Raw genomic sequence first — 72,089 nt, 5'->3', positions numbered from 1 at the left:
ATTTGTTGATCTTATAGTGGGGTCTCTTCCTTTTCTTCTGATCCCGAGGGTGCAGGCGTTGGTCCAGCTCCAGGCGGTGTTGATCCAGGTAGTGGTGGTGGCCAAGATGCTGCTGCTCCTTTTTGGAGGTCTTCACCGTATTCGTGCAGGAACTTTTGCTGGTCTTCTGTTGATTTGATTTTAACCTTCTTTCCTTTATGGGTAAAGGATAATCCTTGTGGGAACTCCCACCTATAGGGAATTTCGTTGTGTCTCAACAATTTTGCTAGTTCTGTATAAGTGGCTCTTAGATCCAATAACTGTTTCGGCATGTCTCTGTAGATTTCAGCCTTTTTATCTTGTATTTCAAGTGATTTTTTGAAGTGTAGGCCTAGTATCTTGTCTCTCTCTTCCCTTGATCTCAAGATTATCAGGCAGTCTCTGGATCTGTCTTTCCGTACCACTCTTCCCAGTCTGAATGCCGATACAATTTTAAAATCCGTGTCTTCTTTTATACCCCAGAACTTGGAAAATTCTGTTGTCAGGTAGCCAATCAAATCTCCTTGTTCAAGTTCTGGAATGGCTCTCAATCTGAGATTGTTTTCCCGATTTTTCAATTCCACCATTGACAGGTAGGCTTGTTGTTCACTGACCTGTTTATGCAGGGGTTTAACTTCGCCCTTAATCTCCTCGACTTTCTTATTTGCTTGGTCGGCTTTTTGAATAGCTTCCACAGCTAATTTATGGTTTTCAGTCGTTGCTCCTTGCAAATTTTCAATTGCTTGTGTGTGCTGGGAAACTTGGTCAGTCAATTTGCTAATCGAGGATATAGATTGGTCAATTTTTGTTGATTGGTCATCCACCTTTTGGTTTAAGATTGACAATTGCTCTAAAATTTGTTTCAAGACTGCTTCAGATCCTCCTACTGCCATATCCTCTGCTGCAGATTGTTCAACTTCCACCTCCTGTGCTACCAGCACAGCTGGGACAGATGATCTACGTGCTTGAGTCAACGTTGTTTGGACAAGTTGTGCAGTTTGTTTTGCTTTAGCTGCTTTAGCTGTTTTAGCTGCTCTTGTTTTCCCTGTGTCACTCATTCCACACCAGCCTCTGTTCAAGGTCAAATTGTCTATTGTTCCATGGGAAAGACAAGTCCAAAATATAAACAATCCAATACCGAGAAGTCAAAATAAAATGTAGTTCCCAAGCCTTTGTAAGTCCAAGCTCCTCTAGGGGGAGTGCCACAAAAGTTTAGCAGAAAGAAGGAACCTTTTCCGCCATTAAAGTTCCTGCAATTTCAAACAAAGCCCCTGTAATTCCAATACAAAAGGAAGGTCCTCCAGAGCTCTTCTTTAAATTAAACAAAGTCTCAAGAGAGGTGCCTGCAACAGTATCTAATCCGTAGTGCTCAAAAGTAGCAGTTTAAGTTCATGTATCAGTTCCCGCAGTTTGACAAGTCTCTTACGTCTGGCAGCTCACCGATTTGGTTTCTTTGATCCTTAAAATCCACTGTCAGGGGGATAGCTCCAACTTAGAAATCCCACAAGTTTAAAAGAAATTTCCTCTTTTTCTTTTAAAAGCCGGTTTGGTAAATGCACGATAGTTCAAACTTTTTACAATCTCTTTTAAAGCGCTTCCCGCTTCTCAGAGTCTTTGCTTTGATCTTATAAACAAAACCGGAAGACGGACTTCCTGTTTCTCGTCTCCCGTTTTCTGCCGAATTTAGCAATTTAGTCCCAAATCTTAATGCCCCTTACTCACGGGTATGTTGCTTGTAGCCAGATGTTTCAGAAAGAAAGGTCAGCGCTCATCAGTAACAGCCGCGCGGCTTCGCTTCCGCAGAAAGAGCGATGAACTCACAGCACCGCTCCCCCTTCTACGTTCCGGAGCCCCTTACGGGGTTCCTTCTTCGTTTCTGGGGGGGGCTTTAGGTGCCCGCCGAGTCCCACGGCCACGGGCTCACACTGCCCGTGGTTTTTCTTGATGGGTCGTCGCTATGCCGCAGCGTACGACCCTTTTCCGCGGAGCCCCTCTTCAGAATCTGAAGAGGACCGCCATTACCGTTTCGTGCCGCCTCCGGAAGTCCCTTTTTTGCTGCTGCTTTTTGGTCTTCAGACCTTCTTCATGTTTGTTTAGCCTGTGCCGCATGGCATGTGTCTTCTTAGGCCGCAAGTCTATTTTTTTTTTTAAATAACATATTTATTGAAATTTTCAAAAAATCCAGAAAAAAGAAAAAGAAAAAAGAAAACATTTACCATTCAAACCTTATTTTCAATAACATCTTTCCAAGACTTCCCCACACCTCCCCTTCTTGTATTCCATTTCCATTTATTTAGTTCAACAAGTTCTTATCCATAATTTTGACCTTATTGTATTTAGCTCATTATTCAATTTAGTTCATTTTAAATAGCCACTTTCATCTTATAATCCACAGTTTTTATACATTAAAATCTTTTTCTAAGGTCGACCCCAATTCCCTTCCACGAATTCCCTTTTTTTATACTCATAGCAAAACAAAATAAAGAAGTAAGAAAAATTCAAAATATAATTGTACACCCTTTGGATTCCCAAGCTCCAACCCCCCCTTTCCCGGTTTCGATCCCCAATGTCCATCAGTCTATCTGCTATCAGCCTGGAGACCTCACATCCGAGGCCCTTAATTCTTTCTCAGTTCCTCTTTGCCGGTTTTTTTGATAGTCCTTTATACCAAGCACCAAATCTCGGAGAAGCTCTATCTCGAAAATGTCCATTTTTCTTCCATCCAGACCTCTGTATCTAAAAGTAGAGCTCAAATCTTGTTTCTTAATCCTTTTGAGTCTGAATGTCCCAAATGCTCCAACTTCCATCTTGATCAAATTTGTAATCCATAGGTCTTCAGATCTCCACATCAGGAGATCTCTCCAATCTTCCTTGTCCAATTCAAACCAAATTTTCATCATCCAATTCTTGTTATTCTTTATGTCCTTCCTAACAGGCCTCTGGCCTTCCTTGATCTTCTGCGGCGTTGTAACTCCTCCTTCATTCCCTTCCAGATCATCATGTATCTCTTGTTCCCTTTTATCACATTTCTCAGGTTTCTCTTCCTGCTCAGCTGCAAAAACTTTTGATTCCGCTACAAGGATTTTTGAGTCAAGTCCCTTCCAATTTCAGTAAATTTATTTACTGTCTCATTCAGTGTAGAGGCCCTTGTAGTCAAAATATTGCTTTGTTCTTGAAGCTTTCCCAGGAGATAAAAAGTCCTGTTCAGCTCAATGAGTATTTTTCCACTTACAGCCATTCTTGTAATGTCCCAAAACCCCCTCTAGAGGGATTATGGTTACTTAGTATCCTTCCAGTTTCAACCCAAAAGTCAAAATAACTTGTTCTTCCTTGTTTTCAACAATTTATATCCAAATTGTAACAAATCTAGCCAGCAAAGGCACCAAATACAAAGTTCTCTTTTTATTCCCCAACTTTGACAGCTACTTTGACAGCTGTCAAAATCTTTGTATCTCTTCGCCAGGCTCTCTCGCGGATCACTCCCGGTTCCCGGGGGGTTGCACTTCAACTCTCAAAATCAACTCTTATCCTCCAGTAAAATTACTTGTACTTTCCAATCGTGAAATTAATAACTTTTATCCAATAAGGAAAAGGATATTCTCTCAACCTTAGTTATCTAGTCCTTGCTTTAAGTTGTTTACAAGTCGGGGAGACGGACTTCCTCTTTGCGCCTTCCCCAATCGTGCCCAATCCAAAAAGAAAATTTCCCTTTTTAAGTCCAATTTCCGTATTACTCACGGGTTGTTGCTTTTGATCCAAATGTTCAAAGGAAGAAGTCAGCGCTCTCCGTCCATGGCATGCGGCTTCACTCAGCAGGGGAAGCAGAGGACTCTCAGCACCGCACCGCTCCCTGTCCCCCGTTCCGTAGCCTTTAAAAAGGCTCCTTCACGGGGGCTTCCGGTTTGGATCGCGGACGGCGAGGAAGCGTGGAGAGCCTCGTAAAAGGCTTTCTGAGCAGTTAGGAGGCTTGGGGGAGTTGCAAGGGCACTGCACCCCCCATAAATCCCAGGGGGGTAACCCTGGGGGATAGGCTTCCCGGCAGCGTGGGAGCGGCTTTTGCACAGCTTGGAGTTTTTTCGCAACAGTGGAAAGACGCCCAGGGTGGAGCCGCGAGCGCAAGAAAGGGAGAGCACCGACTCCGTGCTGCAATGCCTCCAGCTTCTGCCGAGAAGGGCGATAAATCTTCGTCAGATAAGAAAGGACTCTTCAGTGTGTGGTGTGCTGAGGTATTTAGAGAATTTGGAAACTAAACTGAGAGAGTCCGGGATGATTAAGGATTTGCAAAAGGAATACACCCGTTGGTGAGCAGGAAATGGCGCAGACATTTATATCACAGACAGTTTAAAAGGGCAATATCCACAAACGGCCGGACTGAGTGAGTAGTGAATGCTGCAGCAATTCTTGACAATTTGAAATAATTATTGGCCATAAAGTTGGCCTAAAAAGAAGATATAAAGTGACAAAAGAGGGTGCCAGCTGGATGAGAAGCCTGTCGGATGGGTTTTTCCTTTTTAATGTTTTGTAAATACACTGTTTCTTTTTATGGAGGACAAAGCCGCAGAGAAATTTTGGACTTAAAAGTTAGGAGAAGGGGACCGAAGGCGGCATAGAGATAAAGGGACAAATAAGGATATTTTAATAGGAGCTCCGTGGAACCGTGGAGGAATTAAACAAAGCGAAGAGTACTAAACGCTAAGGGGACTCCCCCACGTGGGTTCTGCTTCCCTCGCCCATTTCCACCCTAGTTGGATTTATTGTTTGCTGCTACCCGACGTCCTCGCCCACCCTGCTGGATCTTTCTCCTCCTCTGCTTTGTCCCCCTTGCCCCTCACTTCTATACTCCTCTTCCTACATTTAACTAAGGCAATGGACAGATTGGTGGACCTTTCCTTATTTGCTGAGGAAAGAGAAATGGATTATAAAATCTAAAAGTGGCTTTGCCTTTTAGACTGGAAGGAAAATAGACTTTTAGCGTGGCAACATTGGCTAAACAGCTAATTTAAAACGGTCTCATAGCCTAATAGATTTATTGGCTCTCACCTTAATAGACTCTGGGGAGCTTTCACCTAATATAGTAAGCTTAATAGTCTCATTTGTTTATTATTGGTTTAAGTGGACTACTCTAATAAGGGACAAAGTACTCTGGTTTGAGAGTCATCACTAAGATTTACAACACCTTCCTTTACACGGATTAGGCCAGCAAGTGGCTGAAGCTTGGAGAAACCAAATCGAATCAATCAGAAGGAGATAAAAAGTATAGACAAACTTGAGAAGACACCTTAACACCCTAAGTGTTAAAAACCCACATATATGTTAAAGAAGGCTTAGTTTGATTATCTGAAGAGAAGGAGATTGTGAGCCCCTAAGGGGAGAGACCTAGTGACAACATATATAGTGGAAAGAAGGTTTAAGATGTTGGGGGAAAATGGGAAAAAGGGGGGAGGAACCCCAACGGATAGAAAGACATCTAGACAAGAGGAAATTAAAGATCTTGATATTCTATGGCTTAAAATCAAAGAGGAGTTTAAACAAAATGAAAGCCATCTAGAAAGTAAACTAGAAGAAATGCAGGAGATGATAGATAGGAGGATAGAAGGAGCAGTAGGAGAACTCTCCACAAAAATTCAAGAACTATCTGTCAAATCCAAAGCATTTGAGGAAACCAATAAAAAACTGCAAAAAGACATGAGAGAACAGAAAAAAGAGACTGAAAAAATAAAGGAAGAGATGAGAGAGGTGAATAAAACGTAAGAACAAATCTGGGATAATATTGCTATGACAGAAATGCGACAGAAACAATTACATTTAAAATTCAGAGGAGTAGAGGAAGAGACAAATGAGAACATAAAGGAAAAGATGACCAAAGAGATAGCAAAATGGTTAGATTTGAAAGAGGAAGATGTCGCATACACAATTGAAAACTCTTTTAGAATAAAAATGAGAATAGTCCAAAATAGGATAAAAAGACCTCTTGGAGACTGTTTAGTAATATTTAACTCAATTGAGATGAAGAATTTAATAAAAGAATTTTACTGTATCTTTGGTTTTTATGGAAGCCGCCCAGAGTGGCTGGGGAAACCCAGCCAGATGGGCGGGGTACAAATAATAAATTATTATTATTATTATTATTATTATTATTATTATTATTATTATTATTATTAAAAACGAGTTATCATAAAAAGCTAATAATTGGTGGCAGGCCAATAATTGTTCTGAAGGAAATCCCAGTTAGAATTTTACGCAAAAGAGAGGGATATAGACAAATAGTAGCAGTCCTGAAAAGAAACAGGATACGATACAGATGGGAATTTCCTGAAGGAATTGCTTTCTTCTTTAAGGATAAGAAATTCAAGTTGACAGACCAACAGGAAGTGGAAAAATTTATGAGGAGATATGAGAAAGAACTTGGCAAGGCAGAGGACAATACCAGAGACAGAGAAGGAGGTGGGGGTGGGAGGGGGGGAGGGGGGGAGGGAGGGAGGGAGGGAGGTTGGGAGGGGGGAAGGAGGGAGAGGGCGGGGGGGAGGGGAATGAAGAGGGACTAGAGAGCGGCGAAGAAGCGGAGGAAGCGGAGGAAGAAGGTTAGGAAGAGAAAGAGGAGCAACCAGAACTTAGTTTTAGTAATGTCTTTGAAGTTTTTGTCCTGGAATGTAAATGGCGTAAATGAAAAATCCAAAAGGAATAAAATAATGAAAGTTTTGAGGAACAAAAATTATGATGTGATATGCTACCAAGAGACTCATATAGCTAAAAAACATAAACATGTATTGATTAATAAAAAGTTGGGGGTGGAATTTATTAATTCTGATGTCAGTAAAAAAAGAGGACTGGTGGTTTATGTTAAAGAGAAATGGGAACCGACACTAATATGTAAGGATGAAGAGGGAAGAATTCTGGGAGTTCAAATTAATCATCAAGGAGAAAAATTTAATGTAATAACGGTCTATGCCCCCAATACAAAAAAAGCAGAATTCTTTAAAAAATTGGAACAAATGTTATTAGAATTAGAGAGCCACAAATTAATTCTTTTAGGAGACCTAAATGGAGTCCCCGACCCTGAAATGGATAGGAGTGAAAAAAAGAGAAAGACGAACCAAGGGAAACTCCCAAAATCTTTTAAAGATTTACAGGAAAATTTAGATCTGATTGATATTTGGAGGTACAAAAACCCAACAATAAGACAATTTACACACTTTTCAGATGTACATCAGAGTTGGGGCAGAATCGATCAGATTTGGATTTCAAGAGAGTTATCATTAAGAACAAGGAAATGTGAGATAGAACCTAGAACACTCTCCGATCATAACCCAATTATTTTGGAAATAAAAAGTAGATCACTGGGACAGTACAGGTGGAGAATGAACGAATACCTATTAGAAAACGAAGAGATTATTGAGAAAGCAAAAAACACCCTGAAAGAGTATTTTGAATGGAATTTAAACAAAGGAACCAAAATTGACATAGTCTGGGAAGCAAGTAAAGCGGTCCTCAGGGGATTCTTGATTCAGCAGAATAGTTATAGAAGGAAGTTAAGAGAATTAAAAAAGGAAGAAATAGTGAAACAACTGAAAGAATGTGAGGAAAAATTAATAATAAACCCAGAGGATGAAAAGATGAAACAAATAGCCAAAGTGCTGCAAACTCAATACTCAACATTATTAGGGCAAGAGGTAGAATGGAGGATAAAATCAATGAAACAAAAATACTTTGAGTCTGCAAACAAGACGGGGAGATTGTTAGCATGGCAATTAAGGAAAAGGAAAAAACAAATGGTGATTAATAAGATTAAAATAGAGGAACATATAATAGAAGACCCAAATGAAATAAAGGAAAAGTTTCTTCAGTTCTATGAAACCTTGTACAAAAGAAAGGAGGATGAAGATACAATAGAAATAGAAAGATATTTGGAGAAAAATGGGGGTGAGCGGCTGACAGACGATGAAAAATTCCATCTAAATAAACCAATAACGACGGATGAGGTTAAGGAGGCTATTAAAAAAATGAAACCAGGGAAAGCTCCAGGTCCAGATGGTCTGTCACAAAAATATTATAAAGGCCTGGAGGAATATGTAACACCTGTCTTATGTGACGTATTTAATAATATCTTACAGGGAGGGAGGATACCGGACTCGTGGAGAGAGGCCCATATTACCCTAATACCAAAACCGGAGGCGGATAAACTTGACGTAAAAAACTATAGGCCGATATCACTACTCAATAACGATTATAAAATATTTGCTGAGATAATGGCAAAAAGACTGAAAAAATATTTGACAAAATCAATTCATAAAGACCAAGTCGGTTTTTTGCCAGGCAGACAGCTGAAGGACAACATAAGAAATATAATAAACATCATTGAATATTTAGAGTTTAAAAATGAAATCCCTGCAGCTCTGGTATTCGTCGACGCCGAAAAAGCTTTCGACAATGTATCCTGGTGTTTCCTTGTAAAGTGTATGGAAAGGGTAGGGATAGAGGGGCCCTTCTTGGAGGGTATCAAAGCAATTTATTCGAGCCAAAGAGCGAAATTAATTATTAATAATAATTTAACAGACTCATTTATGATATCAAAAGGTACAAGACAGGGGTGCCCTCTGTCCCCCCTCCTGTTTATTATGGTACTGGAGATAATTGCAAATAAAATAAGGGAAACACCGGAAATAAGAGGAATTAAACTTGGAGTGAAGGAATATAAATTAAAGGCATACGCCGATGATCTAGTGATATCATTAGAAGAGCCACTAAAAAGCGTGGAAAAAGTCTTGGAAGTGCTTGAGGAGTTTGGGAAGTTATCTGGGTTTAAGTTAAATAAAAATAAGACAAAAATACTGACTAAGAATTTGGCGGAAGACTTAAGAAATCAATTAGAACAACAAACAGGAATTAAGGTAGTGAAAAAGGTGAAGTATTTGGGTATTTGGGTAACTACAAAAAATATAAATTTAGTGGGAAATAATTACAAAAAAAACCTGGAGTGAGATTAAAAAAGATTTAGACATCTGGAGTAGATTAACACTCTCCTGGGAGGGACGAATGGCAGCCATAAAAATGAACATCCTTCCAAAAATATTATTTTTATTTCAGAATATTCCAGTAATCAGAGGAACAACAATGTTTAAGGAATGGCAGAGGACCCTGTCCAGGTTTATCTGGCAGGGGAAGAGAGCAAGAATTAAGTTTAAACTGCTCACAGACAGGAGAGAAAGAGGGGGGTTTGCCGTCCCAAATTTGCAATTATATTATGAGGCTGCATGCCTATGTTGGGTTAAGGACTGGATAGTTCTGGAAAACTTAGATGTGTTAGACCTGGAAGGATTTGATGCTAGATTTGGCTGGCACGCCTATTTATGGCAAGATAAAGAAAGGGTGCATAAGGGTTTCTCCCACCACATTGTTAGAGGAGCGTTGTTAGAGGTTTGGAATAGAACTAAAAGACTGTTGGAAAAGGGCATACCTTGGTGGCTATCTCCAGTTAATATCTCATCCCTTAAAAATTTAAACACGAGAAGCCAAAGATGGACCTACGAAGATCTCCTGACCAAATCGGATAAGGGGTGGAGAATTAAATCATTTGAAGAACTAAAAGATAAATCAATAGGGTGGTTACAGGTTCACCAAATTAACGCCCTATGGAATGAACACAAAAAAATAGGGATGAATGAGAAAAAATCAAAATTCCAAGTGGAAATATTAGAAGGAAAGAGTAAGCTTCTATCCAAAATGTACAATCAATTACTGGAATGGGATACAAAAGACGAGGAGGTGAAGGAGGTCATGATAAAGTGGGCCATAGATTTGGGATATAGTTTAGAATATGAGAGATGGGTGAAACTTTGGACTAAGGACATGAAATTTACAGCATGTGTTAGCCTCCGCGAAAATATGGAAAAAATGATGTATCGTTGGCATATTACTCCTGTTAAGCTTGGAAAAATGTACAAGACTGGAGACAAAAGATGTTGGAAATGTAAAAAAAAAGAGGGCGACTTCCATCATATGTGGTGGTCATGTGAAGAAGTGAAGAGGTTCTGGGGTTCTATCTATGATGAATTGAAAAAGATACTGAAATACACATTTCCTAAAAAACCAGAAACATTTCTTCTGGGAATAGTCGGTGAGGAGATTAGAAAAGAAGACCAAACCATGTTCCAGTATGCAACGACAGCAGCAAGACTGCTGTTGGCACAGAACTGGAAATCATCTAAAATCCCAACTATAAGTGAATGGCAAAACAAGCTATTTGAGTACTCTGAGCTAGCAAAAATGACACAGAAGATCAGGCATCAGAGTAATAAAATCTTTATTAATGATTGGAACAAATTTATATCATACATGGAGAAAAACTTAGGTAATATTAAAATAACAGTAGGTGAATTATAGAATCTGCGAAGTAAAGATAAAGGTAGAAAGAAGGAACTGCAAGAAGGGTATCAATGGGATATAGCTTAAATCGTGGTGGAGGGAAGTCAGAATGATGTTATGATAATTAATACTTTCGGAGAAATGTATTTACGTCTTGATATTTTATTGTCTACATCTGTTTATTTTGTGATGTCTTTTTTTCTTTTTCTTTTCTATTGTGATTTTAAAAGAGTGAATATTGGAAATAAAAGTTAAAAAAAAAAAAGGCTCCTTCACGGGTCGGGGGGGCGCAAATGGTGCCCACCGAGTCACCACGTCCACAGGCTTCCGCGCCCGTGGTTTTTAAGGGTCCCCGCGTCGCCGGCGCGGCAGGACCCGACCCCTGCTGAGCTGATTCCCTCCGGAGCTCGGAGGGAATCCGCCATTAGGCGATGGCGCTAACCCGGAAGTCTACTTTAGGCCGCAAGTCTAGAGGCTTGTATTTCTTGCCCTATTTGCAGAACAGAGAAACTAGGCTCAGAATGGACTTTTAAAAGAGATACGGGAGACCTCGTGAACAAAAACAGAGGCTGCTGCAGTTTGAAATTCTGGGTACTCAAAAATGTGACCACTTTTGTGTCAGTAAGGCTTGGTGAAGGCTACTTGCCTGGCTGCCTGTGGCCGATACACAGCTGGGAGGAGCTGGGAGCCCCTACAGGGGGGCGAAGGGACTGTTGCTGTTGCTGGCAATGCTGCTGGTGCTTTTGCTGAGCCTGGGAGCTGTATGGATGCTGCAACGTGTCTGTCACACAGACAAACACTACAAAAGGACTAGCCATTGTAATGGCTATATGCTCCCTCCAGGATCAGAGGGCACTAAGCCTCTCAATACCAGTTGCTGGAGAACAGTGCATGTCTAATCCAGGGATGGAGAACCTTGGGTCCTCCAGCTGTTGCTTAACTAAAACCCTCATCGTACCTGACCACTGGCTGTGTTCACTGGGAATGATGGGAGTTGTAGTTCAGCAGCACCTGGAGGGCCAAAAGTTCTTCATGCCTGGTCAACTCAAACTGGCACATAGAGAGCTGCCTTATACTCAGTCAGTCCAATGATAACTCTAGCTCAGCATTGTTTACTCTGAGTGGATGTCCAGGGTTTCAAATGGGAACATTGCCAGCTATACCTGGAGATGCAGGGGATTGAACCTGGGACCTTATGCAGGCAGAGTAGATGTTCTGCATGCATAATCTGAAGAGCTATGGCCTGAAAATCTTCAGATACTCATACACAGTAAAATTAATGACGTTTCTTGTCTAGTTTTTAAAATTTTTGCTTAAAAAAATCGTATCTCCGCACCACCCAAAATGTGTTTTGGTTAAAGATTTCCAGAAGAGCTGCATCACTGGCCATCGGCCCATAGAAAGGTTACCCAGAGGCCCAGACCATTGCTCATAAGTACGACACCCTCAGAGCATTGTGTACCTACTAGACAACTGCTTAGACCACATGGCCCAGCAAAAGTTATCCAGCAGGAGGCTGCTTTAGCAAGTACAGATTCACACTGCATCCATGGAGTTTTGAGCAGTGCTGGTTGTTGGCCTTGCAATCTCTTTGGAAAGACGCCCCCCCCCCCGCCCCCAATATTGAGACAATATTGAGATTATCCAAGCTGCCTTAATATTTAATCCACTTAAGGCTCTTCCCAGAGTTAATAGGTTGCATCCAACCAAGGTCTACTCATAACAGAACCACTGGAATTAATGGGGCTAACTTAAGACATGTGCACTCATTTCAATGGTTGTGCTGTAAGAACGGAATGTGGATGCTTGTGAAGATAACAGCCTGGGACTCCAGCCTGTCTTTTACAGGATTTATTGAGTGCTTCAGCCCCCGCAATACCGAGGAATCCTTGGACGCGTCATACCCCGAGCCAGCCAATCGGCTGGCCCGGGGGCGTGGCCTCGCTTTACTTAGGTCTGGCGTGGCTGAGGGTCTCCCTCTTTCCTGCGCCGCAGCTGATCAGGTTTTTCGCTCCTTACTGCAGCATTCAGCCTTGGTGTTTAGCTGTGGATTCCTTTTGCTTGGTGACCCCTTATTGCCTCGTGTGCAGGAGCAACCGCCGCTGCCGTCCATCGCCAGCCTTAAAGAGAGCTTTCGTGCTGGGGGCTTTTCCTTGTCTGCGATCGCCGACCGCTACAAATTGAGCTGGAATCACTGGGGGGGGGGTTTAATTTACAGGCTTTATTCTATTTGCATGTTGCTGGCGTCGGCAGATCAGCTGGTTCCGACTGGCACGGTTGCTCCGGGTGCCACTAGAAGGGCTGCTCTTTTGAGGGGCTGCTCTCTCCGGGATCTCCTCTTCCTCCCAAGCTCTAGATCAACGGGTCCTTTTCCTGACCGCCTTTTCCGCGTCATGGGCGCTTCGCTTCCCTGTTCCAGGAGTGGTAACGTATTGAAAGGGAATTTTCTTGGGGCTATTTGAATTTATTAGTGGCAGGAGCGGGAGAATAGCGGCGCTCTGGGGTTCGTTCTTAGTTGGCTGGCAAAAATTATTCTCCAGGGTTACCTGGGTTACTAGGGCAGCGTTGCAGTCGGGAGGCACACGTGACCACTGGACAGCAGCCATAAGCAGCCGCCATCTTAGGAGAGGCAACCCCAGCCTCAATTGCAGCCCATTCTGTGCTCCTTGCTCGTCTTAGTGTTTCCTGATTGTGCGCAATTCTCCGTCCCCTTAAAAAAGACTAATCGTCCGCGGCGTGAAGGGGTTAATAGCGCGTGTGGAGTCCTTTGCAGCCGAATCAAGGGTGATCGTTACCAGTCGCCTTGGTTACCATTCATAGCATCACCATTTTACGGAACCCACGTGTTTCGCAGCAGTAGTTCCGAACAGCGGCCATTTTAGGTGAGGCAGCCAGCTGCCGGCGCCGCGTTTCTGCTGATTTCTGTTTCTCTGCCTAGTGTTAACCCCGGGTCTGCCACTTACCCTTTTAATTCATTCTCTTTAATTCATTACCCCTTTTAATTCACTCACATTTTAAAGGGCTGCACCCCACCACCCCCCTCTGCAAATTGAAAGGAAGTATTGGAATTGGCGTATTTATAATCATCCCTCCCTGCTGGGAGTTTAGCGCTCTATATTAAGCGTCCGGAAAAACAAGAGCAGTTAAGAGCGGGGAGCGTCCAAGGCTAGCGGCTTATCCCTGCGCTGCTGGGGGGGGGGGCTCGGGAGCAGATCGACACCCCACGCTGCCTGTTCTTCTCAGGCTCATTCCAGCATCGTAATTAAATTGACTTTGCAGATTTTGTGGATTTGAATAAGGACCATAGTAAAGTGCTTTGTGCAAAATTATAACGACTATTTTATTGGAATCAAGCAAGTCTGGAATTTAAGTGCCCAGTGCATGAATTTACCGTTCCCTTAGCTGATATTAGGCCTGGGTGCAGGACTCTATTGGTCTATTATTTGGTATTAGGTGCCAGATTTGAATTCAAGTGCTCGGCAAATAATTTAATTGGGTGTGAATCAAGCGCTTGACTCAGGGCAAATTTCGATTAGGAGCAATTTAAGCGTGTGGGGCAGGACCTAATTACACAGACTGGGGACCCAGTGCTGCTAACTAGGATTATAAGAGTTTAAGGGGGACGCTTTGGTATTATAACATTGCATTGCAATTCTAACCTTAATTTAAGGAGCTTGCTGCCTACGTTGTTGGGGCATTGCAGGAGTGTTCAGCTTCTTTCTACCAGACTTTTAGAAAACATCTGAAGGCAGCCCTGTTTAGGGAAGCTTTTAATGTTTGATGTATTAGAGGATTTTAATTTTTTTTTTTTTTTTTGGAAGCCGCCCAGAGTGGCTGGGGAAGCCCAGCCAGATGGGTGGGGTACAAATAACAAATTATTATTATTATTATTATTATTATTATTATTATTATTATTATGGTTAGCAACACACCTTTAGTTTCGCCTTCTAGTCCTTTCATTTTTAGGTGGTGGCAGAGAAAACCCAATAAGACACTTCTTTTCTCTGGTGCGTAAGGCTTGATAGCTAAGCGTTACTGCAACCCAATTAGGGTGCTTCGCGCCTATTGTACCAGCCTTTGTGGGGAATACTGGTCTAACGCGCTCACTGTGAGCTTATATCGGTCGGTATATACTAAATTCTCCGTGGCATGCATATGTCATTGCCCAGCGTAGTCAATACTGAACTCGCTGGCTTTCCGGGTGCTTTAAAGTACCTCCCAGTGTAGACAATACTGAACTAGCTTGCCTTCATTGTGCTGATTGTATTTTCCAGTGTAGGCAATTCCGAACTAGCTCGCTGACAGTTATGTAATTTACTGCCAGTGTAGGTGTTACTGAACCTGGTTGCTGGTACGCCTGTGTTCGGCATGGCTTCTGGGAGAAACCAACAGGCATCTTCCAGTAATGGCGGCAGGGCTGGCACCTTAGGTGGATCTCAAATGCCCGCTATGCCTTGCGATCCTGAAGCATTTGCCCAATTTTTCTCAGCCTTTGAAACCTTTGATATGCGGTGCAGGCCAGGAGTGAGGGCGCTTCTTGCTCCCCCTCCTGCATCCCAGGATTACATACCTGACACCCTTCCAAGTAATCAAGAGCGCCCTAGTACCTCAGCCTCCGGTCCTGGCACCGCCCCACCAGCAACCACCTCGGGTTCCCGCCCCTTAACATGCTCCCAGTCTTCTCGCTCCCTTAGGTCAAAATCGGGTTCCTCGGGCAGTAGGGCGTCTCACAAAGGGCCTACCAGTACTAACACTCAGCAGGCCATAGATGTGCCCAGTATCTTTCAGGATCCACCACCACAGCCCACAACTGCAGTAGGGGATTCTGGGTCCTCTTCCAATGAGGAACACCAAGGACACCAGGATGTGCCCTTGGCTGCAGCCCCAACTACGACTACCAGTGAGGAACAGGGCGGAAAAAGGAAATCCAAGAAGAAACACACGTTGAAGAAAAGCAAGAAAAGCAGGACGTCAGACTCTGAGAACAAGTCAGGTACCTCCTCTTCCGATTCAGATAGTGACGCCCCTATGGAAGATTACTGGGGTTTGGGCGAGGACATTTCCGGGCTCCCGTTGTGGGTGCACGAGAGGAGGGCCAACTCCCATCGTAAGTCCTTTAACGGGTCCCTAAAATGGAAAGGGGGGGGTCATTGGTGGAAGATGTAAAAACATCCACCAATGTGTCCACTGACTTTATATTAGCAAACCACTTATCCCAAAAGAAGAGGACTAAGATACTTAACAGGGACTACATTGATATATTTACTCTCCTCCCCCCGACTAAAATGACAGGGAAAGGAGAAAAGAAACGTTTATATGAGAAGCGGAGGTATAGAACCCCCCGAGCCGAGCGCACTTTTGAGAATTGGTTAGACGGGTACCAGGTTTTTATGGGGGTAGTTTCGGCAGCTTATCCCAAATGCGCGATGCACCTCATTGCACACATGGCGCATGTGAGAAGGGCATTTGCACTAGCGGGGGAGAACGCAGCTTTATCTTATGATGAAGATTTCCATAGAAACGCTTCCCTCTTACCATCCACTCGCTGGGACCTGAGGGACCAGAATTATTGGATGGAGCACGTAGGCCCTTATGTTGAAAAGAAATCGCAGGACTCTTCTAATGTCGGGAAGGTGGAGTCAAAGTGGTGGTGCCAATGCTGGGACTTCAACGGGGGGGGGGGCTGTTCTCGTACGGCCTGTAAGTATACTCACGAATGTGAGAAGTGCCTCAGCAACCATCCGGCCTCCACATGCTTTAAGGGTAAGCAGCCCTTTTGGGGTGGAAGGGAGTACTCACACCAGGGCACAAGGGGTACCCCCAAACAACCCCATGGGACTGCTGGGAACCGCCAGTAGTAGCTCTCTTGGGTTAGCCTTCACTCTAATCAAATTACATCCCTTAAGAACCCTGCTAGATAGTTACCCCGATAAAAAAGCAGCCAGATACCTTTGGGAGGGGTTTTCCTTAGGCTTTAGAATGCCGGTTTCTTTCCCACCCAACCCCTGCGATCCTCCTAATCAGAAATCAGTAAGGGAAATGCCAGAGATCGCAAGAAAGAAAATTCAAAAGGAAATTGCAGCTGGGAGGGTGGCCGGCCCCTTTAAGCAGCCCCCTATCAACGGTTTGCACATTTCCCCGCTGGGCATTGTCCCTAAAAAAGCCCCTGGGGAATTCCGCATGATCCATAATCTTTCCTATCCAAGGGGTGGCTCGGTCAATGATGCCATACCACAAGAGCTTTGTTCAGTAAAATACGCTTTTTTCGACCAAGCCGTAAAACTGATACGCAGATTTGGAAAAGGGGCGCTGCTTGCAAAATGTGATATAGAATCGGCCTTTCGCCTCCTGCCAGTGCACCCTGAAGATTTTCGTTGGTTGGGCTTCAGGTTCAAAGGATCATACTTCATTGACAAAGCAATGCCAATGGGTTGCTCAGTGGCATGTGCGGCCTTCGAATCATTTAGTACATTCCTGGACTGGGCGCTCCAATTCAAAACAGGTTCCAACGGGGTCTCACACTACCTCAATGACTTTATTCTCATTGCAGCTACAGAACAGCAGTGCACCGACCTGTTGAGGGCGTTCATCTCCCTAGCAGAGGAACTCGGCGTTCCGTTGGCGGCGGATAAAACCGAGGGCCCAGCTACGACCATGGTTTATCTAGGCATAGAATTAGACACAATTGCCCAGTCCTCCAGGTTACCAAGGGAAAAACTAGTGGCGCTTAGGGACTAAATTCAACAGCTCCTCCCATTAAAAAAGGTTACCCTCAGGCAAATTCAGTCTTTATTAGGTCATCTAAATTTTGCATGCCGAGTAGTATCCCCGGGCCGCCCTTTCTGTGCCCGCCTGGCAAGATTGTCGGCGGGCCTTCATGCTCCCCAACACAGGGTTCGTCTTTCCAAGGCGGTTAAATCCGACCTGGAAGTTTGGCTCCAATTCTTGAACAACTACAATGGCATTTCTCTTTGGCAAGACACCATGCTGCTCCATGCCGATTTTCAAGTCCAATCCAACGTGGCAGGTTCCCTAGGGTTCGGGGTCTATTTCAAGGGGCAGTGGTGCACACAACACTGGCCCTCTGACTGGCAAGGAAAGCCCATCACCTGGGATCTTACCTTTTTAGAATTCTTCCCCATCGTAGTGGCAGTTCATTTATGGGGTGAGGTATTTAGTAACCACAGGGTGTGCTTTTGGACCGACAATCAGGCGGTAGTATCAGTTCTCTCAACCCAGTCATCACGCTCCCCAAGGGTGGGTAACCTCCTACGTTCCTTTGTCCTCCTGTGCCTTGAGCGTAACATCTATTACTCTGCCAAGTTTGTGCCGGGCATTAGTAATGACATCGCGGATGCTCTGTCTCATTTCCAGATGGATCGCTTCCGCTCGTCAGCGCCAGAGGCACAACAATTGCCGCAGCCTTTCCCGGAGCACCTTTGGAGCCTTGGGAACATGAAGTTATGAAGGGAGTATTGGCCTCAGTGGCTCCATCCATGCTGAGATCATACAAAAAGGCGTGGTCGGGTTTTGTAAAGTTTCGTAACAGTGCATGCAACGCTAACATCACATCCCCTCCCTCGAAGTCCGAAGTCCTAAAATACTTAGTGCACCTGAAAAGCTTAGGCAGAGCTGCAAAGACTCTAAACATCCAGTCAGCCGCAATATCCTTCTTTTGCAAGGTGGCTTATTCCACAGACCCTTGCGCAGACTTTGTTGTGCGCAAGGCGCTAGAGGGATGGCGTAGGTTGCAGCCCCCTAGCAATGACAAAAGGAAACCCATAACATTTGACATCCTAAGCCAAATTCACAAAAAATTAAGAACCATATGTTGGTCAAAATATGAAGCCCACCTATTCTCAGCAGCTTATTCCATTGCATTCTTTGCAGCGCTTCGGATAGGGGAAGTTGTATGTGAAGGTGGCCAGGTTAATGCTCAACGGGGTATTTTGTTAAATGATCTGACCCTTTCCCGCATCGATTTGGTTTTGCATGTGCGCAGTTCTAAGTCCGACCAGCAAGGAAAAGGGGCCCTTATTAGATTATTGGCAACAAGGAAGACAGAGCCTTGCCCGGTAAAAGACACCAGGAGTTTTCTTTACTTGAGACCTAACTTGTCTGGCCCCCTTCTAATTCATGACGATGGCTCCCTTCTGGCCAGGCATCAATTCACATGGGTGATGCGGTTGGCAATTGCAGCTTGCAGCCTTAATGCAGCGGAATTTGCAGCTCATTCCTTCCGGATTGGGGCGGCCACCACTGCCATACACCTGGGCCTCTCGGCAGAAAGGATTAAGGACATGGGGCGTTGGAAATCCGATGCTTATAGTGACTTCCGGGTTGGCGCGATCGGGAAATGGCGGATTCCCTCCGAGCTGCGGAGGGAATCGGCTCCACTGAGGACGGGTCTTGCCGCGCCGGCGACGCGGGGACCCTTAGAAACCGCAGGCGCTGAAGCCTGCGGACGGGAAGACTCGGTGGGCGCCTTAAGCGCCCCCCGACCCACGAAGAGCCTTTTTAAAGGCTGCGGAGAGGGTACGGAGGGTGGCGTGGCGCTGAGAGTCGATCGCTACCTCGGTGGAGTGAAGCCGCGAGCCATAACTGGAGAGCGCTGACTTCCTTCCTTGAAATTTGGACTGGAAAAAAAACCCGTGAGTAGAATGGAATTTGGTTTTAAAAATTTTCTCCTTTGCATTCGAGACGACCGGGGGATGTGCTAAAAGGAAGTCCGCACCCCCCTTACTTACAGACAATTCTAAGCAAGGAACGGAGAACTAAGGTGGAGAGGTTTTTATCTACTACAAAAGAAACTAACTTCCACGATTTGACAAAAGAAGTGTTGTACTGGAGAGTGAGAGCGGAATTTTGGAAATTTTTTTTATGAAAGCCCCCCCCCCCCCCCGGACCAGGGGGAGTCCCGCGTTTGAGCCTGTTGAAGAGGAATAAGGAGTTTGACAGCTGTCAAAAGAGCTGTCAAAGGGACAGTTTAAGTTAAAAGTTTGCTAACTAATATCTCTCTGGACTAAAAGTGCTATAAATTGAAACAAAGTTGTTGGAAATTTGAAAGAAAGAAACAAAAAAAGATTTGGACTGTTGGAAAAAGTCTACAAAATAACCAGAATCCCTCTAGGGGGATTCTTAAGGCATTACAATGGCGGCAGATGGAAAATTACAGGCAGAGATAGACAGGATGTTTTTTCTCGTGGGAATTTTGCAAGAGCAGAGTTTGTCTATGAACAAACAACTCATGACCTTGACCTCTGGAATAAGCAACTCTGCTGAATGCATAAAGGACTTGGCAGGAAAGGAATCTGCAGCTGAAACAGAAGTGATATCTCAAGAATTGGAGGAGAAAGTACAGATGGGAAATACCAACAAAAAGCCTACAATGGTGGAGTGCAAGGAAAAAGACTCTTGGAGCACATGGATTACAAATCTGCAAAAGATGTTAAAGATGAAGGAGGGGGCCCCTGAAGTATCTGGAATACAGGAACTTAAAGGAAATAAGAAATATGACTGGGGCTCCCCTTTTGAATATGAAAGGCTGGTTGATTCTTGGCAGCAGTTGTTATCAAGTATCCAGGTGGGAAGAAAAACTGGAGTGACGGAGATTGAACTGCTCCGAGACCTGACGACCAATACAAAGGATTTCCAACAAAACCGGCGGAGAGGAACTGAAAGAGATCGGAAAGCCTCGGACGTGAGGAATCCAGGCTAAAAACTATTGCTGACTTTTATTTGAGAACCGGGGAAGGGGGGGAGGGGAAAGCAGAATTGAAAGTATGTTTATTAATTTTGGGTTGGGTGAATAGGGCCTATATCTAATATAAAAATGAAATCTGTGGAAGGGAACTTGGGTCGACCTTAGGAAAGAATCTAAATGTTTATAAGAGATGGGGATAAGATAAATGTGGCTAATTAGGAAGAGTTATATAAAAAATATTAATCCATAGGTTAAGGAGGAGAAATTAGAACTTGCTGAACTAATTATGGGAATAGGGATGTATGAAGGGGGGTGGGGGGGAGTCCAGGGAATAAGGTTAAGAAAGCAAGGTTCTCAGAATATGCTTGTTTTGTTTTGTTTTTGTTGTATTTTTGTGTGTTTGTCTTTAAAAATTGTGAAAACCCAATAAAAATTTTATTTAAAAAAAATTAAAAAAAGGAAATCTGATGCTTATAAAACCTATATTAGAAAAAATCAATGACTAATTACGCCAGACCTGATCATATCTTGTCATTTCATTTCCCTTCTAGGAGATGCGAGAATTCGTATTTGGATTGTGGGCCACAGTATCGTTCACTGGGCAGCAAGGCGGGCTGTTGCGGCTGGCTTAGGGCGAGGGCTGAATTTACCCCCAAATGTAGATGTGACATGGATTGCTAGGAGGGGGATGCGCTGGGCCGAGTTTATGCCGGTCGTGAGGAACAGAGCTTCGATCGAAGGCCCACCAGATGCCTTAGTTATCCAGCTGGGGGAAAACGATTTAGCCTATCGAAAAGCCATAGACTTACAATGGAACATTTTCAGAGACTTTGACGAGCTACTTACCTCTTATGCCAGAATTAACATTCTGTGGTCATCATTGTTGGAAAGGTGGACTTGGAGGGATTGTCGCTGCCCTATTGCGGTGAACAGAGCCAGAAAGATCCTGCAACGTACTGTGGCATGTAGAGTGGCAGCTCTGGGGGGGGGGGGGATGGGTCCTTGACCACCCCAATATCCAGTTTGCCAAGGTGGCCCTCTACAGAGATGATGGCGTGCATCTTTCGGATGCTGGAAACGATGTTTGGCTGAGCAATATTATGTCAGGGATTAGGGATTGGTTACAGGCTTGAGGGTATTGGTGGCGAGCTTGGGCTCGATTGGCGGTTAGGCATTGGTAGGGGTACTGTTGTATTGTTATGCAGATGAAGGGGGGAAGGAAGCGCCATCACCTTCCCCCAAATCAAAGGGTAGTCCGGTAAAGGATTCTGGGGGGCGTGGCCTTGTCCTAAGCCTATGGAGGTGTGGGCCCATGGCACGCCCCCGCTCGGTGACCCTGGGGGAGATCCCAGTTGACGTGCATCAGCGGGACTCCCCCTACTGGTGGTTAACCCTTACCAGTCTTCAAGCAAGCAGGCTGAAGCCGGTTATTTGTTCGGACCAGTGCCTAAGCCAATACCGCTCAATTCCTGTAATCAATAAAGTTGTGGCCTAATTTGACCCATTAACTCGAATTCTTGTGTCTCGTGTCTTTATTTCTGAGGGGGGAGGCTGGAACTCACCACGCAAAGCCACTTCCGAGCTAGGGAGGAGGTGGGGTTGCGGGCTTCATGCCCCTCCCCACATTCGCAGGGGCTGGCTTCAGCCCCCGCGATACCAGGGAATCCTCGGACGCGTCATACCCCGAGCCAGCCAATCGGCTGGCCCAGGGGGCGTGGCCTCGCCTTACTAAGGTCTGGCGCGGCCGAGGGTCTCCCTCTTTCCCACGCCGCAGCTGGCCAGGTTTTCCCTCCCCTCCCACCCGTTAGGCTAGGCTCTCTGACGTTGCTATGGACTTCGGTTGGTCACCGTCAAGGGGCCTGGTAGGAATTTTCCCAATTGGCAAATTGGCACCAGCCACTTGGTTTTCGCCTACCTCGTAGCAAACCGTCACAACTCCCCAGTATTGGCAGTTAGGCATTGGTAGGGGTACTGTTGTATTGTTATGCAAATGAAGGGGGGAAGGAAGCGCAATCGTGTCTTTATTTCTGAGGGGGGAGGCAGGAACTCGCCACGCAACAGTATCAGGAAGTGGTCCTTGCCTGTTCCCCCTCCAGCAGAAAAAACCTGGAAGCCCCCCTCTTCTTTTCTTTTCCTTACGTGGAAAACTACGAGATGGAAACTGCTCTTTTCTCTCTTTGGTAGCAGCCTTTGTTTTTTTTGGTTTTTTTTTGCGAGTAAATTTTTATTATTTTCTCTACATATTCTTGTTCCAACAATCCATATTATTAACATACATTCCCTTTGACTCTGCCGAGTCTTGACTCCCCTCCCTCCCTTCCTGCAACTGGTATATTTAACTGTTGGGATTTTAGCCCCCACCAATTGCCACGCTGGCAGGAAACAGCAGATGCTGTTTACATCATGTGGTTTGGCACAGCGTGAGAAAGGATGTGAGATTCTGTTCTCAGCGTGACTCTCACTGTGTGCTGAGAGGAGGAGTCTCTTTAAGTCTTCTCTTCAACTCTCAGGAGAGAGCTGGGTGTGTGGCAAAACCCAGGGCTTGACTGCTCAGACATGCAGTCCTTTGTGTTTGTTGTTTTGCAGTAAATAAATGTAGTAATGAAACTACAAGACTGCCTTTTCCCTCTGATGTTTGCAAGGGAAATTAGTATGCTTCCTCATGAGAGAGAGGCTGCTTATTTGACCGGTCACCTGGACTGAAGGAGGATTCCTGAACGGCAGCCAGGGAGTGACCATCGGAATGTTTCGCCTTTCGAGTGCACCGGACGACCCCCTTTTTTCTTCGCGCACATTATTCTTACATTGATACTATTATACATTGAAGGTATTATGCTAATCCTGCTAGTGTCTTAACATTTTTGCAGTTCTCCTTTAGATATTCAATGAATTTACTCCAGTTATTCTTGTATCTTTGGTCTTCCTGGTCTCGGATCCTCCCTGACATTTTGGCAAGCTCCGCAAATTCTGTCATCTTCTGGATGGTTGGTATATCTTGTGTTTTCCATCTTTGGGCCAGGAGGGTTATTGCGGCGGCCGTAGCGTACATAAACAAATTCTGGTCTCCCCTTTTGATTTCCATTCCTATTAGACCTAATAGGCATGCTTCCGGTCTTTTGGGAAAGGTATACCTGAATATTTTTTAAAGTTCATTATAAATTGATTCCCAATTTTTTTTAACCTTATCACAGGTCCACCACATATGAAAGTAATCACCATCTACTTTCTTACATTTCCAACACTTTCTTTCTCTCTTTCTATACATTTTAGCCAATTTTATTGGCGTTAAATGCCATTTATACAACATTTTAATACGTTTTCCTTCAAAGCCATACATCCTGTGAATCTTAAACCCTCCTTCCATAATTTTTTTCCACGCTTCCAATGCAATGTTATGCCCAATATCAATCGCCCATTTTATCATTGATTCCTTTACTTCTTCATCTTTTGTGTACCATTCAAGCAGTAGGTCGTACATTCGAGATAATGTTTTACCTTTGTACTCTATTAACTCAATTTGGAATTTGATTTCCCCCCCCCTCAAACCCGTTTCTCCTTTTATCTTTGCTCAATAAGTTATTAATCTAATGATATTGTAACCACCCTGTTAATATCTTTCGAATTTGTTCATATGGTTTGAGCTTTACCCCCGATCTGTTTTCCTGGTAATATCCTCATATGTTACTCTTTTCCCTTCCATATTTACTTTTTCCGTTGTCAGCACCTCATTTGGTGATATCCACCATGGTGTCTTTCTTTCCAAAAGGTTTTTATTTCGGTCCCACACTTCATATAATGATTTTCTGATGACATGATTTAAGAAGCCTTTATGAACTTTTACTTTATTATACCATAGATATGAATGCCAACCATATCTATTGTTGTGGCCCTCAAGGTCTAAGAGGTCGGTGTTTTCCAATGTCAATCATTCTTTTAGCCATACCAAACAGGAGGCTTTGTAATATAAGATCAGGTCCAGTAGGTCGAAGCCTCCTCTCTCTTTCTTATCTACTAATATCTTCATTTTTATGCTTGGCTTCTTCCCCTGCCAGAGAAATTTCGATAAATTTTTTTGCCAGTCCCTGAGTTGTCTTGTCCCTTTAATCACCGGTATTACTTGGAATAAAAATAACAATCTGGGTAAAATATTCATTTTTATCACAGAAATTCTGCCTAGGAATGACAATTTTAATCTGCTCCATATCTCTAAGTCCTTCTTAATTTCTTTCCAAACAATCTCATAGTTATCTTTATACAAGTTTATATTTTTCGTTGTCAACCAAATACCCAGATATTTTACTTTTTTAGCTATCATAATTCCTGAGTCTACTTGTAATTCTTCCGCCTCATCTTTCTTCATATTTTTTACTAAGATTTTTGTCTTATTTTTGTTAAGTCTAAACCCTGATACCTTCCCAAACTCTTCCATCTTTTTTATCGCCTCTTTCACACTTTGTTTTTGTTCTTCCAAAGTTAGGGCTAAGTCATCTGCGAAGGCTCTTACTTTAAATTATTTTTGTCCCACCTTAATACCTCTAACCTCTGAAGACTCTCTTAGGTTCTTATTTAGGACCTCCAGAACTGTAATGAATAACAAAGGGGACAAGAGACACCCCTGCCTGGTGCCCTTAGTAATCTCAGAGTTGTCTGACATATTACTGATTATTAGTTTTGCTTTTTGGTCTGAATATATCGTGTCAATACCTCTCAGAAACTTTTCACCAATTCCTAATACTTTTAAATTTTGTAATATTTCGCTGAAATACCGTCTGGTCCTGGGGCCTTCCCTATTTTCATTCTTTTTATTGCCTTCGTGATTTCTTGTTCTGTTATTTTCTGGTTAAGCATTCTTTTTTATTCTTCTGAGATTTGGTGTAGTTGGTGATCTTGGATGTAATTTTCTATTCTCTTGTTGTCCTCTTTTTCTTTCCTATAAAGATCTCTGTAAAATCTCTGAAATACTTTCCTAATTTCTTTCGGATCTTGTATCACTTTGTCTCCATCTTTTATTTTACAAATTGTATTCTGTTTTTGTCTTGCCTTTATTTGCCATGCCAGGAATCTCCCAACTTTATTGGCCCACTCGAAATTCTTTTGTTTCATGGCTTTTATTTTCCATTCCACCTCCTGGCCCACCACCATGGAGAACTGAGTCTGCAACATTTTAATGTTTTGCTTTATTGTTTCAACTTTAGGTTTTATTGTTAGCAGTCTCATTCGCCATGAGCTGGGCCAGGATTTCTTCTTTCTTCTTCTCCCTTCCTCTTTTCTGGAAACTATTTTTTTGAATCAGGAAGCCCCTCATCACTGCTTTGCTCGCATCCCAGACTGTTTCAATGGGTGTTTCTTTGTTTAAATTCCATTCAAAGTAATCTGTTATTGTCTCTTTTGCTCTTTCCACTATCTTCTGGTGATTAAATAAACTCTCGTTCATTCTCCATCTATATGTTGAGGGGTCTTTTCCTTTTAATTCCATATATAACGGGTTATGATCTGATAAGGTTTTTGGGAGGCTCTCGATTCTAGAAACTCTTGGTACTAAATTCTTAGAAGTCCAGATATAATCTATTCTGCCAAAACTTTGATTTGGTTCTAAATGAAATGTAAATTGTTTTATTGTTGGGTTCCTAAGTCTCCAAATGTCAATTAACCCCAATGTATTGACCATATCGAAAACTGCTTTCAGCAGTTTACCTTCATATGTGTCCTGTCTCTTTGCTGATCTATCTAAATCAGGTACCACCACTCCATTAAAATCTCCTAATAATATCAATTTCTGGTCAAAGTAGTCGAACATTATTTCATTCAGTTTTGTATAAAACTCAGCTTTCTTATCGTCTGGTGCATAGATCCCCACAATCAACCATTTCCCCCCTTGAAACCCGATTTTTACAAGCAATATTCTTCCCTCATCATCCTTGAAAATTAGTTTTGGATCATACTTTTCTTTTACATCTATTACCACACCTCTCTTTTTATTTGAATCTGATGCAATAAACTCCTTCCCCAATTTTTTATTACTTAGCATTCTTTTATGTTTCTTTGCTACATGTGTCTCTTAAAGGTAAAGGTAAAGGTAAAGGTACCCCTGCCCGTACGGGCCAGTCGTGTCTGATTCTAGGGTTGCGTGCTCATCTCGCTCTAGAGGCTGTGAGCCGGCGCCGTCCGAAGACACTTCCGGGTCACGTGGCCAGCGTGACGAAGCTGCAGCTGGCGAGCCAGCACCAGCGCAGCACACGGAAATGCCATTTACCTTCCCGCTATAAAGAGGTACCTATTTATCTACTTGCCGGGGGCCAGCGCTGTCTGGAGACGCTTCCGGGTCACGTGGCCAGCATGACGAAGCTGCTCTGGCGAGCCGGCACCAGCGCAGCACACGGAAACGCCGTTTACCTTCCTGCTATAAAGCGGTGCCTATTTATCTACTTGCACTTAAGAGTGCTTTCGAACTGCTAGGTGGGCAGGAGCTGGGACCGAACGACGGGAGCTCACCCCGCTGCGGGGATTCGAACCGACGACCATACGATCGGCAAGTCCTAGGCACTGAGGTTTTACCCACAGCGCCACCCGCGTCCCTCATGTGTCTCTTGCAGGCATATAATATCTAAGTTTCGTTTGATCAAAACATGATTAATTTTGTCTCTTTTATTTTTATTATTCAACCCATTTACATTCCAGGAAAATACTTTCAAAGTCATCATTCCTTTTATCTAAAAGTTCTCGCCCGTTTACACTAAATTTACTGGTTTTTATTATTATCTTCTTCTTCTGATTCTTCTCTCTCTTCTTCCTCTTCCTCCTCTTCCTCTTGTTGCTCTTCCTCTTTCTCCTTCTCCTTTTCTTCCTCCTTCTGATCCCGTTTTGGTCTTGCTTTCTCTATCTTTCCCAGCTCTTTGTCATATCTTCTGGAAAAATTTTCTAGCTTTTTAGGACTACTTAGTTTAAATCTTTTGTCTTTAAAATGAAAGGAAATTCCCTCCAGAAATTCCCATCTATGTTGGATTCCATTCTTTTTCAGTAGACTCACCACTTGTTTATAAATGTCTCTTCTTCGCAAAAATCTGGCTGGGACATCCTTAAATATGATGATTGTCTTTCCATCTATGCATAAATTTTTGTTGTAATTCAATCTCAATATTTCATTTCTTATGTCCATTGAGTTAAACATAACCAGAACGTCCCCTGGAAGTTTTTTGGCCCTTACTTTCACTGATCTTACCTTTATTCTAAAAACATTCTTCATCATTGATCCAATTTCTTCTCCTCTTAAGTCCATCCACCCTGCCAACTCTCTTATTATTTTAGCTCCTATATTCTCATTTGTCTCTTCAGGAATCCCCCTAAATTTCAAATTTAATTGTTTTTGTCTCATCTCCAAAAGAGCTAAATTATCCAACATCTCTTCCTGTACTCTATTCATTTCTGTGACTTCTCCTCTAATTGGTTCTGCCTTTCTTTTTACTTCCTTTAAGTCTTTCTGTGTATGTTTTGCTGAATCCTCTGCGGCTTTGGTTCTTATTTCCAAATCTTTTACTTTCCCTGTCAACTCTCCCACCACCACTTCCAATTTCTTATCTAAGGCTTCCTGGACTTCCAATAGTTTTCTCTCTATATATTGCTCATTTTATTTAAATTCTTTCCTTATTTCCCCCAGCAGATTCTCATACTCTCTACTTTCTTTTCCATTTTCTTGCCTAGATGGATGTCTTTCTGCTGGAGTCCCTATTCCCTTTTCCTCATTTTTCTCAGACATCTTAATATCAAAATATATCAAATATATATCAAAAATATATATTATCAAAGATCAATCAGTACAATGTTTCAGAAGTCCTCCAGGGGTCGCAATTTCCAGCCTTCTATATTTCGGTGTGCGGGTGGCACTGTGGGTAAAACCTCAGCGCCTAGGGCTTGCCAATCGCATGGTCAGCGGTTCGAATCCCCGCGGCGGGGTGAGCTCCCGTCTTTCGGTCCCAGCTCCTGCCCACCTAGCAGTTCGAAAGCACCCTTAAGTGCAAGTAGATAAATAGGCACCGCTTTATAGCGGGAAGGTAAACGGCGTTTCCGTGTGCTGCGCTGGTGCCGGCTCGCCAGAGCAGCTTCGTCACGCTGGCCACGTGACCCGGAAGTGTCTCCAGACAGCGCTGGCCCCCGGCCTCTTAAGTGAGATGGGCGCACAACCCTAGAGTCGGACACGACTGGCCCGTACGGGCAGGGGTACCTTTACGTTTACCTTTATATTTTTGAAGTGCAATTTTTTTTAGCTCCCCACACGGTGGCAGCACCTAGTCAACTGGTTACCTCATCATTCCCAGCACTTTGAGCACTTTCGTCTCTCCTCTCCCCGCAGCCTCCGCCACACAGAAAGCAACGAAACAAGAAAGCAAGCCCAAAAAAACCCAAATAATTGTCCCAAAAGGCAGAAGGTAAGAGAGTATTTGTAATCCCACATGGGTTTCTTCTTTTCTTCTTTCTTCCGCCACTTGTCGGCTCAATCCACAAATTATTTTGAACAGCCTGCGGGTTGCATGAAATTCCCAAGCTCCCGAAGTGTAGTTTCCGGCTTCTTCTTCCTCCCGATAGCAGTGGGGGGGGGGTTAATTCCCCGTTGTCCTTCTCTGCTCCTTTAATGTTCCTTTAAAGCTGTTCTTAGCCTCCCAAAAAAACTGTTAAAGATCAATATAAAGCCATCTCACCATGATTTTTATATCTACAGGGTTCACTTTAAGTCCACAGTCCAAATCCTGTGGCTATAATCCTCTTCACTTAAAATGGAGGAGTGAGATGAATCGCTTTGTAATAAGCCTCAGACAGAGAGGGACCCGACCAGAACCGACCAAGAGATACCTCCAATTCTTTTCCCCCAACAGTTATTTCAATAGTAGCTTTGCCTCGACACTTTGTATTTCGTGCTCGAGGACTTAAAAAGTAACACTCACTCAGCGGAAACTTTATTTCTCTTCTCCTTCCTCCAACCTTCCGTCGTGCGCCATTTTCTCCCAGCTGCTGGGACGGACTCGCTTTTTACACCCCGTAGCTCACCGAATTTTAAATAGTTCAAAAATTTTAAGACAGTGGTCAAATCCACTCCGCCAATTGTAAATCCAAATTCGTTGTTAGTTTTGGAAGCTGGCCTCTTTCATAAGAAGCCTGAGACTTCACGGTGCTGGTTTAAAGCTGCTCCCCTTTGTGCTCACAGCTCAATCCCATCTCCGAGTCTATTATTAAAACCCTGGGAGCGGGAGAGCACTTCTGGGAGAGCACTTCTGGGTACCGCGTCCCTCAGGATATCCTCCTGGGGTTCCGAGGTCCACGTAGCCTTTGCGAAACCTCTCAAATAACCCCCGCACCGCTCGAGACTCCCCAGAGGGTTATCTCGCACTTCTTTTCTTTCTTTCTTTCTTTTTTAAAAAACTTTTATTTTGCATTAAACAGGTACATATAAATATAGACAACCAAAATTACAAAGGAAAAATCCTTAATAGTAATAATGAGAAAGCAAAACAGAATATAAAGGCTCTGCAAACCCAATTTGCGATGATAATCAACAATGAAGTAGAATGGAACATAAAAAGAATGAGACAAAGGAACTTCGAATCGGCTAACAAATCAGGTAAATGGCTGGCATGGCAAATTAAAAAAAGAAAAGAACAGAATACAATCAACAAAATCATCATGGAGGGAGAAGAAATAGACAGTCCAAAAGGTATTGAAAAAGGATTCCTGGATTTTTATAGACATCTATATAAAAGAACGGAGAAGAGCAACATGAGAAAGATAGAAATATATTTAAATGAGAAGAAGGTGCAGAAGATCCCGACAGAAAAAAAGATAGGCTGAACGCCCCAACAGAAATTGATGAAATAAAAGAGACGATAAAAGAACTCAAAAAAGGGAAAGCTCCCGGACCAGATGGATTTACAGCAAGTTACTATAAAGAAATGAAACACATCCTGTCAATACCTTTGAAAGAAGTTATGGATAATATTCTTAAGGAAAGAGAAATCCCAGAAACATGGAAAGAAGCATTTATTACTTTTATTCCAAAACAAGACTCTGATTTGACGCAAGTTAAAAACTATAGGCCTATTTCATTACTAAATACAGATTACAAAATCTTTGCAAGTATTTTAGCGAGGAGGATTAAAAAAAATTACAAGAAGTTATTCATAAGGATCAAGCGGGTTTCCTACCTGGCAGACAGATGAAAGACAATGTAAGGAATATAATCAATATTTTGGAATATCTGACTGCCAGGAATGAGAAACAAGCTATGTTAATATTTGTGGATGCAGAAAAGGCTTTCGACAACATATCTTGGGATTTTATGTTAAAAAAATTAGAATATATGGAGGTGGGGAAGGAATTCCTCAATGGAATAAAGGCAATAAACTGAACAGAAAGCTAAGTTAATTGTTAACAACGTGATTACGGAAGAAATAGGGATAACCAAGGGTACACGACAAGGGTGTCCACTTTCGCCACTGTTATTCATCATGGTCCTGGAAGTCTTTCTAAAATCTATAAGGGAAAATGAGGTAATAAAAGGGGTTGCAGTAGGCCGGAATGAATATAAGGTTAAAGCCTTTGCCGATGATCTGGTTCTAACGGTGGAAGAACCTTTGGAAAGTGTTAAAAACATACTTATAGAGGTGGAAAGATTTGGTCAAGTGGCAGGATTTATATTGAACAAGAAAAAGACTAAAATAATTGCTAAGAACATGGATCAAGATATGATAGGAACAATGCAACAACAAACAGGTATAGAAGTGGTGAAGAAGGTGAAATATTTGGGTATTTGGATAACCCCAAAGAATATTGATTTGTATCAGAATAATTATATACCAGTGTGGAATGGAATAAAGAAAGATCTGGAGGTGTGGGGACGAATGAAGTTATCGCTGTGGGGAAGGATCTCATTGATAAAGATGAGCGTACTGCCAAAATTGTTATTTTTGTTTCAGACAATTCCAATAATCAAAGGGACTGTGACCTTTAAAGAATGGCAAAGTGTAATTTCAAGGTATATCTGGCAGAGTAAGAAGCCAAGAATTCAATTTAAGTTACTAACAGATGCTAAAGAAAGAGGAGGCTTTGCCCTGCCAGACCTGAAATTATATTATGAAGCTTCATGTCTCTGTTGGTTAAAGGAATGGGTAAAATTAGAAAATACAGAGTTGTTAGATATAGAAGGATTTGACAACAGATTTGGGTGGCACGCATATTTGTGGTCTGAAAAGAAGAAAATCCATAAAGGTTTTGAGAACCACATTTTCCGAAGATCGTTGATAGAAATATGGGATAGGTATAAAAGCCTACTCGAACCAAAAACTCCGCACTGGTTATCTCCATTAGAGGTTATGAGTGTTAAAAAAATCAATATGAGAAGGAATTGGATTACATATGGAAATCTGATTGTTAAGGAAGGGGGGAAATGGAAAATGAAACCCTATGAAGAAGTAAAAGAGTATGTATATGATTGGTTGCATTATTTTCAAATAAATGAAATGTTTAAAAAGGATCTTAAGGAATATGGATATATAGAGAAAGATTCAAAATTTCAAACAGAAATAATAAATAATGAATATAAAATTTTATCTAAAATGTATAAGATATTGCTGGAATGGCATACAAAAGATGAAGATGTTAAATCTGTTATGATACAATGGGCCAGAGATTTTGGATATAAAGACTCTCCTCCCTGAAAGAGAGGGGAGTGGTTGTGGACGGGAGCCCGAACACCGCTCCTAGCAGGGGGCGTTGCCCCCTGCCTCCAGCTCACCTGGCTGGCAATTTAAAGACTGGATTAAACTATGGAATGAAAATATTAAATTTACCGCATGTACTGCGTTAAAGGAAAATGTTATGAAAATGATTTACAGATGGTGTATTACACCGGTAAAACTTGCAAAAATGTATAAAACATGTAAGAAATGTTGGAAATGTAAAGAAAAGGATGACACTTTTTACCATATGTGGTGGGAATGTAAGAAAGTGAAGAGCTTCTGGGAATTGATATATAATGAATTAAAAAAATGTTGAAATATACATTTGTTAAGAAACCAGAGGCCTTTCTTCTAGGAATCATAGGAAATGAAATAAATAGAAAGGATTGTAAACTTTTCCAATATGCAGTAACAGCGGCAAGAATATTACTGGCCCAGAAATGGAAACAGGAATAAGTACCAACATTGGAGGAGTGGAGGATGAAGCTGATGGACTATGCAGAACTTGATAAAATGACAGGGAAGATCAGATATCTACGAGATCAAAAGTTCATCGAGGACTGGGGAAAGCTAGTGGAGTATTGGGAATGTATAAGTGATAATGAAATAACGTTAGTGGCATTTAAAGAAGCTCTGTAAAAACCTAAGAAATATTGTAAGAAAGAAAAACAGGTGTGGAAGGGTATGTTAAAAGGCAATAGAAAATTTAGGAAATGTGTAATTAAAAAGTCTAATTTGGATGATTTTCAGAGAGGCTGAAGGAAGTCCAAAAATGAGAAAATTTGTTAAGTTGTAATGTGGTGCGATATGTATTTTTCTTGATGAAAATTAATAAAAAAAATTAATTATTGTTTTTTAAAAGGAAAATTCCTTAATAGTAATGGGAAAAAAACTAAAAAAAACTTTTAAAAATATCGAAGTACATGACACAGAACATAAGCAACTATGGGAAAGATAAAAGAAAAGAAAAATAGGAAAAAAAGAAAAAGGAAGATGAGCCAAAGCAGGAAAGCTCATCTATTGTACACTTCCGTCAAGCTCACAACAGATCATTATTCTTATCAATTATCTCTATCTGCATTCCAAAGGAATACCTCATCTTGGTATCAGGGAACATTTCTCTATGCGGTATCATTCTAAACATAGCCAGATCTTTCTTGTTGAGCCCTTGTCCCCTAAATAATTATTTAAATGGGGACATTCCCAGGGGAACTGAAGGAGGCAGTGGTGCGCCCGCTCTTAAAGAAAACATCATTAGATCCCTTAGATCTAACCAATTACCGCCCGGTTTCGAATCTTCTGTTCCTGGGTAAGGTGATTGAGAGAGCGGTTGCTGAACAGCTTGGTGGGTTTCTGGATGAAACATCGACTCTAGATCCATTCCAGTCCGGCTTCCGCGCTGGTCATGGGACCGAGACGGCTCTGGTTGCCCTAACAGATGATCTTCGTAGACAGCTGGATCGAGGCGGGTCGGGGCTGCTGATTCTTCTAGATCTGTCAGCAGCTTTCAACATGGTTGATCACGAACTCCTGGACCACCGCCTTGCCGACGTGGGGATCCAGGGCACAGTCCTTCAATGGCTGCGCTCGTTTCTCTCTGGTCGGTGACAGAGGGTGGCGCTTGGGGGGGAATTGTCATCGCGCCACTCCTTGGTGTGTGGAGTGCCTCAGGGTGCGATACTCTCCCAGATGCTTTTCAACATCTTTATGCGCCCCCTCGCCCAGCTTGTCCGGAGTTTTGGGCTGGGTTGCCATCAGTATGCCGATGACACCCAACTCTATCTGTTGATGGATGGCCATCCTGACTCGGCCCCAGAAGACACTGACCAGATGTTTGAAAGCTGTGGCTGGATGGTTACGTGGGAGCCGGTTGAAGCTAAATCCTTCGAAGACAGAGGTCCTGTGGCTGGGACGGGACGATATGGGATTGGGGGGGGGCAACTCCCATCACTTGCGGGGGCGCAATTAGTGCCAGCACCGTCCGTTAAGAGTTTGGGTGTAATCTTCGTCACCTCCCTTTCCATGGAGGCGCAGATTGCAGCTACAACAAAGGCGGCATTTTTCCATCTCCGCCAAGCTAAGCAGTTGGCTCCTTACCTCTCTCGCCCTGACCTAGCCACTGTGATCCACGCGACGGTCACCTCCAGACTGGATTATTGTAACTTGCTCTACGTGGGGCTGCCCTTGAGACTGACCCAGAAACTCCAGCAGGTGCAGAATGCCGCGGCGAGACTCCTTATGGGGTCCTCGCTGCGAGATCACATTCATCCGGTGCTATACCAGCTGCACTGGCTCCCGGTGGAGTACAGGATCAGGTTTAAGGTGCTGGTTTTAACCTTTAAAGCCCTATACAGCCTAGGACCCTCGTACCTACGGGACCGCCTCTCCTGGTATGTCCCACAGAGAAACTTACGGTCTTCAAATAAAAACATCTTGAAGGTCCCAGGCCACAAAGAAGTTAGGCTGGCCTCAACTAGAGCCAGGGCTTTTTCGGCTGTGGCTCCAATCTGGTGGAACACTCTGTCACAAGAGACTAGGGCCCTGCGGGACTTGACGTCTTTCCGCAGGGCCTGCAAGACAGAGTTGTTCCACCAGGCCTTTGGCCAGTGCACAGCCTGACTCCCTCCTTCGGCAATCTTTGCGGAGCTCTGGCCCAATGGTTGCCATTGGTTTGATTTGAATTAATTTTATAATGAATGATTTTAGAGTGTTGTGTTGTGTTGTACTGTTGTACTGTTTTATTGTTGTTAGTCGCCCTGAGCCCAGCTTCGGCTGGGGAGGGCGGGATATAAATAAAAAATTATTATTATTATTATTATTATTATTATTATTATTATTATTATTAAACATTCCCATTCTTCTTTCACCAATTTTTTAGGTTTACCTCTTATTGCAACTGTCAGCTTTGCGAGCTCCAAGTACTCGCACAATTTGACTACCCATTCCTCTTTAGTGGGTGCATTTTTATCTTTCTAGTGTTTTGCCACTATAACCCTTGCTGCTGTTAGTAGCTCAAATTTTATGCGTGGTTTTTTCCCTTGCCAAATAAACTTGGCAAGGTCTTTCTGCCATTCTTTAAAACACTTTACGCCTCTAATTATAGGTATTGTTTGGAACATAAAAATAATCTTTGGCAATACCATCATTTTAAATGTGGATATTCTCCCCCACAGGGACAAATTCATTTTCCCCCAAGTCTCTAATTCTTTTTTTTATTTCCTTCCACTTCTTCTCATAATTGTCCTTATATAAGTTTATATTCTTATTGGTGATCCAAACCCCCAAATAATTTACCTTATTGGCTACCTTGAAACCTGTTGTATTTTCCAGTTCCTCTTGTTCTGACTTACGTAAATTTTTCGTTAATAATTTGGATTTTCCTTTATTCAGTTTGAACCCAGAGACCTTCCCAAATTCTTCCAGTTGTGCAAGCGTTTTTTGGATACTTTCCACTGGGTTTTCAGTGGTTACGATTACATCATCTTCAAAGGCTCTAATTTTGTAGTATCGAGTTCCTAGGTTAATTCCTCTTATGTTTTTATCCTTTCTTATTGCTATTAAAAGTGGTTCCAAGGTGGCAATAAAAAGAAGTGGGGAGAGAGGGCACCCCTGTCTTGTCCCCCTTTCGATGCTGAACTCTTCGGTGATCTCGTTATTTATTAGCAATTTTGCTTTTTGGTTATCATATATTGCCCTAATTCCATTAATTATTTTCTCCCCTATGTCCAGACCTTTGAAAGTTTCCAATAGGAAATTCCATGATACTCTATCAAAAGCTTTTTCTGCATCAACCAATAACATGGCCATCTTTTTACTTGGTTTCATTTCCACATACTCCAACAGGTCAATTATTATTCTTGTATTGTCTTTTATATGTCTATCTGGTAAGAAGCCCGCCTGGTCTCTGCTAATTATTTTGTTTAGAGTCTTTTTTAATCTATTAGCCATCACCCCAGCATAGAATTTATAGTCTGTATTCAACAGGGAGATTGGTCTATAATTTTTCTTGTCTGTCAACTCCACTCCCTGTTTCGGGATTAGAGTGATCAGTGCTTCTTTCCATGATTGTGGTATATCTTTCCCTCCCAGTATATTATTCATTATTCTTTGTAATATAGGGAGGATTACTTCTTCCAGGTTCTTATAGTACATTAATGTGATTCCGTCAAGACCTGGCAATTTGCCACTCTTCTTTTTTTTTATTACTTTCATCTATATCTATATTGGAGTTTAGGGCCTCAACTTCTTCTTTTTCAATTCTTGGTAATTTATTTTGTTGTAAATACTCTTCCATTTTATTAACCTCTAATTGTTCTTGTTTATACAAATCTTTATAAAAGTTTAAGAATTTTATTTTTATTTTTACTGGGTCTGTTATTTCCTCCCCTTGGTCCAAAATTTTATTTATAACTTTTTTTGTTTGCTTTTCCTTTATCATCCATGCTAACAGCTTACCGGGCTTATTGGCGGACTCAAAGTACCTTTGTTTTGCCCATTTAATTTTATTTTCTACTTCCTTATTTAATATACTAGAGATATGGGATTGCAATATCTTTATTTTTTTGTAATATTTCATGACTTTTTGGATTTTTGATCAACTCTTTTTCATTAATTCTTATCTGTTTAGCTAGCTCTTGGATATTATTGTCTTTTGTCTTCTTCAGCCTAGCCATTTGTTGTATTCCAAGACCCCTCATGTACGCTTTACTTGCGTCCCAAACTACATTTATATCTGTATTTTGTTTCCCATTTATCTCGAAAAATTCCGCTAACTTGATTTTTGCTTGCGTCACCCATTGGTCGTCTCTCCATATCTCATCGTTCATCCTCCACCTTCCCTTTGTTTGCTTTTTAATTTCCATATTTATTGTTACTGGATTATGGTCTGATATAGTCCTTCCCAGAATTTCTGCTTTTTCTAAGAAGAGGGTCAGCCCTTTAGAAATCCAAATAGCATCTAACCTCCCCCCTGATTTTTTAGCTTCCGAGAAGTGTGTAATATCTTTCCCATTAGGGTGTTTAATTCTCCATGAGTCATAGAGGTCAAAATTGTCCACCATCTGGAAAAAGGAGAGCGGTAATTTACCTTCATTGGTAAGTTTCCCTCTAAAAGTTCTATCCCATTCTACCAAGACCACTCCATTCCAATCTCCCATAAGAACAATATTCTCCCCAATATAATTCCATAACTTCTTTTCCAGCTCCTTAAAAAACTCTGATTTATTATTGTTTGGAGTGTAAATGCCCACTATGATTATTTTTCCCCCTTCTATAGTAATCCGCACTCCTACAGTTCTACCTTCTTCATCCACAAAAAGTAATTGGGGGTCTAGGCTTGCTTTAACATAAATCACAACACCCCTCTTTCTCTCTGTTCCTGATGCAATAAACTCTAGACCCAGGTTTCTATTCTGTAAGACCCTTGTATGACTTTTAGAGATATGGGTCTCTTGTACGCATATGATATCCCATTTTTTCCTCTTTAATACATGATTTATTTTATACCTTTTAAGTTTACTGTTTAACCCATTTACGTTCCAAGAAATGCACTTTAGTGCCATAAAGTCTTAATGATCATACGTCACCTTTTCAAAATTAAAATTTAGAAATAAAGTCCTATTTTCCAGTTCTGTTACAATCTTGCTTCTTTGGCTTCTTGTGGTTTCTCCCCCCCCCCCCAAGTCCTTCCAGTTTGTTTTTTATGAAAAGAGTCTGCTTCTTCTGACGATCTGAAGGTCTTGCGTCTTCCTTTATAGGTAAAAGTTAACCCTTCGGGGAATTCCCATCTAAATAAAATTTTGTTTTTCTTTAGTGCAGTTGTCAGGGGTTTGTAGTTTTCCCTTTTTTTCAGGAGGCGAGTTGGGACCTCTTTCATTATTTCTATGACTTTGTCATCTATACATAAGGCATTACATCTACATTTCAGTAATATTTTTTCTTTAAGAAGTCTTGAGTTCAAGAAAACCAGGCAGTCTCCTGGTCCTTTTTTGGTTTTAGGTTTATGCAGTTTTATCCTGAAGATTTTATCAATATCAAGTGATAAGTCCTCCTCCTGAACCCCCAACCAGTCCGCCAGGACTTTTAATAATTTTGTCGAAATGTCCTCATCCTGGCTCTCTGGTATTCCTCTCAGGCGGAGAATCATTTCCTTTTGTCTCAACTCAAGGACTGCCAATTCGTCCCAAATCTCCTCCTGCATCTTCCTTAGGTCCTCTATTTCCCCCTTGTTTTTGTCTAGGTTTTTTTCAGTTCTTTTTGCTCAGCCCCCATCTTTTTGGTTATTTCCTCTTGCTTCCATGTCTTTGCCTTCACTTCTTGCACTGTCTTGTCTTATCAATTTATTTATTCTTCATTGTCAATTGGTTCATTTGATGTGTAAGGTCCATTATAAGAGCTGAATTTTTTTCAATTTTATTGCCCATAGTTACTACTTTCTCTTCCAGTGATTTTATATTTCCACCTACTGAGTTTATTCTGTCCCCTAAGTCTTTCTGCATGGCAATAATCAAATCCTTTACATCCATACTTGCTTCACCTTCCGCCACCGAAGTTTTCCTTGCTTGGCTGGCAATTAAAGTTTGGCCAATTGTTGATTGCGTTTTCTTTGAACCCATTTGGGTGTTTGGGTATTTTTCGATGGCTGGTTGTTTTGAGATTGAGTTCACTTGTCTTTCGATTCCGCTTCTCCGCCTCAGATTCTATATAGTCTCCAAAGATTAAAGCTATTGGGAGTTCCCCTGTGGGAAGTTTAATTGGATCTAATTTTCATGGGTAATTAATTTTATCTTTATGCTGGATATATTTGGAATTTTAATTTCCCCCTTTATTTATATCTGATGTTTATGCTTTACAGTTCCTCTAAGCAAGTACTGGCGTTGCGGGTATGGCTATTACTTTTCCTCTTGGCTGTTGTATCTTTTCCTTCCACAAGTGGCCGCTGTGTCGCTCTTCCTACTATTCTTGAGTATTATGTCTCTTGGCTGTTATGTCTTCTTCCTCCACTAGTGGCCGCTGTGTAGCTCTTCCTACCGTTTTTGGCTGCTGTAACTTCTTCCTCTTCATGGATCACTGCCTTGCCGTGGTGAAGGGGCTTGAATAACTCAGAGAAGCTATGAGCTATGCCGTGCAGGGCCACCCAAGATGGACAGGTCATAGTGGAGAGTTTTGACCAAACGTGATCCACCTGGAGCAGGAACCGGCAAGCCACTCCACTATCCCTGCCAAGAAAACTCCATGGACAAAGACAACAGGCATATGAAAGTTATGACGATGGAAGATGAGCCCCTCAGGTTGGAAGGCATCCAACATGCTACTGAGGAAGAGCGGAGGACAAGTATAAGTAGATTCAGAGCTGATGAAGCGGCTGGGCCAAAGCCGAAAGGATGCTCAGTTGCAGATATGCCTGGAAGCGAAAGGAAAGTCCAATGCTGCAAAGAAAAATATTGCATAGGAACCTGGAATGTAAGAACCATGAACCTGTGTAAGTTGGATGTGGTCAAAAATGTGATGGCAAGAATAAATATTGACATCCTGGGCATCAGTGAACAAAAATGGACGGGAATGGGCGAATTCAGTTCGAATGACCATCATATCTACTACTGTGGGCAAGAATCCTGTAAAAGAAATGGAGTGGCCCTCATAGTCAACAAAAGAGTGGCGAAAGCTGTACTGGGATGCAATCTCAAAAATGATAGAATGATCTTGATACGAATCCAAGGCAGACCTTTTAACATCACAATAATCCAAGTTTATGCACCAACCACTGGTGCTGAAGAAACTGAAATTGAGCAATTCTATGAAGACTTACAACACCTTATAGAAATGACACCAAAGAAGGATGTTCTTCTCATTATAGGGGATTGGAATGCTAAAGTAGGGAGTCAAGAGATAAAAGGAACAACTGGCAAGTTTGGCCTTGGAGTTCAAAACGATGCAGGGCAAAGGCTAATAGAGTTCTGCCAAGAGAACAAGCTGGTCACCACAAACACTCTTTCCCAACAACACAAGAGACGACTCTACACATGGACATCACCAGATGGGCAGCATCGAAATCAGATTGATTATATTCTCTGCAGCCAAAGATGGAGAAGCTCTATACAGTCAGCAAAAACAAGACCTGGAGCTGACTGTGGCTCAGATCATCAGCTTCTTATAGCAAAATTCAAGCTTAAACTGAAGAAAGAAGGAAAAAGCACTGGGCCCGTAAGATACAATCTAAGTCAAATCCCTTATGAATACACAGTGGAAGTGAGGAACAGGTTTAAGGATTTAGATTTGGTGGACAGAGTGCCTGAAGAACTATGGATGGAGGCTCGTAACATTATACAGGAGGCAGCAACAAAAACCATCCCAATGAAAAAGAAATGCAAGAAAGCAAAGTGGCTGTCCAACGAGGCCTTACAATAGTGGGGGAAAGAAGGCAAGCAAAATGCGAGGGAGATAGTGAAAGATACAGGAAATTGAATGCAGATTTCCAAAAAATATCAAGGAGAGACAAGAAGGCCTTCTTAAACGAGCAATGCAAAGAAATAGAGGAAAACAATAGAATGGGGAAAACCAGAGATCTGTTCAAGAAAATTGGAGATATGAAAGGAACATTTCGTACAAAGATTACCATAATAAAATACAAAAGTGGAAAGGACCTAACGGAAGCAGAAGACATCAAGAAGAGGTGGCAAGAATACACAGAGGAACTATACCAGAAAGAAATGGATGTCTCGTATACCCCAGGTAGTGTGGTTGCTGACCTTGAGCCAGACATCCTGGAGAGTGAAGTCAAATGGGCCTTAGAAAGCACTGCTAAAAACAAGGCCAGTGGAAGTGATGATATTCCAGCTGAACTATTTAAATTTTTAAAAGCTGATGCTGTTAAGGTGCTACACTCAATATGCCAGCAAATTTGGAAAACTCAGCAGTGGCCAGAGGATTGGAGAAGATCAGTCTACATCCCAATCCCCAAGAAGGGCAGTGTCAAAGAATGCTCTAACTACCGCACAATTGCACTCATTTCACACGCTAGCAAGGTTATGCTTAAAATTCTACAAGGCAGGCTTAAGCAGTATGTGGACCGAGAACTCCCAGAAGTGCAAGCTGGATTTCAAAGGGGCAGAGGAACCAGAGACCAAATTGCAAACATGCGCTGGATTATGGAGAAAGCTAGAGAGTTCCAGAAAGACATCTACTTCTGCTTCATTGACTATGCAAAAGCCTTTGACTGTGTCGACCACAGCAAACTATGGCAAGTTCTTAAAGAAATGGGAGTGCCTGATCACCTCATCTGTCTCCTGAGAAATCTCTATGTGGGACAAGAAGCTACAGTTAGAACTGGATATGGAACAACTGATTGGTTCAAAATTGGGAAAGGAGTACGGCAAGGCTGTATATTGTCTCCCTGCTTATTTAACTTATATGCAGAATTCATCATGCGAAAGGCTGGGCTGGATGAATCCCAAACTGGAATTAAGATTGCCGGAAGAAATATCAACAACCTCAGATATGCAGATGATACAACCTTGATGGCAGAAAGTGAAGAGGAATTAAAGAACCTTTTAATGAGGGTGAAAGAGGAGAGCGCAAAATATGGTCTGAAGATCAACATCAAAAAAATGAAGATCATGGCCATGTCATAATTAAGCTTTATCAGAGGAATTGGCCATTCTCCAGGCACCGGGCTTAATTCCTTGTTGACCTTCCCGTCTGCGACTCCCGGCAAGATCAGGGGAGATCTTCTATTGGCGATCCTCCTCTAACGTGAGAAGAACACACCACTCTTCCCCTCCTCCCTGCCATTCCCCAGGGAGGGGAAAGAGACAGACAGAAATGTATTTACATGCCTTTTATTTCTGTCTTTCAGCAGTGCAGAGAAACGTGTCTGTACTCTCTTAACACCAACAGCAGAAAAAGAGAAACTCCTCCCCTGTACTTCCAGTACAGGTCAGATGACACTCTGAGCTAACATCTGGTGCTCAGTACAGTGAATAGACTGCCCCTTTGTTCCCACGGTACAGTCACAAGCATCAACATCCTGTTTGGCTTTCCAGCCATCTGGAGCTCGCTTCTGCATTGCTCCTTTTTCGTAACAGGCCACTGGTCCCATCACCTCCTGGCAAATAGAAGGGGAAGAAATGGAGGCAGTGAGAGATTTTACTTTCTTGGGCTCCATGATCACTGCAGATGGTGAAAGCAGTCACGAAATTAAAAGACGCCTGCTCCTTGGGAGAAAGGAGATGGCAAACCTAGACAGCATCTTAAAAAGCAGAGACATCACCTTGCCAACAAAGGTCCGTATAGTTAAAGCCAATGGTTTTCCCAGTAGTGATGTATGGAAGTGAGAGCTAGACCATAAAGAAGGCTGATCGCCGAAGAATTGATGCTTTTGAATTATGGTGCTGGAGGAGACTCTTGAGAGTCCCATGGACTGCAAGAAGATCAAACGCATCCATTCTTAAGGAAATCAGCCCTGAGTGGTCACTGGAAGGACAGATCCTGAAGCTGAGGCTCCAATACTTTGGCCACCTCATGAGAAGAGAAGACTCCCTGGAAAAGACCCTGATGTTGGGAAAGATGGAGGGCACAAGGAGAAGGGGACGACAGAGGACGAGATGGTTGGACAGTGTTCTCGAAGCCACAAACATGAGTTTGACCAAACTGCGGGAGGCACTGGAAGACAGGAGTGCCTGGCGTGCTCTGGTCCATGGGGTCACGAAGAGTCAGACACGACTAAACGACTAAACAACAACAACTTATTCTTCCACTAGTGGCCACTGTGTAGCTCTTCCTACAGTTCTTGACTATTAGGTCTCTTAGCTGTTATGTCTTTTACTTCCACTAGTGGCCGCTATGTCACTCTTCCTGCCGTTCCTCACTCTATCTTTCTCTGGTGTTAAAGCGGCTCTTTAAAGACTTTTCCAGTGTAGTCTTTCAGTAATGGCCGCCACCCACCTCACTCAATCTGCTGACTCACTCCTCCAGCCTTCTCCTCGCCTCTCCAGATCTCCGCAAGTCTCTGGTAAAGAGCTCTCCTTATTTCTGTTGTCTGTTTAGCTGGTCTAAACTGTTCCCCCGCTCCAAACTCCAGTGACACTTCTTGAGTTAACTGTGTTTTTTGGGAGCCCAGAGAAGCCCCTCAAGATCTCTACCGCACTGCCGGTTCTGCAGCACTAATTTCTGTTGTGAGGGATGACCCCCTTTAGCATTCCACTTGCAACTTCTTAATTTTAACTATTTGTTAGTTCTCCCCTTTTTTTGTTTCTGATGTATTGTTGGGGCTTAGATAACCCCTTTCTCACTGTATAAATTAGGGGGGGGGGAACGCTCCTTGAATTTGTGTCAATATCTTACTGGAGAGTCCAGCGCTAGCTCATGGGGTCTGGAGGTGAAGGCAGCGGAGGGCGGTGTCGCTCCTTTGCGCAGAGGTTCTCCCCTAAATTTATTCTTTTTAAAAGTGTCTTAAAGTCCAGTTCTAGTGTGGGGAAACCCCTTTTTGGCGCTGCTGAGCCTCTGCTCCCGGGAAATCCACCCGAGTAGGGGCAACTTATGCCTCCTGTTGCTCCTGCTTCGCCTCTCCAGATGCCGAGTCTGTCTCGAGCAGCTCAGAGCTCAAACTCCGACCCGACGCTGAGCATGCTGTTCTGGAAGTCTTGCGCTTCTTTTCATGGCAGTGGCTCCACTCTTTTCTCTCTTTGGTAGCAGCCTTTGGGCTTCTCTCTCTCTCATTTTCCGTGTCTCCTGAAAGTTTCTCCTCCCCCGACTCTGACGAAGTGCAGCTGCTCAGCAGAGGGGGAGGCTCTCTGTACATTCCTGTCTCTCCCCCCTCCCCTGCAAACCGATCCCTGACATCCACCCCCCACACAAAACCCCCCTCCCCGTCCGCAGGACTGAGGGCTACCTCTTCTCTACTGATCTCATGAGGCGAGGAGGAGAATCCTAGGAAGACATTGTTGTCCTCTTCTGTGTCCTCGAAAACAGCCTCCTAGCCCTCCCACAACCCCTTTAGCTTGGGGCAATCCTCGGGGTGCCTTCTGCAGCGAAGCTCTCGGTGACCGCCCCTCCCCCGTGCCCAGTTGTCACTCTCGGAGGGTGAGAAACCTTCGGAATCCCCCTCGTCCTCGGTTGGCCCGATACTCTAGTTGCTGCCCTTTTCCACTGGTAGTCCAGTATCTCCGTCACCTCACTGCATTTCTCCCTCTCCACTACATCCAGTATTGTGGGCACCACCTCCCCGGACGGCCACCCCCTCCCTGTAGGGTGACAACCGTGACCTGTGGAAGACTGGATGGATGCTCATATTGTCCGGCAGCTTCAACTTAAACTCCACGGGATTGACCTGTTGGATGACCTCAAAGGGCCCCACCCTCCTAGGCTTCAGCTTCTTGCACCCACTCCTCCAGGGCAGCCCCTGTGTGGACAACCATGTCAGGATCTCCATTACGACCGAGCTACTCCTCCGGTCGAGTCCTCCGACGTGATTAACGACCTGAGCCTTTGATAAGGCTCCAGGCATGTTCTCCATTCAGCAGAGTATCAAAGCACAGCAAAGAGACAAGAAATATGAGATAAATTGCTAGGATTTATTTCTAACTACGCAAACAGAAAATACACCCTCTCTCTGTGAAAGGCAGAGAGAAACTGAAACATGGAAACAGGAAACCAGTAACATCACATCCGTCTCCCGTCTTCCGTGAGACTTCCAACAGCCTGGAATGTCTGGAATGCAAAACAGTCTTGTGACTCCAAGCACTGTGCAGTGGCATAAACAGAAACCAACATCCTCCCTCTTTCTGTGAACACCACTGGGCAGTGTGTCAGTACAATCTCAGTACAAACCCAGTTTCTGTACAGAGGTACAGTGTTGATCCTTCGGAACAACCTTGGACAATAAATCAGCAGGAATTTCATTACCTGGCATGTAGGACACCGTTACAAGTCCTTTCTGAACACATTCTCTAGCATGTTGCAACTTCAATTGCAAGTGCTTCGTGCTTTGCTTACAACCTTCAGAAGTCAGCAAAGCCAAACATGCTTTGTTGTCCTGATAAACCTGGATTGGACACTTTACAGGAATTCACATGTCCTTACACAATTGTAACAACCATTCACAATCCACAAGTTCAGCTTCACAAGAACTTAAGCTTACTGTTGTTTGCTTCCTGCACGACCAATCAAATAGACCCTGGTTGTACATGTAGCAAACTCCAGACGTGCTTTTCCTGTCTGTAGTGTCACTTCCAAAACTCGCATCAGCAAATATCTCAAGACCACCAGATTTCTGATTGGTAAATCTCAGTCTGTAGTGCATAGTGCCTTTCAAATAGTGTGCTATGCGTTTCAGAGCTTTCCAATCCTTAACAGTAGGATTGTTGACAGGTCTGCTTAGCAAATTAGTGCTAACTGCAATGTCAGGTCTTGGACATCTGGCAATGAAGTTTAGTTTGCCTAGCACACTTCTGTACAGTGTAGTGTCAGAAAATGCTTCTTCAGTATCATCTACCTGATAACCTGTTGTCATTGGTGTGCCTACAGGGTTAGCATCCATCAGGTTCACTTTGGTCAACACATCAGCAATTTTCTGTGACTGGTGTACTAAAATATTACCATCTTGGTCTCTCTCTATTTCTAGAGATAGGTAATTGGTTACCTCAACAAGATAGTTCATGTCAAAGTGCTTCTTCAGTTGTGCTAGGGCACTATTGTACATCTTGACATCCTTCCAAAAGAAAAGAATATAATAATAATAATAATAATAATAATAATAATAATAATAATAATAATAATAAAATTTTTTATTTATATCCCACCCTCCCCAGCTGAAGCCGGGCTCAGGGCGTCTAATAACAATAAAATAATACAACATTCTAAAATCATTTCATTAAAATTAATTCAACTCAAATTGATGGCAACCATTAGGCTAAAGTTCTGTGAAGATTGCCAAAGGAGGGAGTCAGGTTGTGCCCTGACCAAAGGCCTGGTGGAACAGCTCTGTCTTGCAGGCCCTGCGGAAAGATGTCAAGTCCCGCAGGGCCCTAGTCTCTTGTGACAGTGCGTTCCACCAGATTGCAGCCACAGCTGAAAAAGCCCTGGCTCTAGTTGAGGCCAGCCTAACCTCTTTGTGGCCTGGGACCTTCAAGATGTTTTTATTTGAAGACCGTAAGTTTCTCTGTGGGACATACCAGGAGAGGCGGTCCCGTAGGTACGAGGGTCCTAGGCCGTATAGGGCTTTAAAGGTTAAAACCAGCACCTTAAACCTGATCCTGTACTCCACCGGGAGCCAGTGCAGCTGGTATAGCACCGGATGAATGTCATCTCGCAGCGAGGAACCCGTAAGGAGTCTCGCCGCGGCATTCTGCACCTGCTGGAGTTTCTGGGTCAGTCTCAAGGGCAGCCCCACATAGAGCGAGTTACAATAATCCAGTCTGGAGGTGACCGTCACGTGGATCACAGTGGCTAGGTCAGGGCGAGAGAGGTAAGGAGCCAACTGCTTAGCTTGGCGGAGATGGAAAAATGCCGCCTTTGTTATAGCTGCAATCTGCGCCTCCATAGAGAGGGAGGTATCGAAGATTTCACCCAAACTCTTAACAGACGATGCTGGCACTAATTGCACCCCCGCAAGAGATGGGAGTTGCCCCCCCAATCCCATATCGTCCCTTCCCAACCAAAGGACCTCTGTCTTCAAAGGATTTAACTTCAACCGGCTCCCACGTAACCATCCAGCCACAGCTTCCAAACATCTGGTCAGTGTGTCTGGGGCCGAGTCAGGATCGCCATCCATCAACAGATAGAGTTGGGTGTCATCAGCATACTGATGGCAGCCCAGCCCAAAACTCCAGACAAGCTGGGCGAGGGGGCGCATAAAGATGTTGAAAAGCATCGGGGAGAGTATCGCACCCTGAGGCACTCCACACACCAGGGAGTGGCGCGATGACAATTCCCCCCCAAGCACCACCCTCTGTCCCCGACCAGAGAGAAACGAGCGCAGCCATTGAAGGACTGTGCCCTGGATCCCCACATCGGCAAGGCGGTGGTCCAGGAGTTCGTGATCGACCATGTCGAAGGCTGCTGACAGGTCTAGAAGAAACAGCAGCCCCGACCCACCTCGATCCAGCTGCCTGCGGAGATCATCTGTTAGGGCGACCAGAGCCGTCTCGGTCCCATGACCAGTGTGGAAGCCGGACTGGAATGGATCCAGAGCCGATGTTTCATCCAGAAACCCACCAAGCTGTTCAGCAACCGCTCTCTCAATCACCTTACCCAGGAATGGAAGATTCGAAACCAGGCGGTAATTGGATAGATCTAACGGATCTAATGATGTTTTCTTTAAGAGCGGGCGCACCACTGCCTCCTTCAGTTCCCCTGGGAATGTCCCGGTGCCAAGGGACAAATTGATGATATCCCCTAGGGGGGCCCGCACCTCGTCTGGGCACGCTCTAATCAGCCAGGACGGGCACGGGTCAAGAGGACAGGTGGTGGGCTTTCCAGCTCGGAGGAGTCTGTCCACATCAGCTGGGGATATCTGGTCAAAGTGGTCCAATACTGGACCGAGGACAGTCAAGGGGCCTCCAGTTCCTTTATTGTATCCAAATTGGCAGGGAGGTCATGGCGGAGCAACAGGACCTTCTCCGCAAAAACGCTCGCAAATGCCTCACAGCTGTGTGTCAAATTATTATTTAAATTTGACTGTCCCTCGAGCGATGGTAAAGACCTAATTATACTAATAATTGCGCCAGGGGAGAACTAGCAGATGCAATGGAGGCCGAGAAGTAAGACTTCTTAGCGGCCTTCACTGCCATCTCATAGGTTTTCATAAAAACCCTATAAGATGTTCTTGAGGCTCCATCACGGGCACCCCGCCATACTCGCTCTAGCCATCTGAGGTCCCGCTTCATTTTCCGGAGCTCCTCGGTAAACCAGGGAGCCCGGTTTCTGCGGGGTCGCAGAGGGCGCTTAAGTGCAATCTCATCGATAGCTGCCAGGAGCTGGGTATTCCAGCTCTCAACAAGCTCAGTCAATGAGTCACCAGGGGGAGCAAGGTCCCGCAAGACTTGGCGGAATCTATCAGGGTCCATCAGCCTCTGCGGGCGAGCCCAAATCGGCTCGCCACCTAAGCAGGGTGGGGGTGAAAAGTCAATCCTGGCTTTCAGAGCGTAGTGATCAGACCATGGCACCTTCATCGAAGGAGACATGATCACATCTATACCGACGCCAAAGATCAAATCCAGCGTGTGGCCTGCTTGATGTGTGGGGCCCGAAACAAACTGGGAGAGCACTAGTGCCGCAATGGAAGACACCAGGTCCAGAGCCTGTGAGGAGGGAGTGGCATCAGCATGGATGTTGAAGTCCCCCAATACCAATAGATTAGAAAAGTACAGCATTTTGAGGAAAAATTCATTTGAGTCGAAAAATACATTCAGATCCATTTTTAAAGTCAATGAGAAAGATAGAGTGAAAAAGCATCCATTCCCCAAGGTACCGTTGACCTTCTTGTAGGGTGTGAAGGCAGAATACGATCTATTTGATATTGGTAGGGTCCTTCTCCTTCATTCCCCTCTCTGACCCTGACTCTCTTACGACACAGGGACCGTCCCAGAGTGTGGGCACAACTTCTGCCGGTCCGGCCTGATCCAGTTCAGCGGGGCAAAAAGGAGGCTGGCTTCCTGTCCTCAAGGCCGAGTTGGAGTCCAGAGAAGGAGCCTCGTCCGCAATCGGCAATTGGCTACCTTTGTTGAAGTAGCCAAGACTCTCAGTCTTCCAGAGGGAAAGGAGGAGTCTGTGAGAAGCACCAGGAGCCCCTGAAACTCTTTTGCAAGGAGGATGAAGCCCCCATCTGTGTGGTTTGGGGCAGATCCAAGAAGCACCAACACCACGAGGTGATTCCTCTGGAAGAGGCTGTCGAGGAATACAAGGTACCTTGAGCCAGCGAGTGAACTGCTGCAGGTAAGACGGCTCCAGGAAAAGGCTGCCTCCCATCCTTCCTGTGCCCCTTTCATGTACGCAAGGAGTGTAGGGGCTCAGTTGACGGAGCCTCGAGTCAGCTTTGTAATGGACAGGAACACCCCAGAGACCTGGGATGCTGAACTCACCTGAAGGCCGACTAGAGATTCTTCAGTCTTCTTGAGGGAAGGGGAGGGGATTTTCTGCTCCTTGCTGATGATTTGCCTCCGAATGCCTTCCCGCTGGGCAATGCTGCCTTCCTGCCCTGCCCTGGGCTTCGCCAAGGATGCAGTCAGGCCTCCTTCTGACATGAGCCAGTCTCTTGACCAAGCTTCTCTTCCCGTTCCCTCCACAACTTCTGGGTGGATCCCCTTCCCCATAGATCCTGATCGGCCCATAATGGTGCTCGGTCACAGTGACCAAAGAGCAAGACAGAGGGACTCATCCAGACTGCGCCACCTTCTCCACTCACAATCCCATATGGCCAGACGTACAAGTGCTTCTGAACGCCCTCTTTAAGGAGGCTGAGAAGGCTGGCATACTGGCAAAGGCAGGAGAAGCCCTATTACGGAATGATTACCAGATGTCCCCGTCTCCCGGGGACAGTCTCCCGATTTACAAATCTGTCCCCAACAGATTGTAGATTTGTAGATTTACTAGTAGGGAAGGAATGTTGCGTGATTGGTTCAACGGCCCAAGACACATCATATGGGGACTTCCGGCGAGGCAAAATGGCGGGTGCCAGGGCAATGAGCAGCTCCTGAAGCCAGCCAGAGCCAAGTGCACTAACAGGCTGGCTCCGGGCTGCTGAGACTGCCGCCTGCGCTGCCACTGCCGAGGGGGAACCAGGGATGCCCGGCGCGTCAACTGGGGGAACCGCTGACACCCCCCCAGGACCCAAATCGAGGCGGGAGCGAGAGCGCCCGGCCACGTGGCCAACTGCCCAGCGGCGCTCCAGGGCCAGTAAAAACCCCGGAGCCAACCCAGGGATAAGGAGGAAAGGAGAAGGAGAAGGAAGAGAGAGAAAGAGGAAGGAGAAAAAGGAGGGAAGCCCCGACCTTGCGGCCACTGAGGAAGAGAGGTAGGAGAGCACCAGGAGGGCAAGGACACGGGGCCGAGCCCAGTCCCGACCCGAGCCTACTCCACGGCAGATAGCACTCCAAGAGATCAGGCTGGGGCCCAGAGGAAGGCCACGCGACAGAGGAGACCCAGAAGAGAAGGTATTACTTCTTTTTTTTTAAAAAAAATGATTTTTAAAAAAATAACATTTATTTCTCTTTTGAAAAAGTGTCCCCGGATTCTTTGAAAAAAATCTGGTAACCTTACCTTAAATCCTAACCTTCTAATTCCAAGTCTCTTCTTTCTCAATATCCCCATTCCGTTAACCACACCAAGCAACAAGCTGTCAAATGCAAGTTTAAAACGCAAGCTTTCCTTTGCATCTCACAGAACTTTAAATGTAATTCGTGGTTTTTTTCACCTGTCTGCCAAACTTGGGTCGTTTTGCCGTCCTTTAAATGGGAAATCAGTAGTCAAGCCATACTTTTTGGTAAAACGTTCGTCTGGATCCCGGAAGTCCTACCTGAGAAGAACAATGGGAGTGTCCGCTAGCACCAGCCGCTTCTCCTTCTGCAAGCAGTGCCACCCGAATTCCCACCTGGGATGAGCCGCTTGGCGCACTAAACTGAGCCGCCGGAGAAAGACTGAGGCGAGCGGCAAGTGGGAAGGGGAAGTTGTGCGCTTCTGTCCCGTCAGAAAAGTGCTGGGCTCTGTCTCTCCAGTTGCGCTTCCTCGGTTCAGAGGTGGACTATAGCAGCTGGGCTGGGCTGCCACAAAGCCCATCAAGGCCACAGGCTGCTAGCATGACTCATCCCGGCTTTCTCATCTGAGGGGAAAGGGTGCGCGGTCTTAAATGCTGGCCTTGGCAACTTGGCTGAGCTACCTTGGGCCAGTTCTTGGGCCAGCTTAGCCTCCCTCACAGAGCGTTGTTCTGAAGATACACTCAGGAAAACACCCGAGGCATGAAGAAGAAGAACGAGGAGAGTCTGGAAAGGGGGGTGGGGAGCGCTCCCCCCAGCAGCTCCAGGATGGGAAGTGCGTCCCGGGGGAAGCGGGATTCAGGCGGAGGAGGACGTTGGGTTGGGTGGGGGTTGCCAGGAGCAGCACGATGTCCCTCCAACCCCCGGCTTCCACTCTCCAGGCAGGCGCCCAACGTGGCCAGCTAGCACTTCAGCCTTGGCGTGCAGATCCCGGGTTCAGCCCCAGATCTCTGGAGCGGAAAGGCTCTTGGGCGCTGGGTGTGAATATGAAAGGCAGCATCTGTCAGAATAGGTCATACAGAGCCAGTACAGATGAACGTGACTATTGGTTCGCTTCCTCGGCATCCCAGAACTGTGAAGGTTGCCTCAACTGTTGAGCAGCACAGCTAAGGAAGAAGGAGTGGCGTGTCTCCGGGTGGAGCATAGCTCCCATTCCCTTCCAAACACACAGACAGGACAGTGTGGTGGCACCCAGGGAATAGTTGCAGCAGCCGGATGGCTGGCTGAAACACACACCATTGCACTCTTTTTGAATGGGATTCAATCTGAATCAGCCAGTTAGTGAACTTGGTGCTCCTGTGCAACAAACCCGCTACAAAATTGCTCTTTCCCTCACACTTCCAGGTCCCTCCAGCTGGGCTTTTTGAGTGTGATGGGTTTTTCTCACTCCAGAGCAGTTTGTGTTTAAGCTGAAAGTCACCAGGAAAGCAAGGGAGGCTAAAATTTTTGCATTTGTTGATATAATAAGGTTTTAATAACTCTAATAATGACTATGTGGAAATGACTGGGAAAAGGGGGGAAAAGGAAAATCAAGGCTTTCGACTCTTGGTTTCCTGGAAGAAGATCAAAAGACTCCCCTGGACTAGAAGAGACATCTCATTAACAACTGGAGAAATGCCAAAGAACTTTGGATATCTGCTTGGGAGGTTTCTGATGCAGTATTAATTTAACAAGGAGCCAGGAGTGAAACCGAAAGTAGACTGACCAGCTAGCTGAATCCAATTATATTGCTATGGGGGGGGGGGGGGAACCTCTAACATTTTACTTTTCGATACTTGTACTTCCAGGGTGAATTGAATGGGTGGAGGGGGGTGGAGGAGAGGCAGAAAGAAGAGCTAACTTGTCCGTGCCTGGGGGCGCAATCTGGATGGTTCTGCCGGGGCGCAAGATCTCCTAACTACTGCTCTGCGCCTCTGGACCAGGGGTGGATGGTGCTCATTGGGACTGGGAGGGTGGAAGGCAAGGAGGCCAACAGTAGGTGGCGCCAGAGCCAAGGAGTGGCAGAGCAAATGCGTTCTGTATCTGAGATGGAGTGGGAAGGGGCTGGCGGCCACCGCAGCCATCCGCTATCTGCCCTCATGGAGTGGCCAGAATCCACTGGGCAAATGCTCATCTTGCAAGAGTCTGGGTCTTCTGCTATTGCTCTCTTAGAAACCGTGCCCAGGTGGGATGTTTCGTTTTTCGTAGCTTGTTCCGTTTCTTTGTTCGGGTTCCTACGTCACACCAGCAGTTTAAATGGCAACACTCCTTTGCAAGATTGGCCGCCTTTGCAAGATTTCTGCCCATGCTTCAGACATGCAGCCCTAAGAGCAGCTCTGACTCCCACTCTAGGCCCCTCTGCCCCAGTCTTCCTCCTGATGTAGGCTACAGGATCTGGGAAGTCTGATCCAGCTTTGAGGTGTGGTTCCATATGGCCATTAGTACTGTTGTGTTTTTGCCAGAGAGCCACCTGGTAAGGAAGATCTCCAAGCACGCTTCCTAGGAGGTCCTCTTTAATCCTCAGATGTGCCCACAAAGGCATGATCCAGCACCCTCATGCCACAGCTGCCTCTGGAGTGACCCTCCCTCCGGTAAGAGGCGTGCCTCACAGCTGAGTGCCTGGTTGTTTGTGTAGGGCGGAGGCTGGGAATCTTGTGGGCTCCCAGATATTGCCAGATCCAATGGCCTTCTGCCTCAGCCAGCATGGCCAACGGTCAGGGGTGATGGAATCCAACAACATCTAGAGGGCCACACAATTCCCCATCCCTGGTCTAGTGAATTTGAGGTTCTTGGTTTCTCTCCCTCTGCCCCCTTTTGCCTGGAAAAGCACTTTGGCAGATTCCTTTGGAGGATTTGGGTGTAACAAGCTGTAGCAGCGCACTGAATAAAACAACTCTGAGAAGCTGAAACACCGGGCTGTTTTCTTTTCTAATAAAAATATTCACTGTGCAGTTCACAGGCACAAAACACAATGTTGATATTGTCCAGGAAATGGGTTTTCAGTTGGAGGGCATGGGTTGCGTGAGAGCATGTTGTGCGGGATAACCAGTCTCATATAACCAACATGCTTCAGTCTAATTAGTGCATGAAGGGGTTAACACCATAGAGTAAGCTGTCCTGCCATCTTAGCCATGTCTCTTCCCCTTACCTTGGGAGTGAGTTCTGATCAATTCTGGTATTCACTTTTTCAGCGTTTAATGTACTGTAGGTTTTTCCTGATTTTATGGTTTTATCTTTTTGTAAACGGCTTTGATGTTTCTTACCATCTGGTAGTGTATAAATTTTATGAAGTAAATAATTTCGAACAAACAAACAAATAAATAAATAAATAGGAAGCTGTAAAACCACAACCTCCGAAATGAAAGCTACTGTGCCTCCAGACAGATGTTTTTGCCTGGAGGGGGGCCGTATTCTGCAATGTGCTACCGATGCAAGAACAGTGCAGCTTTCTAATGGACTGTCCACGCAAACATCATTCTGCTTTCTCAGTTGCTCTGCAATGCTTCGCCAGGGTTACCACATCATGGCCACCTGGGGGTGCGCTCCTGTGTTGTAGCTCAGCAAAAGCAGGACAAAATTCCTCTAGTGTGGCTCACAGTGAGGGCTGCTGAGAGTTGGGAGACATCTTGGAGGCCAAAGAGTTTGCTTTTCTGCTCAGTACAGGGGATCTTGCCAGCTCTTCACCCCTGACTGGCCGAAGATGTCCATCTCTCATCCATGCAGCTCCACAGCGTGCCTGGATGATGACTCAGATGGAGCTGGACACACCATTCCTGAAGGATGCAATAATATTGCAATTGTGGTGGACCAACTACATGCCAACAGGATGTCGGACTGAATGGGCCTTGGCCTGACCCAGCAAGGCTCTTCAAATGCGCTTATGTTCCCCTGACTTTGGGGACGCCTTGCAGGAGTCTCACCTGTCTCATGGCTATTCTTCTAGTGTGGACCAGTTCTACAAGCTCTCCCCCGAAAGCAGGTGCACCATCCAGAACATGCTGGCGCTGTACCTGAAGAAGAAAGCGAACACAGACCAGGAGGCAGGGACTTCTAGGGGAAGCGAGGCCTTCATGCGGGAAGCCTTGACTCCTCACGTGCTCCCCGGGATCAGCTTCGACCCCACCACCCAGTCGTCTGCTGGTGTCACTCTTCCCCCTGGCCCAGAACAGGAGGCTCCTTCCCAACACGCAGAATGCCTTGCACGTGATCGATGGGCCTTTGGTCACTGTGACATAGGCAGGGCCGGATTTATGTATAGGCTAAGTAGGCTGAAGCCTAGGGCCTCTAGATCTAGGGGGCCTCGCCAGCCTGCCCGCTCCCCAGCGCCGCAGACAGTCTTCCCTCTCCCCAAATTGCAAACCCAAGACTTCATGCAGGGCATTTCTCCCCCATTTCAAGGACATTTTGCTTCAAAAGGAAAGGTGGACTTGGAGAAGGCAAGCAAAATGCGAGGGAGATAGTGAAAGATACAGGAAATTGAATGCAAATTTCCAAAAAATAGCAAGGAGAGACAAGAGGGCCTTCTTAAACGAGCAATGCAAAGAAATAGAGGAAAACAACAGAATGGGAAGAACCAGAGATCTGTTCAAGAAAAGTGGAGCTGTGAAAGGAACATTTCATACAAAGTTTACCATAATAAAGGACAAAGGTGGAAAGAACCTAACAGAAGCAGAAGACATCGAGAAGAGGTGGCAAGTATACACAGAGGAATTATACCAGAAAGATATGGATGTCTCATACACCCCAGGTAGTGTGGTTGCTAACCTTGAGCCTGACATCCTGGAGAGCAAAGTCAAATGGGCCTTAGAAAGCACTGCTAATAACAAGGCCAGTGGAAGTGATGATATTCCAGCTGAACTATTAAATTTTGTTAAAGATGATGCTGTTAAGGTGCTACACGCAATATGCCAGAAAGTTTGGAAAACTCAGCAGTGGCCAGAGGATTGGAGAAGACCACTCTACCTCCTTTAGAGGAAAAGGCCTTGAGGGGAGGGCCTGTTGCCTCCACAATCCTTCCTAAACATGCATAAGCTGAGAGGCAATTGTCCGACAAATGTGGTGCTGTGGGGAGGCAGGAACATTTTCCTGCAGTTAAGTATTTTCTAAGTTCCTTTCCCGAAACGTCCCCAAACGGTTCTGAAGCCTCTCTAACCTCAGAAGTCTTTTCCTCTCTCCGGAATTCTGGGATTCGAGGATAACTTCATGGAGAAGGAAAGAATAATAATAATAATAATAATAATAATAATAATAATAATAATAAATTTTATTTATATCCCGCCCTCCCCAGCCAAAGCTGGGCTCAGGGCGGCTAACAACAATCGAAATAGTCCAACATTCTAAAAACATTCATTATAAAATTAATTAAATCAAATTAAAATCAAATTAATGGCAACCATCAAGCAAAATTCTGTGCAGATTGCCAGAGGAGGGGGTCAGGCTGCGCCCTGCAGAAACCTGCAGAATCAACAAATGAGTGCCCGCCGGGAGCCTCCACCCCCACCGCTGCCACCAAGCAGGCTGTAAGTTGCCTTAGAGGTGTACTGTGCTCTCCCGCCTCCTTGCTTTTAAGGACTACTTGAGTTCTGTTCTCATCTCCTTGAGGCGTATCCGTGACAAGGAGAGCATGAGCAAGAAGCAACCCCAATGACCCACACTATGCGCAAGCTCTTTGTGCCTTCCACACATCCGCAGTCCAGACAGAGAGAGGGACTTATCCAGCACGTCCTCGCCAAGAGAGAGAAGGAATATGTCAACACCCAGAATTTCAGGTCAGATCATGCAAAAGTGCAAAGACCAGTGGAACCTGTATCAGAGTTGGGGCTTTAGAAAGCGACATCTACATGACAGCTTTATTGTTGGGTGCCAGGCAAAGTCTGTCCTGTTCACTCAGGCCACATGGGTGGGTAATGGAAAGTATTAGTTGTGGTGGGCAATTTTCCTTGGTGCCACATACTGAACCGTGGCTTCATATTATGAGCAGGACGGCAGCCTCTCCTCCAGGTTTGCACACCTCTCCCCCACCCCAAGCCTATTGGGAAGCTTCCACTTGTATTTTAAATTAACCACAGTTTGGTGTGTCCAGATCCTAAGGTGGTTAATCTTACCAGCTTTGTAAACCCATGATTGGAAGTTGGCTTGTTTCAATGAGCCATGGTTCAAATGAAGCGGTTTGTGCAGCTTCAGACATTGTGACAAGATGCAGTTAATCCAAAACTGAAGCAAAACCTTTGGAACTCCTCCTCAAAGCTGTGCTGGAGGACAGGGAGGTGTGACCCCCCCCCCAACACTTGGTGTGGGTCATCCTTATAATGCTAAGCTTACTACTTCAAACAAAGTTTTTGAGTTTTTGCTTTGGTTATTTCCTCGTACTGTTAGTAGTAAGGTAAAGTTAAAGGGACCCCTGACCATTAGGTCCAGTCATGGCCGACTCTGGGGTTGCGGCGCTCATCTCGCTTTATTGGCCGAGGGAGCCAGCATGCAGCTTCCGGGTCATGTGGCCAGCATGACTAAGCCGCTTCTGGCGAACCAGAGCAGCACACGGAAACACCGTTTACCTTCCCACCAGAGCGGTACCTATTGATGTACTTGCACTTGGACGTGCTTTCGAACTGCTAGGTTGGCAGGAGCAGGGACCGAACAACGGGAGCTCACCCCGTCGCGGGGATTCGAACCGCCGACCTTCTGATCTGCAAGTCCTAGGCTCTGTGGTTTAACCCACAGCGCCACCCGTGTCCCACTGTTAGTAGTACCTAGTGGTCATTTGTTTTTCATGTCTGCTTTTATGATATGTTTATCAGTATGTGGTTAGCAGCTTCAGATGCTACTGTTTTACAGAGGCTGTTTAGCTTGCTCTTTTTACCCCTTTACTAGACAGGCTGTATTTCTGTGCTGTTTTCAGAGTGGGGAATGCCCATTCCTTCATGGCCAGCATGGAAACACAGAAGGCTAGCCATTTAGGAGGTTTGCAAAGAGGACAAGGGTGTTACGGGGTAATCTTCTAGCAAACAAGCTTGGCACAGCAGATCTGAGAGGTGGTTTTCTGCTCCCGGAAAGCCAGCCTGGAAACCAGGTTGCCAGGTGAAGGAAGAATGGAGAGATCAACCGACTCACTTGCCTTCAAAGAATTTCTGGTTGCCTGTGGCTACTGGGATAGTGCTTAGATATCAGGCTGGCTGACACATCTTAAAAAATACAAGGAAAAGGCTTTTTTTCTTTCCTTTCATTAGCAAAGCTCCTTTGGGGCCCCGAATAGCTAAGCTGAGGAAGAAGTGGCTGGTATTACTTGTTTGTTCTTGGTCCTGATCTTGCCTGCCCTTGCACACTCCTGTTGTCTTTGCATATTTAACCAGCACGTCTGTTCCGATTGGAGTCCTATTCCTGCAGTTCCACATCCTTCTCTTTGGCACTTGGGCATTCGGTTCCAGGAGCTGGACCTGAGCGCAGAGGCTTTCTTCTACTTGGACTCGACAAAGGAGCAAGAGTGGCTGACAGCTGTGGAAAAGGCTTTGCGTTCCAAATCCAAGTACAAGAAAGTAAGTCCAACCCCACCCATTTCTTCAGCAGCCAGACAGCTGTCAGGAGCTGGAGTGAGGAGGAGGAGGAGGAGGAGGAGGTCAGCAAGAAAAAACACCTGGTGTCAGTGGTGTTTTATTCAAAAGAAGCCAACATTCTTCATTCAAAGAAACCCAAACCGTGCAGGCCTAGTGATCACAGAAACCTTTCCCAACAGGTCTTGCCCCAGTGAGGTAGTTGTGAAGGCTGAAGGTTGCTACCCTCCCACCACTCTCTGAAGTCTCCTCCTCCCCCTGGTCCTTCCCAAGCAACCTGAGACTCTGACACCTTGCCTGTCTTTGCTCCCTCCTCTTAATTTCTCTGTGTTCTGGGAGACCAGCAGGGAGGGGAGCTGATCGCAGCAGGATGGGGAGACCCCCTGGCTTCTTCAGCAGCCTGCCTGATCTCTGCCTCTTGACCCCCGCCTCCAGCCTCCACTTCTGCCTAGGATTCTGGGCTGCTGTTTGCCACAGAATCTTCCTGCCCTCCTGCCTCTTCAGTTTCCAACACCTCCTCTTGCTCACAGTCTGCTCCCTCTTCTCCCTCTGACGACTCAGCGTCGTCCCCCCACCAGTTCCCTGGCTCTGAGCCTTCTTCCCTTGGGGGATCCCCAGTTGGTGCCCCCTGCCACTCCTATCTGCATCCAGCCGGCCCAGGACAGCAAGCAATGAACAGAGCTGGTAGACATCCCAGTACCTTGCATCTTCTAAGTGCAGCTGGTGCGTCTAGTCGGAATGATGTTGCTCATCTTTGTCAGGAAGGACCAGCTCAGCCGCATCAAGGAAGTGATGAGGGAGACAGTGGGCACAGGCATCATGGGGAAGATGGGGAGTAGACCCTGACAGCGGAATTCCCTACGTCTATCTTTCTGTCTGTCTATCTGTTTTTCTAATCTCTGCCAACCAGTTTCCCCCTCTTTCCTGCTTGCTCACTAACAGCCATCTTTGCTCCACCCCTGCAGGGTAACAAGGGGTGTGTGGCTGCGAGGTTTGTCTGCAACAATACCAGCTTCTGCATGGGACTTCCGGGTTGGCGCCATCAGTAATGGCGGATTCTCTCTGACTTTGAGGGACCGGCTCTGCGGGAATCGGGTCTGCACCGCTATGGCGAAGCGGGGACCCCTCAAAAATCACAGGCGGGTGAAGCCTGTGAGCGTGGGACTCGGCGGGCACCTTTCGCGCCCCCCCAATTTGCAAAGGAACCCATTTTTGAGCTCCAGAGCGAAGCGGGGTGAGTGGCGCGGTGCTGTGAGTCGACTGCTTCTTCCGCGGAGCGAAGCCTCACAGCCGTTATCGGAGAGCGCTGACTTTTTCCTGGGACAATTCGGCTATAAAAGCAACTACCCGTGAGTAAGATAAAATCGGAAATAAAGGAAGAAAAATGATTATTTCGGCACTGAAGCGGGGAGGCATAAACAGGAAGTCCGCATTCCGTTTCTTGTAAATAGAGTAAAGCAAAGAGACTGTAAGCTAAAACTTTGAAAGACATTTGAAAAGGTCAAAAATCCTAACGTCAAATAAGCGATCTCCCCTCCTGATTGCAGGAGAGGAGGGGGGTAAGGTTTGAAACGTACTTTCCTGCAAAAAAGAGAGGAAAGGAAGCTAAAATCCACTGCTTAAAACCTGGGAACGGACTGCCTATGGACAATAGGAATGCCGTACTGTGAAAAGCGCTGCTGGTAAATAGAGTACTTTTGACAGCTAACTCTGCAAGAGAGATACAGTGTTTCTGGCTGGCTTCTCCTGGTTTTAAAGTAACTGGAAATTAAGTGTAATTGAAACTGTTGTCTTTTTGTGAATTGGGGGGTTAAAAAAAAAAGTTACCTTCTTTATGGTAACAAGTTTTGACTGCTACTGTGTCCCCTAGAGGAAACTTGAAACTGTTACAATAACAACTGGGCCAGGGGAATTTTCCACTTCAAAACAAACTCAGGCCGTGGGACTGACCTTGGACTTTAACTAGAGTGTTATGGCAGATGGAAAACAAAAGATAGAGTTGCTTCAAGAAAAAACTACGAGGTCTGGTAGATCCTTTCGTACAGCTATTGGGTTGCAGCGAAGAGCATCAACATCTAGTCCTTCTGGACCATCAGGGGCTGCACCTGTACAAGTTAAATCAAAAGGAATGTCGTCTGAAGATGTTTTAGCTTTGGCTTTAGGAAAAATTAATGAATCTTTGGAAAATTTAACTAAACAAGTAGCTGAAACAAATAAACAAGTGGCTGAAGCATCAGTTAAAATTGATCAAAACACTACAAGTATTAACAATTTGGGACAGAAGGTGAACACCAATACAGAAACAATTGAGAAATTGCTACAGGAATCTACTTCGACCCGAAAGACAGCTGAAGAAGCAAAGGAAATAGCAACTGCTACTGAAGAGAAGATACCACCGATATACAGACAACTTGAGGACCATAGGTCGATGCTGTCTATGATTGAATTGAAGGAGAAACAAACGAATTTGAGGATCAGGGCTGTACCTGAACTTGAGAAAGATAATTTGATTGACTTTCTTATGCAGGAATTTGCAGACTTGGAGAAGGAAGAATTTAAGATAGTGAGTGCATTTAGGCTTGGAAGAGGAGGGAAGAAGAACAAGGTGAGAGACTGTTTGATTACCCTCCGAACAAAAGAGGAAGCCAAAATGGCATGGACAAGAATTGACCAAATATGGGTTACTAGAGGAATGGCACCGAAGACAAGAAAAGTGGAAATCTGCCCAAAAACCTGCTCCGACCATAATGCTGTGAAGATGGAGATGAAACTAACACCAACTGGCTCTTTCAGATGGAGGATGAATGACGCCTTATTTAGAGACGAAGAAGTGACTAAGAAGGTCCAAAAAACCCTGAGAGATTATTTCAAGATAAACATGAATACCAATGTTGAAAAAAGAGTAATCTGGGACGCAAGCAAAGCGGTTATGAGAGGGTTCTTGATACAACAGAATGCAATAAAGAAGAGAATCCAAAATGAGAAGAAAGATAAAATTTTGGAGAAAATAAAGGAAAGTGAGAAGAAATTGAGAGCAAAACCAAAGTCACAAGAGATCTTGAGAGAAATAAAGTTATATCAAGTACAATATATGAAAATGATCAATCAGGAAATAGAATGGAAAATTAAACAAATGAGACAAAAGACATTTGAGTCAGTTAACAAATGTGGGAAATTGTTAGCCTGGCAAATGAAAAAAAGACAAAAATTAAACACCTTTATAAATATAGAAGTGGAAGGAAAGAACATACAGAACCCAGCCGAGATTAGAAACTATTTCCAGAGGTACTTTAAGCAACTATATACACAAGGGCCACAGAAAGAAATTGACATAGACCGATTTTTGAAGATTAATGGATTACAAAAAATCTCTCAAGAAAATAAATTAATGTTGAATTATAAAATAACTGAACAGGAGGTAGAAGGTGCCATTCAGAATATGCAATTGGGCAAATCTCCAGGACCAGATGGACTGACTTCTAGATATTACAGATCTTTAAAAGAATGGTTAGTACAACCTTTAAATGAAGTCTGTAATGAAATATTGGAAGGGAAAAGGGCACCAGAGTCGTGGAAGGAAGCGTATATCACTCTTATACCGAAAACAGAGACTGAAAAGACTCAGCTTAAGAACTACCGCCCCATATCATTGTTGAATGTGGATTATAAAATCTTTGCAGATATTTTGGCTAAAAGACTAAAAAAAGTGTTAGTGGAAGAGATTCATAAAGATCAAGCAGGCTTTCTCCCGGGTAGACACTTGTCTGATAATATGAGAAACATAATCAATATTTTAGAAAAACTACAAGTGAATATCAATACTAAGGCAGTTTTGATATTTGTGGACGCGGAGAAAGCCTTTGACAATATTTCTTGGAGCTTTATGAAGAAGAATCTACAGGGGATGGGGGTGGGTCAAGGTTTTGGAAATGGTATAAGTGTAATTTATTCTGAACAAAAGGCCAAATTAATTGTTAACAATGTGGTTACGGAGGAATTTAAGATAGAAAAAGGGACACGACTAGGTTGCCCAATCTCCCCATTGCTTTTTATATCGGTCCTGGAGGTTTTGCTGAATATGATTAGAAGGGACCAGTTGGTTAAAGGTATACAAGTCGGAGCTAAACAGTACAAACTGAGAGCATTTGCAGATGACTTAGTATTGACATTACAGGAGCCAGAATCTAGTACTAAAAGAGTTTTGGAACTGATTCAAGAATTTGGTCAGGTTGCAGGATTTAAGCTGAATAAGCTAAAAACAAAGGTTTTAGAGAAAAATTTAACAGCGATTGAGAGAGAGAGAGGTTTCAGAACGAGACAGGTTTAACAGTGGTTAAGAAAGTGAAATACCTGGGGATAAACATGACAGCTAAAAATGGGAACTTATTTAAAGACAACTATGAAAAATGCTGGACGGAAGTGAAAAAAGATTTAGAAATTTGGTCAAACTTGACGCTTTCACTGCTAGGCCGCATTGCTGCGATAAAGATGAATGTATTGCCAAGAATGTTATTTCTGATTCAAACATTGCAAATTTTGGATAAAATGGATTGTTTCAAGAAGTGGCAAAGAGACATTTCTAGATTTTGTCTGGCAGGGCAAGAAGCCTAGAATAAAATTTAAAATACTAACGGATGCAAAGGAAAGAGGTGGATTTGCCCTGCCAGACCTTAAACTTTATTATGAATCAGCAGCTTTCTGCTGGTTGAAAGAATGGCTACTTCTTGAAAACACAGACATCTTGGACTTAGAAGGTTTTAATAATGTATTTGGATGGCATGCATATTTATGGTATGATAAGGTCAAAGCACATAAAGCATTTAAAAACCATATTGTCAGGAAAGCATTGTTTAATGTCTGGATAAGATATAAGGACTTGCTTGAAAACAAAACCCCAAGGTGGTTGTCACCGATGGAAGCGAAGGCTCAGAAAAAACTCAATAAGGAGGCCAAATGGCCGAAATATTGGGAAATTTTGGAACAAGAGGGAGATAAACTGAAATTGCAGAGTTTTGAAAAACTAAAAAACAAAGTGCGAGATTGGCTTCATTATTATCAAATAATGGAGGCATACAATTTGGACAAGAAAATTGGATTCCAGGTGGAAAAATCAAAATTGGAAACAGAACTGTTAGATCCCAAAACTAAGACTTTGTCTAGGATGTATAACTTGCTGTTGAAATGGAATACTCAGGATGAAACGGTGAAATCTGCTATGATTAAGTGGGCACAAGATGTTGGACATAACATTATGATGGCTGACTGGGAACAGTTATGGACCACAGGTATGAAGTTTACGGCAATTCAAGCTTGCAAAAATTTACCACTTGCCCGATAATAAATGTTGGAAATGTAAAGAAACTGAAGGTACATTCTTTCACCTTTGGTGGACGTGCCCAAGGATTGAGGCTTTCTGGGAGTTGATATATAATGAAATGAAAAAGGTATTTAAGTATACATTCCTGAAGAAACCAGAGGCCTTTCTCCTGGGCATGGTCGGCCAATTGGTGCCAAAGAAGGATAGAACTTTCTTTATGTATGCCACAACAGCAGCAAGAATACTTATCGCAAAGTACTGGAAGACACAAGATCTACCCACCCTGGAAGAATGGCAGATGAAGGTGATGGACTATATGGAATTGGCGGAAATGACCGGCAGGATCCGAGACCAGGGAGAAGAGTCGGTGGAAGAAGATTGGAAGAAATTTAAAGATTATTTACAGAAATATTGTAAAATTAATGAATGTTAGAACGATGTTGGATTGAAGCTAAGTGGTTTTCAGCAGTAATGTTATAAAGATGTGTAAAAATGGACTGTTAATAGGGGATAATTTAAAGTTATAACATATTAAGATTAAAGATTAGGATAAAAATAAAGAGGGAAAGGATTTGCTGAAACAACCAATTGAACTGGATACAAAAAAGGGAGGTGTGAGGAGGTCTGGGGAACAAGCGAATGAAAGATAAGACATGAAAAGATTGAATTGTTTTTAACTGTTTTTATTTTGTATTTTTTCTTTTTCTTTTTTCTTTTTGTAATACTTTGGAAACTTTAATAAAAATCTTTAAAAAAAAAAACAAAACCCAGCTTCTGCATGGTCAATTCCCACCTTGCTGCCCACGTGGAAGACTTTGAGCGCCGAAACCAGGATTACAAGGATATCTGTGCCCAGATGAGCTTCCTGCCCCCTGACCAGGGTCTGCCGCAGCTGACAATCATGAAACACGAGTGCGTTTCGAGGGCTTGGAGGGAGAGAGCCTTGGCTGATGTAACTTGTTGGCCTCCGCTATCTGGAGAAGCAAACTGAGTCATGTTTCTGTAACTTTCCTGCCTGTGTGTAGCTCAGGGTAGGCAGCATTTGTTGTTGTTTAGTCGTTTAGTCGTGTCCGCCTCTTCGTGACCCCCTGGACCAGAGCACACCAGGCACTCCTGTCTTCCACTGCCTCCCACAGTTTGGTCAAACTCATGCTGGTAGCTTCGAGAACACGGTCCCACCATCTCGTCCTCTGTCGTCCCCTTCTCCTTGTGCCCTCCATCTTTCCCAACATCAGGGTCTTTTCCTGGGAGTCTTCTCTTTGTCGGGATTCAAGCCCTCCTCTCATGAGAGGCTGGCAGCAGTCCCAGGCACCCGGCTTGAGTTCCCTGTTGACCTCCCTGGCTGCATTCCCCAGCAGACGCAGGCAAGGTCTCGATCGGCGATTCTTATCAAACGTGAGAAGAACACACCCCTCTTTCCTGCCTCCCCAGGCAGGGGAAAGAGATAGACAGAAACGTATTTACATGCTTTTATTTCTGTCTTTGCAGCGTTACAGAAAACATGACTGCACTCTTCAAATTCCAGCAGTCAACACTCTAACTCCTCCTGTACTTCCTGTACAGCTCATATTACACTCTGAGGTAATTCCGGTGCTGCGCACTGAGAAATGACTGCCCTCTGTTCCCACAGCAGTCCCAACATTCCCATCATGTTTACATTCCAAGCTAGGACTTTGCAGCAGCATTGCTTCATTATCGTAACATACTCCCCCATAAGAATCAATGTGCGCTGCGAACATAGCTTGATCCAGAGAAGAAAACAAACAGTTGTTATACATATAACAATCCCCTGTTGTTTCAGTTCCACCCTTGGAACTACCCGCCACTGGTTTCCCCAGTGTACCTCTCTGGTTGTCTGACTTCCAAGGAATGAGTGCATCTGCATTACCTTGGCTAGGGAAAGTAGTGTTACGCTTAGCAACTCCCTGTTGTGTCTTTGTCTCTGACTTAGACACAGCTTCAACCTGTCTAGAGTTGTCAACAATAGTAACACATGCAACAGCTGAGTTAGCAAACTCTTTTGAATACCTCTTGGGTGGTACACCCTTTGTAACTCTCTCGGACCTACGTATGAGGTGCTGATCCTCTCTGCTCACTGGTTCAGTCTCAGGACTCTTTGGAGAACCAGTTCCAATAGTAAACAGTGGTTCATCCTTCACCTGTGAAGGTCTAGCCATTGTGTGAGATTTCCTCTCAATGACTGTATCAACTGAGCTCTTTGAGCTATCACTGTCACTTTCAGTACCACTGTAATCAGTAAAATCATCATCACCATCTGAATTGTCCTCAGTGGGAAATGTGTGAACAATTTCTCTCTCCTGTTCAGGAGCACTCTCTAGAAATTTTGTGAGAATCACCTGACCAGATCCAGACAAAATTACTCTGTAGAGACCCTTTTCATAACCCACAAAAATGCCTCTGGCATTCTTTACTCCACCTGGAGCTTCAGTCCTGACTTGGGACCCGAAAACCTTAAAATGGGCTACAGAAGGTTTTCTGTGAAATAGCTTTTCAAAAGGAGAACATCCCAAACCTTTTGAAACTTTTCTCAACCACGAGTAACAAAAACACAATAGCGATTCCGCCCAAAACTCATGTGGCAAATGTGAACTCAGCAATTGTGCCTTCATCCCATTTTGCAATTCTTTGTTCACTCGTACACAGACACTTCTGTTCCATGCTTCTGCAGAAACAGCTGTCCTGTGCCTTATCCCTTTCTTATCCAGGAAATCCTGAAAATCCTGTAAAAGAAAAACTGGCTTTTCATCTGTGAAAAGACAATCAATGTTAGCATCATGAACATTTTTAACCTTGTCACAAAACTCTTTAAACCTTTCTAAGGCTTCTTGTGGTTTCCTCAATGTGCATATCCATACATAATGAGTGAAATAATCCACACACACAAGATAATATATTGCATTGCCTCTAGATGGTGCTAGAGGACCAATCACATCAGCATACACTCGCTGAAATGCACTTTTAACTTTGGTCGTCTTCCGGATGGCGTTCGCTATACCTGCAAGAGAAATCATGTTAGATTCAGATGCATTACACTTTATGTAATCACTTTGATCAAAAGTCAACAAATACAGTCTGTCTTTCTCTTTGGCAGAAAGACACAGCTCTCCATCTTTGTAGATTTTGCAGCTTTCTCTATCATAGGACACAGTTAGTCCTTTCTTTGTGATCTGCGAAACACTCAGCAGATTGAACTTTAAATCAGGAACCAAATACACATTGTTTATAGTCAAGTTCAGACTCTCAAGATACACAGTTCCAAACCTGGTCGCTTCCAGCTCCTGGCCATTGGCCTGTTTCACAGTGAAGCTTTGCTTCTTAAACGTCGAAAACAGTCCTCTGTGCGATGTCATGTGTTGTGTGCACCCCGTGTCAAGAACAAAAGAGTTCTCTACTTCTGGTGTGGCTTTTAGTGCCATCAAAACCATTGCAGGTTTCACCTGGGACTTCGTACGACTTTTGCCTGACGCCTCAGGCTTTGCAGAGCTCCCCTTAGCTCCTTTCTGCTGACGTGGCCTCTTACAGTTCCGCTGAAGATGCCCAGGTTGTCCACAATTGAAACAACGGACAACGTTCAAAGCAACAGCCTGTTCTTCACTTGCACTAGCAGTGGGGGTGTCAGAACTCCGAGCTTCTCTCCCCCTGTCTTTGACATCTATTGCAGCAAGTCTGTCTCTCTCATTCAGAACCACGGCACAAACTCTCTCTGCCATAAGATCGGCGGCAGGTAGAGAACCCAGCTGACTTGCAACGGTTTTGTAAGTCCGATTTAGGCTGTTGATAATCATGAAGCAGAGCTTCCGGGTTAGCGCCATCGCCTAATGGCGGATTCCCCCCGAGCTCCGGAGGGAATCAGCTCAGCAGGGGTCGGGTCCTGCCGCGGCAGCGACGCGGGGACCCTTAAAAACCACAGGCGCGGAAGCCTGTGGACTTGGTGACTCGGCGGGCACCATTTGCGCCCCCCGACCCGCGGAGGAGCCTTTTTAAAGGCTACGGAACGGGGGACGGGGAGCGGCGTGGTGCTGAGAGTCCTCTGCTTCCCTTGCTGAGTGAAGCCGCATGCCATGGACGGAGAGCGCTGACTTCTTCCTTTGAACATTTGGATCAAAAGTAACAACCCATGAGTAATACGGAAATTGGACTTAAAAGGGAAATTTTCTTTTTGGATTTGGTACGATCGGGGAAGGCGCAAAAAGGAAGTCCGTCTCCCCGCCTTGTAAACAGCTTAAAGCAAGGACTAGATAACTAAGGTTGAGAGAATATCTTCTTCTTTATTGGATAAAAGTTATTAATTTCACGATTGGACAGTACAAGTAATATTGCTGGAGGATAAGACTTGATTTTGAGAGCTGAAGTGTAACCCCCCGGGACCCGGGAGTGATCCGCGAGAGAGCCTGTTGAAAAGATACAGAAGATTTTGACAGCTGTCAAATTAGCTGTCAAAGTTGGGGGATAAAAAGAGAACTTTGTTTCTGGTGCCTTTGCTGGTTAGATTTGTTACAATTTGGATATAATTGTTGAAAACAAAGAAGAACAAGTTATTTTGACTTTTGGGTTGAAACTGGAAGGATACTAAGTAACCATAATCCCTCTAGAGGGGGTTTTGGGACATTGCAAGAATGGCTGCAAGTGGAAAAATACTCATTGAGCTGAACAGGACTTTTTATCTCCTGGGAAAGCTTCAAGAACAAAGCGATATTTTGGCTACAAGGGTGACTACACTGAATGAAACAGTAAATAAATCTACTGAAACTGGAAGGGACTTGACTCAAGTCTTTGTCTCTGAACAAAAAGTCCTTGTAGCGGAAACAAAAATCTTTGCAGCTGAGCAGGAAAAGAAATTTGAGAAATCTGAGAAAGAGGAACAAGAGATACATGATGATCTGGAGGGAAATGAAGGAGGAGTTACAATGCTACAGAAGATTAAGGAAGGCCAGAGGCCTGTTAAGAAGGGCACAAAGGAAAATAAGAACTGGATGATGAAAATTTGGTTTGAACTGGAGAAGGAAGAATGGAGAGATCTCCTTATGTGGAGATCTGAAGACCTATGGATTACAAATTTGATCAAGATGGAAGTTGGAGCTTTTGGGACATTTAGACTCAAAAGGATTAAGAAACAAGATTTGAGCTCCACTTTTAAATATAGAGGTCTGGCTGGAAGAAAAATGGACATTATTGAGACAGAGCTTCTCCGAGATTTGGTGTTTGATATAAAGGACTATAAAAAGAACCGGCAAGGGGGAATTGAGAGAGAATTAAGAGCCTCGGATGTGAGGTCTCCAGGCTGAGAGCAGATAGACTGATGGACATTAGGGATCAAAACCGGGAAAGGGGGGTTGGAGCTTGGGAATCCAAAGGGTGTACAATTATATTTTGACTTTTTTTCCCTTTTTTCTATTTTTGTTTTGTTATGAGTATAAAAATGGGGAATTCGTGGAAGGGAATTGGGGTCGACCTTAGAAAAAGATTCTAATGTATAAAGACTGAGGTTTATAAGGTAAAAGTGGTTATATAAAATGAACTAAATATATTAATGAACTAAATACAACAAGGTCAAAAATTGGGGATAAGAACTTGTTGAACCAAATAAGTGGAATTGGAATACAAGAAGGGGAGGTGTGGGGAAGTCTTGGAAATATGTCATAGAAAATAAGGTTTAAACTGTGAGTGTTTTCTTTCTTTTCTTTTCTTTTTCTTTTTTCTGGATTTTTTGAAAATTTCAATAAATATGTTATTAAAAATAAAAATAAAAAGATAATCATGAAGCAGAATATCTCTTCCTGTAGAGGAAAATTGCGCTGCGCCATCTGCTGGCGTAAGAATTTCATCTCTGTCAGATGCGCTTGTACATCTCCATCAGGCGCTAGCCTTAGATTGGTCAGCTTTTCAAAATGCAGCAACGCTGAAGAACCAGCATCTCTTTGATGTATTCTACGCAGCGTTTGCCAAATCTCACACGCATATTCCAAATCCTGAATATGCAGAAGTTGATCATCTGAGACACACAGGATTATGGCCGTCCTGGCTTTCACATTCTGTGAATTCCAAGCTGGCGTTGGTGCAGCAGGGATGGGGTTATCAATCACCCCAAAAATCCTCTGATTCTGAAGCAGGGCTTTCATCTTTACAGACCATGAGGCATAATTGTCATTAGTCAGTGGAGGTGGGTAAGGTAAGCCTCCCCCCTTCTTGGTATCCATTTTGAATCCAAGCCTTAGCTCTCACTCTCAAGCCTGCTAAAATCCAATAGCTGGCTGTTTACTTTTTGCTAAACGCTGGCTGCTTTGGAAAGTCCCTCCAAGAGCAGTGTAATAGCAGACAAAACAAACTCTGGAATTTTACCAGTGTTTTCTTTTCAGCCTCTTACAGTCCCAGCCTCACTCCATTGGCTGGTAAATTTCCACTTCCTTTTCAAGCTAACTATCTCTGAAGTAGTTGAAAAGACTGTGGTTACGTTGCTTAGTAACTGGACATTCCACAGTTTGAGCAGCAAACCTTATCAGTCCCAAGAATGCGAAGTATGCAGGCCTCCTCTTTCAGAGCTGTTTTTTTCCCAAACGCAGCTTTCATGAACCAGAGAATAAATCAATCTGCGTTCACACTTTTAGCCCGTAATTCAGCATACCTTGGGGGTTCCGTTGCTCCTTGTTTATCAGCAAACACGTCTGCTCTGGTGTTCAGCTGTCCTTTGTTGCTTCAATCCGCACGCTACCACAAACTCCTTTATCTTCTTGCAGAGGATGAAGTACGATCCACCAACCTCTTCTGCTGCTTTCATGGATCAAAACCATTTGCTCGGTGCTACCATATGTCGGGATTCAAGCCCTCCTCTCATGAGAGGCTGGCAGCAGTCCCAGGCACCCGGCTTGAGTTCCCTGTTGACCTCCCTGGCTGCATTCCCCAGCAGACGCAGGCAAGGTCTCGATCAGCGATTCTTATCAAACGTGAGAAGAACACACCCCTCTTTCCTGCCTCCCCAGGAAGGGGAAAGAGATAGACAGAAACGTATTTACATGCTTTTATTTCTGTCTTTGCAGCGTTACAGAAAACATGACTGCACTCATCAAATTCCAGCAGTCGACACTCTAACTCCTCCTGTACTTCCTGTACAGCTCATATTACACTCTGAGGTAATCCCGGTGCTGCGCACTGAGAAATGACTGCCCTCTGTTCCCACAGCAGTCCCAACATTCCCATCATGTTTACATTCCAAGCTAGGACTTTGCAGCAGCATTGCTTCATTATCGTAACACTCTTCTCATAAGGTGGCCAAAGTATTGGAGCCTCAGCTTCACGATCTGTCCTTCCAGTGAGCATTCAGGGCTGATTTCCTTCAGAATGGATAGGTTTGATCTTCTTGCAGTCCTTGGGACTCTCAAGAGTCTCTTCCGGCACCAGAATTCAAAAACATCATTTCTTCGGTGATCAGCTTTCTTTATGGCAGGCAGCATAGTGCTCTCCAAATGTTGATAGACCAAAATTCCCATAATTGCTAAGAATTGGCCTTGCTGACTGGGGCTCATGAGAGTTCCACTTCAGCAACACCAGGAGGGTGCAGTGTCGGTGATCCCTGCTGCTGCAGCTGCACCACTAAGGTTTCTACTAGAGCAGCCAGTAGAGAGCAACATAAACCGAGTGGCAGAGATGTATTAGATTAGATTATAGCAAATGTGGGCAACTTCTCCAGTGATCGGGGTGGGAGTTGCAGTTTGTTAAGGGCAGTAACGCGAAAGCAGAGCGGCCATTTTGCACGGAGAAGGTTCCAGGCTCAGTCACCAGTGTGTGCAGATCGGGCTGGGCATGATCTCTGCCTGAAAGCTGCTGCCAGTCCATGTAGTCAGTCCTGAGCTTGATGGGTCAATGGTCTGCCTCAATATAAGGTAGCTTCCTATGTTCCTGTGTACTACAGCAGGGTTTGGAGGGCCACAAGCGCCCTGCCCATGAATTAAAGAACCAGGGGAAATTCTAAAAGTCTTTGCTGAAAGGACATCAAAGCAGGGGCCAGGTGAACCTCTTTGGGAGATTATTCTGAAAGGTCGGGTGCCATGACTGAAAAGGCCCTGCCATACTTGAAAGAGCAGGAGTTCCCTGGGAAAGGGCTGCCCCTGCTAAAGATTCTAGTCAGTGGAGAGGGAGTGCAAAAATAAGTGGGCCTTCTTCTGGTAGCCTTTTCCCAAACCTTGAAACACTTGAAAGGCCAAATGGGATGCTCTGAATTGGGCCTGGAAGCAGTTCAAGAGCCAGTCTACTTCACAGAGCACTAGCCTAATATGATCATACTGCCCAATCCTAGTTATCAGTCTTACTAGATATTGCAGGAAGTGGCAGCAGGCTGCCCCCCGATCCCCGACCCCGTGAGCTAGCCTGTAGCTGTGGTTTCTTTGCTTTTTTCCAGCATTGTCATCTGATCACTAAAAATGAGCTTCAGAGACTTCTGACCTACGACCAGGTGAGAGACATCTTTGTGTTATATGTGGTGGTTTAGGATATTGCCCTGTTTATTTCCTTTGTCTGGGATACCCCAGCCTAGGCTAGAGAAACCACTTTCAGGCAGTTAGGAGCAAAGAACATAGGATGACTGCGACTTCTACAAATGCTTTTTAAGGTTGCAGGTTTGTGCAACCTGAATTAGAAGCAAGTCCCAATTAAGTTGGAGGGTTGCCTTGGAATAAGTAGGACTGCTCTGCAGTTTCCCAGTTAGAGGGCTTTCCTAGCTCAGCACACGCTCCAGATGTTGTTGGACTCCCATCAGCCCCAGCATAGCTGCTGTCCAGCAATATCTAAAGGTCTAAGGTTTCCTGCTCTAGGTTTTGCATCTGTCTGGAAAATCTGCGTTGCTCACATGTTCTTAGCAGCAGATACTTCCATTAAGTCCAATTAAATTGCTGATGCTTTTTGTTTTACATTTTTCTCTCCAAGCTTTGTGTGTTCATCATGTTGACGACCTTTCTCCCACTTGGCATAAGGATCATCGATATTTTGTGTTGAAACAGAGGCCTGATTGCTGCACCTTATGGTGGATTTAAACTCTGTGAGCGTAGTCATGCCTTAGCCCTTTGAGAAGGATGCTGCAAGGAAGGCAAGGGGGGGGGGGGCAGCCTCAGACTTCCAACATATGCAAAACCATCATAAAACATTAAAAACTTCCCTAAAGGCTGTATAGTTACTTATCTCCTT

General features: G+C 44.3%; 1 protein-coding gene across 1 annotated transcript; it reads left to right on the top strand.

The window, feature by feature from the left end:
- The first annotated feature begins 12,176 nt into the window (after positions 1 to 12,176).
- Positions 12,177 to 58,547, top strand: LOC144326408 (uncharacterized). Its single transcript, XM_077922977.1, is given in 6 exon segments — positions 12,177 to 12,334; positions 15,075 to 15,519; positions 15,522 to 16,194; positions 16,931 to 17,037; positions 53,942 to 54,233; positions 58,543 to 58,547. Coding segments are annotated over 6 exon segments (1,680 nt in total).
- The last annotated feature ends 13,542 nt before the right edge of the window (positions 58,548 to 72,089 follow it).

This window comes from Podarcis muralis, chromosome W (assembly GCF_964188315.1).
Source record: "Podarcis muralis chromosome W, rPodMur119.hap1.1, whole genome shotgun sequence".
NCBI classification, from domain to species: Eukaryota; Metazoa; Chordata; class Lepidosauria; order Squamata; family Lacertidae; genus Podarcis; species Podarcis muralis.
This window is presented reverse-complemented; position numbering and strand designations above follow the sequence as displayed.